The sequence below is a fragment of the Corticium candelabrum genome, chromosome 2 (assembly GCF_963422355.1).
Source record: "Corticium candelabrum chromosome 2, ooCorCand1.1, whole genome shotgun sequence".
In the NCBI taxonomy this organism is placed as follows: domain Eukaryota; kingdom Metazoa; phylum Porifera; class Homoscleromorpha; order Homosclerophorida; family Plakinidae; genus Corticium; species Corticium candelabrum.
This window is the reverse complement of record NC_085086.1, coordinates 4,074,625-4,146,713: the sequence shown is the minus strand read 5'-3', so window position 1 is coordinate 4,146,713 and position 72,089 is coordinate 4,074,625. Positions and strand designations below refer to the sequence as shown.

General features: G+C 42.1%; 5 protein-coding genes across 5 annotated transcripts in view; all 5 read left to right on the top strand.

The window, feature by feature from the left end:
- Positions 1 to 3,031: 3,031 nt before the first annotated feature.
- Positions 3,032 to 5,984, top strand: LOC134176315 (uncharacterized protein K02A2.6-like). The gene is made up of 3 exons (XM_062642985.1): positions 3,032 to 4,960; positions 5,062 to 5,321; positions 5,513 to 5,984. Exons 1-3 carry the CDS (start codon positions 3,032 to 3,034, stop codon positions 5,982 to 5,984), a joined length of 2,661 nt encoding a protein of 886 aa, XP_062498969.1.
- A 66-nt stretch (positions 5,985 to 6,050) lies between these two features.
- Positions 6,051 to 6,917, top strand: LOC134176314 (uncharacterized). The gene has a single exon (XM_062642984.1). The coding sequence runs from the start codon at positions 6,051 to 6,053 to the stop codon at positions 6,915 to 6,917; it is 867 nt and encodes a 288-aa protein (XP_062498968.1).
- Positions 6,918 to 20,783: 13,866 nt separating this feature from the next.
- On the top strand, positions 20,784 to 21,389 carry LOC134176312 (uncharacterized). Its single transcript, XM_062642983.1, has one exon. The coding sequence runs from the start codon at positions 20,784 to 20,786 to the stop codon at positions 21,387 to 21,389; it is 606 nt and encodes a 201-aa protein (XP_062498967.1).
- An 11,804-nt stretch (positions 21,390 to 33,193) lies between these two features.
- LOC134198142 (calcium/calmodulin-dependent protein kinase type II delta 1 chain-like) lies at positions 33,194 to 59,321 on the top strand. Its single transcript, XM_062667480.1, has 13 exons — positions 33,194 to 33,243; positions 33,305 to 33,388; positions 34,335 to 34,429; positions 36,774 to 36,833; positions 36,906 to 36,960; positions 40,395 to 40,460; positions 44,510 to 44,582; positions 46,298 to 46,400; positions 53,922 to 54,005; positions 54,885 to 54,979; positions 58,107 to 58,148; positions 58,252 to 58,332; positions 59,048 to 59,321. The coding sequence occupies exons 2-13, from the start codon at positions 33,336 to 33,338 to the stop codon at positions 59,189 to 59,191; spliced, it is 951 nt and encodes a 316-aa protein (XP_062523464.1). The 5' UTR covers positions 33,194 to 33,243; positions 33,305 to 33,335; the 3' UTR covers positions 59,192 to 59,321.
- An 11,483-nt stretch (positions 59,322 to 70,804) lies between these two features.
- Positions 70,805 to 72,089, top strand: part of LOC134198451 (calcium/calmodulin-dependent protein kinase type II delta chain-like) — a 13,510-nt gene continuing 12,225 nt past the window's right edge. The window contains exons 1-2 of the mRNA XM_062667856.1: positions 70,805 to 71,335; positions 72,019 to 72,044. Coding sequence (XP_062523840.1) covers positions 71,227 to 71,335; positions 72,019 to 72,044 — 135 coding nt within the window. The 5' untranslated portion in view covers positions 70,805 to 71,226. The remainder of the gene's footprint in view (positions 71,336 to 72,018; positions 72,045 to 72,089) is intronic.

Genomic DNA, 72,089 nt, shown 5'->3' with positions numbered 1-72,089 from the left:
GCTGACGCTAAAGGCTCGAAACTGAGAACATATAAAGAGGTGACAGTGGACATCCTTGTTTGACGCCGCGGTGTATGTCTATTCTTGATGACAGATATCCATTGACTATGACGTGACTGCCGATGTTAGAATACACTATTTTTACCCATTTTTAGAAAGAGGGACCAAACCCAAAAGCACCGAGTACTCTAGACAGATGTGTCCAGTTAACCTTGTCGAAAGCTTTTGTTTGATCTAGAGAGATGACAGCCAAATCTTTCTCTGTACCAGAGCACCAGTGAAGTACGTCTCGGATTGTTGCGCAATTGTCTTGTATGGCTCGATGGGAAATACTACAACTCTGGTCTGGGTGGATGATTGATCCGATTACTTTCTTTAGACGATTTGTTAGAGCTTTTGTGATTATTTTGTAGTCGGTATTCAGAAGGCTGATGGGACGCCAGTTTTTGAGATCGTTTCGATTTCCTTTCTTACATATGATAGGGACGATTCCGGTTCTCTGGCTATAAGAAAGAGAGGTCTTTTCTTCGACTGCGTTAACCATTTGCACAAAATCGTCTCTAAGCAGTGACCAGAAAGCTCTATAAAATTCTGTCGTAAGACCATCCATGCCAGGAGACTTGCCTGCGTGTAGTGTTTTGAGAGACTCTGTACACTCTTCCAGCGTTAACGGACCTTCACACGAAAAACTGTCTGTGCATGTTAATTGTTTGTTGAGATGAGACAGAGCTTGCACACTAGTTTCGTCGTCGATTGGTTGCTCTCGGTAGAGGTCGGTATAAAAAAATGTTTGAGTAAGATGAAGACAGGCATTTGTGCCTGTGGCTCTCTTTCCTTGATAGTTTAGTTCAGTGATACAGTCTCGAGTTCCCTTGATGTTTTCTTTTGCGGTGAAAGACTTACCCGAAGTTTCTCCGCTCTCTATCCATTGTGCTCGGCAGCGAACCTGTTTACCTTGAATATAGTCTTGCTCATATTCTTGTAAGCGTTTCCGAAAGAATTCTGCTCTTGAGACTGCTGTGATTTGGTCGTTTTGAATTGCGCACTGTGCTTTTTGTAGTGATTGTTCAAGTCTGGTCCTAGTTTTATTTCGTTTTCTTTGGCGTTGAATTCCATAACGCATTGACAAAGATTTGATATGAGCCTTTCCGGTGTCCCACCATTCGAGGAGTGACAAAAACCGTGGTTTCTGATATTGCCAGTGTAGCCAAAGGCGGTGACTTTCCGTCGGTCACAAGCCTCAGACAAAAGACTTTTGTTAATTTTCAATATCCCCGTCCTCTTGTACATGTTGACGAAGCTAGAAGTTTGAGAAGTACACACGAGTGGTCACTGAACGCTGTGGGAAGAACAGAAATCTCATGTACTTTGTTTTCCAACACACATGAGGTTAGGAACATATCTAGTCGGCAGGCTACTGGTGGATTTGATCGACTCCACGTGTAACCCGGAACATCTGGATGGCATTGTCGGTATATATCAGTCAAGTTGAGGGTTGACAGGAGCGTGTGAAGTGCAGCAGTGTCGCTGCTCCTGGTTCCTAGTTTTGCTTGGGACAGTTTGTCCATACTGGGGTTAAGGAAGCAATTGAAATCACCACAGACAACCAGTCTTGGTGAATTCTGCAGCTGTGAAGTCACGATTTGATAGAAATCTTTGCGATCAGCTGAGGACGTTGGTGCGTAAAGGTTGACGAGGTCGAACGTGATGGAAGGGTAGTTTATTTTCATAGATAAATAACGTCCGTTGGAGTCTTGTAGGACCTTCTTGCATTGTAGTTGAGGCATATTTTTCACAATGATAGATACTCCTTTGGAATGATTTGTACCATAAGCATGAAAAATGGAATGTTTAGGAAACTGTAATTGCCAATTTGAATTTTCAGCTGTTGCATATGTTTCTTGTAAACACAAAATATCAATATTCTTTCTGATCATCCAGTCTGCAATTTGCTGTCGTTTCATAATGTCGTTCCTTGATGTCAAGGCCAGCTCTCAAAACAGTGTCTTTTGCGTTTGATTCCCAAAGGAGATTTGCCAAACGCCATGGAGGAGAGTCTGAGTCATGCATTTGATGTTTTCTTCCTCTACTACAGTCTGGAGTGCCATTATCACGTCACGAGTTGAGATATCCTCCTCAGTTTGCAGACGGACCGTTAGAGGTCGTGCTAGATACCCTTCCATCTTGAGAAAAACAAGCTCGAAAACACCAGATTAGTCCAAGCTGTACTCAAGACGTCCAAGCATCAAAGTTGGTATCTACAAACGTTGTGAACGGGTGATAGCCTTTGTAGCAAACCCAGAGAGCGAAAAGAAAGCGAAAAATTGCGGAGCGTTACCACAACGTGGTAAACGCACGGCCTCGCAATACATACATACATACATACATACATACATACATACATACATACATACATACATACATGCATGCATACATATATATCTCAGGGCATAATTTATCCGTTATCGCATCGCAGTTTGCGAATCAATTTTTGTATGTTGCGAAACAAAGTCAGCTACGTGTCGCACAAACTGCGATGCAGAATCAGAATGTCCCATCCAAGTACAGTAGGAGTCTAACTAAAAACCTCATAATGGTGCACCCTTGCATAGCAAAGTGGTGAGAAGATACTATATATAATATACTATTATATCTTTATTCAATTATGAACCATCTGTACTTGAGTGGTCATGCTGTACAATACATGAAACTAAAGCACATTAGCAGAACACCTATGGAAACTATCATCTCATTAGCAGATGGGATGGCAACAGAAACAGAAACTTGAAACAAGATAGCTATTGAGACTTCCATTGTAACTACGTAGCAAGGTAAAAAAGGAACAAAAGTAAGTAACAGTGTAGTCAATGTACTTGCACTTTTACATCGTAGCTAATGTCACTACTGTGGAGTGACTCTATTAATAGCGTAGTGACACGCATGCGTAACTATTGTATCTTCGTAGTATGTCTTCGTAGTGTGTTGAGTTCTAGTGTGTTGAGTAGAGTAAATACAAACCGTATAACACCACATGGCGACAGGAGTGGGACTCATACGACTCGAACCACCAGATCCTTTCAACTTTCGGCAGCCAGATGACTGGCCGAGGTGGAAGAGAAGATTCACACAGTTTCGAATCGCTTCAGGCCTGGCAGACGCGGACGAAGTACGTCAAGTGTCCACGTTACTCTACTGCATGGGAGAGGACGCAGAGGGAGTCCTAACTTCCACCAACATCACGGAAGACAACAAAAAGAAGTACAATGAGGTGATTGCTAAATTCGAAGAATTTTTCCGCATACGTCGCAACGTGATCTACGAGAGAGCGCGCTTCAATCGACGAAATCAGTTGGAGGGAGAGTCTATCGAGCAGTATATCACCGCTTTGTACGAACTGGTCGAGACATGCAAATACGGAGGTTTGCAACAGGAAATACTGAGGGACAGAATTGTCGTCGGCATAAGAGACCAGGCGCTATCAGAACGTCTACAGTGTGACGCTGAGCTTACGTTGGAGAAGGTCAAACGATCTACAAGACAGAGAGAAGCCGTGAAAGAACAGCATAAACATCTGCAAGGTGACGGCAGCAAGGATCATCCAGTCGTCATAGAGCAAGTGCGAAACGGCGCTAAAAGCGGCACAGCAGGCGGTAAAAGCGGCACCACAGGTGGCAAATCGCAAGCAAGCAGACACCAGTTTGGCGGCGGACGGTCAAAGTCGGCAACCCCACCCGCGAGACACCAATGTAAGCGCTGCGGAAGATATCATGCTAAAAAAGCCCACTGTCCAGCAAGACAAGCCAGGTGTTCAAAGTGTAACCGAAAGGGTCACTTTGGAGCTCGATGTTTCTCGAAGACAATCGAAACTGTGGACAGTGAGAGTCGAGACGGGGCCTATGTATTTCCAGTGAACGTATCCAAAAGAATCACATGGTCTTCCAAAATTTCAGTAGGAGGCAAAGAGCTAACATTCAAGTTAGATACGGGGGCGGAGGTGACAGTGATCACAGAAGAGGCACATAGAATGTTAGAAATGCCAAAGTTGCAGAAACCGTCCAAAGCCTTGTATGGACCAACATCTACAGCTCTTCGGACATTGGGACAATTCACAAGTACACTATCAGTGAATAACAAGACATCAGAGGAGACTATCTTCGTTGTCCAGGGATTGAAAACGAATTTACTAGGGTTACCGGCTATCACATCGTTACAACTTGTCCACAGGATCCAAGCGACCAGTGTAGGAATCACCATACCAGACCGATTTCCCAAAGTTTTTCAGGGACTGGGTAATCTTGGTGATCCATACAAAATCAAGCTTAGAGAGGCAGCCAAGCCCTATGCGCTGTACACACCCCGGAATGTTCTAATTTCTCTCAGACAACAAGTCAAAGAAGAACTAGATCGAATGGAAAAGATTGGCGTCATCTCACAAGTGGAAGACCCTACAGAATGGTGCGCTGGTATGGTTGTAGTCAGGAAAAAGACAGGAGACGTCCGGATTTGCGTGGATATAAAACCCCTCAACGAGAATGTACTACGAGAGATTTACCCCATACCCAAAGTGGACGACATACTTGCTCAATTGGCGGGAGCCACAACGTTTAGCAAAATCGATGCTAATAGTGGGTTTTGGCAGATACCTCTAGAGGTGGAATCTAGGCTACTGACTACCTTTGTCACTCCTCATGGACGGTACTGCTTCAACAAGTTACCATTTGGCATCGCTAGTGCGCCCGAGCTTTTCCAACGGCGAATGAGCAAGATTCTTTCGGGATTACCTGGAGTATTATGTCACATGGACGATGTTCTCATATTCGGATCAAGACAAACGGAACACGACGGCCGACTGACTTCGGTCTTACAACGACTGCAAGCAGCAGGAGCAACTCTAAATAAGACCAAATGTGAGTTTGGGGTACACACCGTCAAACTTCGTGGTCACATTATCGATGGCAAGGTCTTAGAGCGGATCCAGCACGGCTGAAAGCTATCCAAGACCTAGAACAGCCCAAGAACGTATCAGAATTGCGCCGCTTCATGGGGATGGCAAACCAATAGGGAAAATTTTCACCACATCTTTCAGAGATAAGTCAACCTTTGAGAGAGCTGTTGAGTACGAGATGCTCATGGTTATGGAAACATCCACAAGAGCAAGCATTCACAAGAATCAAAGATGAATTGACTCGTCCTACTGTCCTGGAGCTGTACAATCCGCAGAAGAAGGTGAAAGTATCCGCTGACGAGTCATCACACGGTCTAGGCGCGGTACTTCTTCAACAAGCCGGAGATAACTGGAAGCCGATAGCATACGCATCACGGTCCATGACAGATACTGAGAAGCGCTACGCGCAATTGAAAAGGAAGCTCTGTCATTAACCTGGGCTTGCGATAAGTTTCAAGATTACGTACTTGGTCGCAAATTTCATATCGAGACCGACCACAAGCCGTTAGTTCCTTTGCTTAGCACTAAGCACTTGGACAGGTTACCGCCAAGAATTGTTCGTTTTAGACTTCGTTTGGCGAGATACGACTTCACGATTGAACATGTACCTGGGAAACTGCTTTATACAGCTGACACGTTGTCAAGAGCACCCCTACAAGAACAGATCACGGAGGATTCTCTACAGGACGATGTTGAGACCTTCATCAATGAGGAAGTTGCTAATTTACCAACTACAACGGACAGACTACAAACGTACCGAGAAGCACAAGCTAGAAATGCCACGTGTGCCCAAGTGATGCAGTACTGTCAGTCACAATGGCCCGACAAATGTCCTGAGGAGACTTCTCTAATCCCGTTTTGGAGAGTAAGATCGCTACTGACGGTACACAACGACCTACTGCTATACAACAACCGTGTAGTGATTCCGGACGAACTCAGAAAAGACGTCCTGACAAAAATTCATGAGGGTCATCAGGTCATAGTTCGTTGCAGACAGAGAGCACACATCTCCGTCTGGTGGCCGGGGATAACACAATAAATATATCAATTGGTGCAACAATGCCCCACATGTGCAAAAGAGAATCCACAAGGAACTGAACCACTCATGACTTCTCAGTTACCAGATTTTCCTTGGCAAGTTGTGGGAACGGACTTGATGGAGTTAAATGGAGCTCATTATCTTGTTGTCATTGACTACTTCTCAAGATATCCAGAACTTATCAAGTTGACGTCCACCACAGCCTTAGCAGTAATTCAAGCCTTGAAATCTGTTTTTGCCAGTCACGGCATCCCTGATATTCTCAGGAGGGACAACGGACCTCAGTATATCGCTCGGGAAACCAAAGAGTTCGCCAAGGCTTATGGATTTGTCATGATAACCAGCAGCCCTAGGTACCCGCAGAGCAACGGACTCGTGGAGCGGATGGTCAAATCCATCAAACAGCTACTGACAAAGGCGGAGGACCCACATCTCGGGCTACTGGCTTACAGATCCACGCCACTGCCTTGGTGCACTCTCAGTCCTTCAGAATTGCTCATGGGAAGACGATTGAGAACAACGATGCCACAGTCGACAGCACATCTCACCCCACACTGGGATTATCTGAGGAATTTTCGTGAAGCAGACAATCTTTTCAAAAGTAAACAGAAGAAGAACTTTGACTCCAGACATCGAGCTAAAGACCTGCCCCAACTACAAAAGGACACGGAAGTCTGGATAACGTCAGGTAAAGAGCCAGCTCAAGGGACAATCGTCGGTCCAGGCCACACTCCACGATCCTATGTCATCAAAACAGACAAAGGGGAGGTGAGGAGAAATAGAGGACATTTGAAAGCCATCCCAAAGTTTGGCACTTCACTTGAAATCGAAACTCCCCAGAATACGGAAACTGGTCAAACAGCACCAACCAGGCCACAAATGAGAAGCCAGACTGGTTGTCAAATAAAGAGGCCGATGAAACTCGGCCTGTAAGGGGAGATGTGGAGTGACTCTATTAATAGCGTAGTGACACGCATGCGTAACTATTGTATCTTCGTAGTATGTCTTCGTAGTGTGTTGAGTTCTAGTGTGTTGAGTAGAGTAAATACAAACCGTATAACACCACAACTACCAACTAAAATAACAAACAATCATGCAATGTGTAGTTCCATGGGACTTTCCAATGTAAAGGTCAACACAAACAGCACTGTCACAGAAACACGGGAAGTACAAACAGCACAGCTTTTCCAACCTACTTGAAAAAGTTGACAAGCTTTAAGTTTGTGTTGCATATGCTGTTTTTCAACGCTCTGCTGAACCTCCTAGCTACATTGTCATGTCATCTGCAAGGTCATTCCGCTGACTTGCCTTTCGCCATTGCTAACTTAGACTCGGTTCATCTTATCTTTGAAAATTTGAAGGCTGACAACCCTGAAGTGCCATCGGAGTTGTCGCAGTTTATTGCAGCCGCAGAGAAAGATGACCAGCTGCATTTTCAAAATGTAAAGCTGGCAGGCGTACAGCCAAACGTACTTAGAGTGCATTTATGATGTCGAGATCACTTCACCGACGCTATTCGGAAATGCATTCACAATCGTTTGATGATTTACAACAGGGATTTTTTAAAGCAGTTTGTCTCCTTGACACTAATCTGTGGCCGACTGACCGAGATCATCTTGCAGCTTTCGGTGTAGCTGATGTGTCTCTTGCTGTAGAGCACTTCCGTCGTCTTCTATTAAAGAACAACGTATCGCTGGATGGGGTAATGACAGACTGGACCTTCTTCAAGATGTACTGGATCGATAACATAATTGCGACACCATCCAAAAAATACCCTGTGGTCACTGCTTCTGTCCCAGTACAGAGATATTTCCAAACTTTGTGCAAATTGGTGTGCATACCGCTGGTGTTTCCAGTCAGCAATGCCATAGTGGAGCGTAGTTTCAGTGCTATGAGGAGGATAAAAAGTGACTGGCGGTCAAGTCTTAGTAAAGATACCTAAGATCACTTGATGAGGATTAGCGTTGATGGTCTGCCATTGGCACAGTTTGACCATACACTTGCAGTCCAACGGTTCTTCAGCACTCCAAGGAGGCCACACGTTCACCCATATGGCTCAAAAAACCAAAAGTTAATGAATAGCATATTTTACTTCTAAAATTTGCATGGGCAGGGTGCCACTTGCTACTATTCAAGTAACTTCGTTTCCACTTAGCTAAAGGGAATTGTGTTATAATAACAAATTTAATAGTATCATCACTATTCACAGTTTGGCAATGACTATGAACTTGCTGGGACTCCTGAATTGCTACAATCGATTTGTTCCACAGCTGTCTACCATGATGGCACCACTTTATCAGCTGTTGAAACACGGAGTAAATGAAACTTGGGTCGACAACAACAAACGGCATTTCAGAAAGCCAAGAAAACCCAGTTATCGCATCACGTGTTGGCTTGCTATGACCCGAACCTATATATTGTCTTGGCCTGTGACACTTCACCATATGACATGGAAGCTGTTCTGTCACATAAGTGGTCAAATGGCATGGAGCGTCCAATAGCTTTTGCCTATCGATCTTTAAATGAAATTGAGAAAATTTTTGAATATCAATCAAATTAAGTCTTGGCATTGGTATTTGGGGTGGGAAAATCCACAACTACATATTTGGCCACCATTTACTTTATTGACAGATCACAAACTTCTGCTGCGGCTGTTTCAGGAAGGAAGAACAATGCCGGAGATGGCATCTAATCAGATGCAGCGTTGGACTTCAAAGTTGCCAGTTCATAATTTAATACACTAGCTCTACAATACTGAGAAGGTTCAAAAAACAGTAATGCAGATGCCATGAGTAGGTTACCACTAATAAGTGGAGCAACCGAGGACTATATGGAAGGGGAGATTGTCTAGACCATAGAGCAACTAGACAAGTCTCCAGTGACAGCTCGCCAAGTGGAAGCCCTGCAGACAGGAAAGGATCCTTGTTTGGCAGTGGTACGGGAATTGATAACGTCAGGATAGTCCACAGGTCGTAGAGAATACAGAATATGCTCACCAAGACGAGTTCAAAGCTTATTGGCATCGCAGGCATGAGTTGACAGTACATGACGGATGCGTGATGTCGGGTCACAGGCTGGTAATTCCATGAAAGGCAAGACCAAGGCTGTTGCACATATTACACGAAGACAACCCAGGCATTCTCAAAGCTAAGGCCTTAATTGGCATGGGGATATATTTGGTTGCCAAAGATTGATGGGGGTCGACATAGAGTAAGCAGTGAGATCTTGTGTTCAATGTCAGAAATATAGACGGATGCTTTCAGTAGCTCCGCTACATTCTTGAGAATGGCCCACGCGACCATGGTCTCACGCGTCTACATGTGGATTACTTGGGACCTTTAGAGACAGAATGTTACCGGTGATTGTTCACGCCTGTTCAAAATGGGTGGATGTACTGTATATACATTCAGTTACGTCAGCCACTTCCAGGGAAACCATAATGCCCTACAAACATCCATGCATCGCTATCCATGGAATACCGGATATAGATACTCTGGCATCAGACAATGGCTCGTATGATTTACCAGTGCATGTGAATTAAGTTGGAGCTGTTCTGCAAATCGAATGGCATTGTGCATCTAAAGTCTGCTCCACACCATCCCACGACCAATGGGCTCGCTGCAGTCCAGTCCATAAAACAAGGATTGGGGAAAACGAAAGGAGTGGTGCTGGTGAAAACAGAATACTTTAGCACTAGTACATGTACTGTCCCTAAATTTCATGTTAGAGTCTTGCAGTACAAGTTTTGCATTCTTGTACCGGCTCTTTAATTCACACAGGTTTCGCTCTTCAAAAAATAACAAAGTATATCCATTGTCAGTAAATGAGCGCGTTGTATGACATCGCATGTGCGCAAAACGGATGACAATGAGGAAGAACTTTAGAGTGCTAAACTGGCCCTCCGCTGCTAACTTAGTCTGCAAAGCGCTCATCCACTTAATTTCCCTATGCATTAGTCAGAGCCATATAATTGAGACCGTGAGAAGAGGGCTGTACACATTGACTGGCACGTGGGATTGTCGACATGTGATAGCTATTCGATATATGTACAGTACCTCTTGAGAGTATGCACAGACATCATGACATCGACCAGCTGACACGCTCATTAACACCAGCGATAACAATGAGCGCATTCCAATTGTCCAGCCGACGTCCAGCCGTGGATAGGTCCGCAAATAAATAGCCATGCACTCTAGTAACCCTAGCGCATGCGCGCCTTGCGTTAATCAACTCTCTAGGAAGCATGCAGTAGTCACCGTAGTGACAATCTGACAATTAATATTGAATTATCATATACACCTACTACAAAAGCTACCTAAGTTACCAATAGCACAGCGTACTTGTATGTCTCATAGTCCCCTGTTGTGATTGCCTCAAGAAGCTTTTCTGTGAATTCTAAAATTTCTGCTCTCTGATCTACAACTTTGAATGAACAGACGTCATAATTTAGTGTATAGTCAATCAACATTCAAGCTACGCACAACACCTGCTTGCATTTCAACTGGCGAGTCTTCTAATTTACTGCTGCAGGCTGTCACAAATTGTGAATGAGATGAAGCCAACCCTAGGAAAATATTCGTGCGCTAGTCACGATTGCCTCGTCAGCTACTCGTACGAATGAAGTGTAAACATGTGATCTTCATTTCCATAATTCGGACACCGCATCAGAAATGTCTTTAGCGCGCGATCGATCATGTCACCGTGATTGCATGCCCGGACGTGGTATATTGTGTTCATAGGCTTGCACGTAACCAATACTGTTGTACAGTGCGACTAACTGCCGTGTGCTACCACATTTGCTTGGCGCGATTCTTTCTTCAATAGATTCGCTACTGCATCTAGAGCGACCACCTGCCCAACCACTCGCGTAGCCAGACCTTGAAAGGGAGACGGTCTGGTTACGCGAAGACCTATCTCGGGAATATTACGTGTAGAGCGTAGAGTCGGGGCACATACCAAACGTAAATCCAGGATATATTTGACTTGCACGTGCACGTTACTCAATTCACGTGCATTGTAGGTAATTCACGTGCACGCATCGCGTGAACAACCGTGTGAGCGACAGAGTTTCCCGCTTTACTGCTTTTCCCACCTGACAGTCAGTGCCTGTAAGTGTTGTAGTATGACTTCAAAACTGCTCTACGTTTTCAATTCGTTCTGCAAAAAGAAATTAGGGGCATCAACACGCACAGCACAATTTGCTTCTGTTCATAAATAAATATTGCGATCAATGATACAATCGTCACCCCTGCCTGTAAAAAGTTTTACGGTTGACTATTTTTCCTAAGCCATAACTAGTCACCAGCGTAGGAACATGGGATGGGGGCTGAAGCCCCCCTCGCTCACTGTAGGAATTGAAATATTCTGTGCTACTCACTTTGCAAATCAGTTTACGGTCTGGCAAGCGAGGTAGTTGTTGCTTAAGCCTAGTTCACAATACGACGCTGACGTTGACGTTGACGCTGACGATGACGCTGGACGTTGACATTGACGCTGATGCTGACGCTGACGATGACGTTGTACCATTCACAATATTTTTCCGTGAGCGTCAGGAGACGTTGGTCAGCACCTGTCTGGATACTCGAGCGTTGAGCGCATGCTAACGCACGTTATTGTAACACCACGTGTGTATCGTAGATGGACGAAGAAATTGTATTTCTTCTACTTCTCATTCGTCGCCGAATATCAACAACGGCAAATGTGGGTCAGACCAATCTTTCAACGAAGGCGGCAACAGGGAGAATTTCATAATCTCCTTGCAGAGATGAGGCTGAACGACACTGAAAGCCATTTTCGCTACCTAAGGATGTCTCGTGACTGTTCTTTGATTTGTAGAAAGTAATCACGTGTTTTCCGGTTACGTTGGTACACTTTCGGAATCGACGCTAGAGTTGAACTCGAGTCAACTCCAGCGTCAAGAACGCTGGACGAACGCTGGACGAACGCTGTGACGAACGTCGTCGACGTTGACATGTTCACAATACGACGCTCATGCCAGCGTCATCGTCATCGTCAGCGTCATCGTCAACGTCAGCGTCGTATTGTGAACCGAGCTTTACTCATGATAACATCCACGGTAGCCCCCCCTCCCCCCGCTCGTGAACATCTTCCTACGCCATTAGTACTATAAGCTCGATCGAGTGTTCAGTCGGTCGTCTCCCCCCTCCTCCTGGGCAAAGTCAACCAGCTGGACACTCGACATAAACCTAGCCTTAGCTCTACACCATACACCAAAACTAAACCTAAACCCTAAACCTAAACGTAGGCGCAGAAGATAAATCATAAAGAAAGAGGTGCCGATTTTTGTATACGTATCATTGACAATATTGTACACTAGCTCATTAGCCCGTTCTTCGTCCGGCAAAAGTAATTAACGCAAATTCCCATTATACAATTTAGTTATTGGGCGGAGAAAACACACTTCTGAATAATTCGTTCCCGGTGCATGTAACCAAACGTTATATCTAAATTGCTAAAGACCCGGATATAATCAACAAACACATGCGCGCGCGCGCGCACACACACACACACACACACACACACACACACACACACACACACACACACTGAGTTGATAGGTGTAAATGCCTTCAAAGACTTCTACTGTTTTTAGTTAAAATCGTTTTCAATTCTTGTACCATTCGCTCGCACTACCTGTCCATTAGATGTGGGATGGTAGGGTGGAGTCAATCGGTCCTTGATTCTGTTGGTCTCTTTAGACTCCTTGAAATCGTGTGCCCTAAACTGCATGAGGCCCGCTGTGGGCTACAAGTAGCTGTGGTAACCCATTACAAGAAAAGCTTCTTCGTATAGCTTGTTTCTGCGCTAATAGTCTTTCTCAATTCCTCTGGGATGATAACTCTGCTGCCCCCACAATAAGCAGCCAACTTCAATTATCGACAACTCAGTAGCACGTTTGGCAAATGGTTGTAAGCATCTCTGATAGTCCATCCGTATACGTATCGAGTATATATGCTCTCCTTGTCACCACATTCAATTGGGTTGCCCTTGCAATGTCTTTGGCGGTCATGGGCAATGGTTCACAATAATTCACTCCAGAGATCTGCTCATTCGGATCGATCACTTCTACTGGTATAGGAAGTTGGAACAATACACCTGCTTCCTTATTATCTTGACCTGCCCGGTATTCTAATTCATAGCTGTAAGCACTTACTATAAGTGTCCAACGCTGCAGTCGTGCAGCTGCTAGTGTAGCAACTCCTTCCTTAGCTCCTAGAATCCTCAGTAACGGTCGATCATCAGTCACTAGGGTAAATTTCCTTCCCATCAGGTACTTATGGAAGTGTCTTACGCCATAAATCAAGGCTAAGGCCTCCTTCTGCAAGTGAGCATAATTCTTCTCAGCTGGAGCAAGTGTTCGTGATGCAAATGCGACTGGGTGTTCAGTGCCATCTTCCATGACATGACTTAAACATGCTCCTACTCCATATCGCGAAGCATCACAACTCAACTTGATGAGCTTACCCAAATCATAATGTACTATAGTAAGTCCGATCTCACTAAATGCCTTCCGGAATGCCTTCCTCTGTTGATCCAACCACTTCCAACGTTGCTGCGTGTTTCTTCAATAAGATATACAGTGGTTGTAATGTCCATGACAAATTTGGACTCCCTCCAGTCCTCATAGCACGTTATCTATAGCTCGTTGCCATATACTGGGTGCTGATATTATGCCAAATGGCATCCTCATGTACGTAAACATGCCCTTGTGTGTATTAATGGTCAGGCATTGCTGAAGTTTTGGGGTCTAGCTAACATCTGTGATAAGCTTGTTTGAAGTCTAACCCAGAAAATTTCTTCCCTCCTGCTAATGTTGAACAATATCTGGGTTCGGCATTGGATATTGATCCAAATCAATATTGGATTGATAGTGACTTCGTAGTCGTCACAGATTCTAACATTTCACCCACCCCCCTTCCAAGCTACAACGATGGGTGCTGCCCATTCACTCCTCTCAACTGGTTTCAGGATACCTTCCCTCTGCATCCGTTCGAGTTCGGCATCAACCTTAGTATGCAAGAAATATGGAATCGGTCTGCGTCGATGAAACTTTGGTTTGGCATCCGTATTCAACATGATGTTCGCCTGATATCCAACCGACATGTCCCTACCCCAATACCAAACAACTGTGGAAAGGTTTCCACACGGCCTATCGCCTGAAATTTCTGTACCGTAAAGATTGAATCCCATTCTAGTTTGAAATGTTTCAACCAGTCTCTAATAACAGTCTTCAACTAATGATATAGGTGAACAATATATCCTTTTTGGAACCAATAAAAGTCCTGTCGTCGAGATACCAAATTTTAAAGACGAAGTAGGATGTTTCCAAACGAGCCAATTTCTTCCATCAAATCTATGACCACGAGAGAAAAAGCAATGGACTCAGAGGGTCCCCTTGTTGAACTCCTGCTGACGATCGAAGTAAAGCGGTGTTCCTCAAAACGAAGTCCTCCTTCTGCATAATAGTACAACTGTGCCCATACAAACTACCAAGCAGATCTTTCTTAACCCGTTGAAAAGACTGGCGCCAACAACTATTGAATGCGCTAGACATATCTTCAAGCAACAGAGATCTGCATTGCGGCCATTATTTTCTATGTATTTAGATCGCCCGTAATAACGCCCTGGGCGTATAGAAAAGAAACACTTTTTTCTTGTCGTATACTAGGGCATGGGCGTTATTTTCGTCCTAGGCGTATACATGGTTGCATTAGGCTGTTGTCTGGCCAGTTATCATCTAGATACTTGAAGACAGAAATACCACAATGCTTGCAATTATTCAGTTGCAAGATCAAACGTACTGGTATCCATACAGCATCAGCATACACGCAAAAACTAAACACTATACACACGGAGACGAATGTGTTCTACGGAGCCCATTTTGTTTTGTCTGCGCATGCGTATCCTGGGCTTATACTTGGGCATGGGCGTTTTTTGGGTTTGAAAGTTCTGACCTGTCGCACATGGGCGTATATACCGGCATGGGCGTTATTTCGGTATGGGCGTTATTACGGGCGAATACGGTAATGAATGTACTGCACAGCGCCGGATCCAGGAATTTTTGAAAGAGGGGGTTCACCGTTAGCAGTTATTTCTAGCATTACTAATTTTCTCTTTTCTAATGAAATTATATGAAATTACTAATGAAATTATATAAAATTATTGAACCACGCCTACTGGTAAAGAGGGGGTTGAAACCCTCTAAGACCCCCCAAATCCCCCTCTGGATTCGGCCCAGACTGCAGCTTCCATGCCTCCAGAAATTCCCAGTCCAACTTGATTGTATTAAAGAAAATTTATAAGCAACTTGGATTTAACAGCACAGCACCACAAGTGAGTTATGAAGCGCCAACAGTTTCACCATCAGCTGGAGGACGCACACCTTTACTGTGATTCTCGTCTGTAGTCAACGGAGCACCTAACAAAAAATGAGAAATCCAATAATCCAGCTGACACGACAAAGCCAAATACTGGCTAAGCTTAATTGTCCAAGCAAGCCTGAGGAGCTGGAGAAGATGTTCCTGAAACAGCATCTAAATGTGCTGTGCCCTGACCTTACATAGACAGATGTGAAAATTTTGCAGCAGCCTGATCTTCACATAGAAAAACGCGAATGTAGTCTTAAGTTTGAGTATGCTCGCATATTGCCACAAATAACTTAATACGACAACTGAATGCTTGCTTCAAGCTCATGCATCTGCCTTTGTTCTCTTATATAATTTATATACAACTGGAAGGGTTTGCTAATGTATCCAGCCGTAAGAGCTGTTACACCTCCAGAAAGTTGCTTCTCGAAGATTACGTAACGTTATCAACAGCCTCATGGGGTTTCCAATGGTTAGACAGACAACAGTTTAATAGTGTGATAGTTAAATTGTCACACGTTTTTGCATGACTCAATCTAGCGCTAGCAACAAGGTTACAAGCATTGTACAGTTTATTATTTTTATTATCATAATGAGCTTGCTTGGCAAAAAATTGTTAGATTTGGCACGTTTTTCAAGAATTGCCCAAGTGTAGATACTGACGTACGTAACTGCTGTTTATCTCAGACCTCATAACCAGAAAAAGTCTAAGTAGCCGACTTTATTTCCTGTTTCCAGTTTCGTCTTTTCTGACATTTTAACAAAGAGAACTCATGCCATCTTCCCAAACTATTGTTGCAAAAGTTTCCGCATGAGCATGCGTTCATCTCTCGTCACTTTTATCATGGGAATATGTTTCACGTCGTCAAATATCATTTGTCTGGCATACAACAGCATTGTTGGTCAAGACCATGGTGAAAGTTTCCCATGCTCATGTCATAAGAGTATAACTAAATTTGCGAATATATTGCGCCGTACTCATTATAAATAGTTGTGTTTATTTAATTACGTTACGCAAATCTTGACAGCCTTTTAGTCAGACAGTTGAGAGTTACTACATAATCTTTATCTTAACATTGAAAACGTTGCCACATACACTGAAGAAGCCTATCATGATAAAGTTACATCACAGGTCATATCAGCAAACGCTAGAATTTTTTTAATAGACTGGTTTTGGTTGTTGTGAGAGCAGCAATCCAAATCTTCTTTTCAGTGTAACACGATGCCTGGAAAATTTATCATCAGGAGAAAATCGAGCTGCAACAGAGATAACCATAGCAAATACAATAACACTCAACAAGAAGCATACAATATCATATGTACAATGTCTTACTGCAATACTGACATTACCAGGCGGTGCAGGTCAAAAGTATTAGCAAGGACACCCTAAGCGATACGCCCCTTTTTTATCAAGTCGTTGTGAACGTTCTAGATGGTTTCTTGAGCGCAGTGTTCTTGGTATGTACTTTCAGCATCCATAAGAGTTGCTTTGTTAATTAAAGTTGTAGTTTATACGTGACTAGCTCCCGTTCTCCGCACAGGCAGATTAGCTATTAATATTACTAATGTTTAGTGTCATGCTCAACCAGATCAGTCTGGTTTGTAAAGTCTATTACAAGTACCAGAAGCAAACCCTGCTTCAGAAGTACTTAGACCATCACGGCTGTCTAGAAAGAAGACATGACTTTACGAAGGATTCGAGTAGATCCCAGAAGCACTGTTTTCTGTAAGTGCTGCAGGTTGTGATGACCTGGAATAATGTCCAGCCACCGTGCAATACCTGCGTGCACTGTGCCCAAAGCTCCCAAGACCACCGGAACCACCAGTGTTCGACAATGCCACATGCGGCTTATCTCCACTCGCAAGTCGCTGTACTTCGCCAACTTCTCAGCATGTTTCTTGCCAATGTTACCATCAGCAGGACAGCTGATATCAATAAGAAGACAAGTGTTTGTCTTCCTATTTCTGAGACAGATATCTGGACGATTGGCTTTGATCTTCCTGGCAGTGGGGATGGTGGTATCCCACATCATAGTAATGTCATCGTCTCCACAAGCCTATCAGAATGATGCCGGTACAATCTGCTCTCCACTGGAACCCCAAAATGGTGACAAACATCCCAGTGAATGATGGAGGTGACCTGATTGTGTCGATCAGTGTAGTCCGTCGGTGCCAAAGCACTACAGCTTGCCACAATGTGGTTGACTGTTTCCAGGGCTACACTGCACATGCGGCAAGTAGGACTGACATCACGATGTAGAATCTTGTGCTCATAGTACCGAGTCCGAAGAGCTTGGTCTTGAGCAGCAACAACCAGTTCCTCAGTTGCAGCAGGAAGATTCGCTGCCTTTAGCCATCCGTAGGTCTCTTTCATGTCCACAGGCGGTTGCTCAGTGAGACGGCGATACTGCCCGTGCATAGGCTTCCCGCTCCAGGACCGCACATGAAGAGAACTGCAACACGTATGGTAATGTCTCGCATCTGTTTCAGGCGCTTGCTCGAAGCCACCTTCAACCGAGATGGATGCATTCCTGTGTAAGTTCGGAAATTTCTATTATTATTAGTTGTTAGTTAATTAATTTATCTTTGTATGCATTCGTGAAGTACATCTCATTCACAGAATTAGCAGTTCTTGACAGAATTCTCATAAAGTTAATTAATTTAACGTTGTATCAAATTTCTGTTGTTGCATGAGTTCACATGCATTTTTACTGCATTCTGAAAAATTAGCAGACAGACGGAATTCTCATTCAGAGTTAAATCCCGTTCAATTATATCCTGTTGTGAGATATCAGCAAGGCAAATGTTTTATGTTGCTGCATGAGTATCCTGTTCTAATTCATCATCATGAAGTGTATCTCTGAAGAATTTCGTTCAGTTATATATCCAGTCAATGGTATCCCGTTCTGAGACTAATGATTGCTATGTAGCTAGTATCCCGTTGAAGACAAAGAAAATGCAACGGAGTGTCCCGTTTTCAAAAATCTTGTTGATTGGATTATTGATTGATAGTTTAGGTATGCAGTTGAAGCTATTTCAGCAGTCCTGTTGGACATCCCTGCCATTGGGAGGAACAGGTATATCATTCACGTGCAGCTATCTACTCACCCAGACAGCCTGTTCTCCATACCCGCTGAACGTCATCACTTGGAAGACATTGCTGGCGTTGCGCGGAACAAGTGTATCAAACTGGCAGCTCTTGGACGGGCTAGACGGGTAAATAAATGACTGTGAGCGTTCTTTTTCAACACCTGGATGTAAGCTGAAATACATATTTTCCCTTTCCTGACGTTGCCCGCAATAATCAACACCCCTCACGCGTACCGTCCAACGTCAGGAACGGGCAGTTTAAATTCAGTGCAGATCCAATAGGCCGTTACAGAGACATTTGTGCGTGAGCGGAGACAGCTTTGCTGGAAATCGGTTTTGTTGGAAATCAAGTCGCCACGGAAGAAGTATGGGAGGACAACAGCTTAAGTTCCAACCTCTAGGGATGGGGCGTGCAAGAGCCAAATTCAGTGGAGATGGGACTCACCGTCTTGGAGATCCTTTCCTACACACACGCACGCATGCACGCCCGCCCGGACACGCACACGCACACGCACACGTGCACACACACACACACACACACACACACACACACACACACACAGATGTTAGATGTTCCACGTGCATCTGTTGACAAGCTTGAGACACAGAAGTTCTAATGCTATAAGTTAGGACACTGACTGCTTCAGTAAGCGACAAATACCGGTAGTTTGTTTAAAGATTTGAAATGATTCGGTAGCGACAAGATCCTCCTGCAGATAACTGCACTTGTATGGTAATATTATGTTGAAGATGTAATGTAGTAATAATATAATAGTTTTAGGTCTTAGCGCACGTTAGCATATCAGTGGTTATATAACACATCGCTTACTTATAATACATCAGTCTTTTTACATGCAATCGCCGTGTGTACCACATTGGTGTCAGAAGTGGAATTTTAGAATGCAACGTGATTCGCCTCAGATTTTTGATGGAACTGGAAATTTCCTTTCCTTTCTAGACCGTATCACTGTCTGGACAGCACCTAGAGGTTTTGAGGGAGAGAAGAAGGCACTCGCTCTAGCATCCCGATTAGAAGGGACGGCCTTTGAGAACTACCAACGTCTGGACAGTGAGGAAAAGCAAGATTTTGATGTTATCGTGGTTTCACTAGAGAAGGAGTTCCTCGGTGGGGTAATGGATAGGCGGCTTGCGGTGGAGCAGTTGCAGGCAGAAAATGGAAACAGTTTGAAAAACCTCCAGCAGCGTTCGCGCACAACATTGACAGGTTAGTATGGTTAGCGTATCCGGGGTTTGATAGTGGGTCCGCAATTACTTTGGCCAGAGACGCCTTTCTAGATGGTCTACCGAGAGAATTCCAAATTCTGTTGAGAAGAGACAAGACTACTAACGCTAAAGGTGTCAAAGAATTAGCTGAGGAAGTCAACCAACTTCGATTAGCCGGAATTCCCTCAGTCAGACCGGCACCGGCAAATGCAAGTCCAGTCAATCAAAGCAATTTACCGGCTTCAGCAGTCAATCAAGTTTCCGGATGTGACATGGAAATCTACAGCGATATGTCATCTACTCGTCAGACAGTTACCACTTTTGGCAACGACAGTCTAGACACCCAAGCGACAGTGCAGTCGATGCGTGGTCGCGGTTGGAGGTGGACACCTAGAAGGAAGTATCAGCAACCTCGAGACCCAATGCTTGGTAAGAGATGTTATATTTGTGGTGATATTAACCACCTCCGGTCTAGTTGTCCTCATTTTCATGATTATCATTGATGTTTGAGACCAGGGCATGTTGACCAAAACTGTACCGCTGCATCTCCTGCATCAAAGAGAGGAGGTCAGGTCACTAATTTAGCCAAGGCTCTTCACCGTCTAATTATGGTTACCGCTAATATTGACCAGCAACCTCTTTCTTTTTTGGTGGATACAGGAGCAGACATCAGCTTGATACCATTTGATGTTGTTCAGATGAACCACAGGACAGTTAGAAGGAATATTGTTCGCCAACCAATAATGGTTGATGGTACTACCTTACAGTGTGAGGGAACTGTAGTTACGTCGTTTCAGTTGGGATCTCAAAAGGGATACAGTTCATTTTACGTTGTGAAAGGAATCAACTGTGGGGTTTTGGGCACTGATGTTCTGTTGACCCTTGAGGTCCAGATAGATGTCGCTAATAGAAAGTTGTTCTTGAAAGGCAAGAAGTGATAACATTCCAACCAGTCAAATCAGAACCAACAAGGTCTGAAGTGCGTTTATTGAAGTTTGGTCGGGTGTATTCGCCAAGCAGTGTACTAGTCGGGCCTGGGCAAGAAACCACCATTTGGGGAAATATACACTCCAATGTTACTAGTGAATAGACAGGAATTATGGAAGTAGCGGATGAGTTATCTGAACGTTCAGGACTTTTGGGATGTGCTACCTATTGTGTTGGAGGAAAACGGAGAGACGTTCCGGTGAGAGTTATGAATGTCTGCACAGAACCTGTAATAATACATAAAGGACAGAGTTTGGCGGAATTTACTGAAGCAACTGCGTTGGATGGAGTGGATAGAAGACCAGTTGGAAAGAGTACCGATATTTACAACCCAATGGTTGACATAGATCTGGGTGAGTCATTGAGCTCTGATAAGAAACAACAATTGGGGAATCTTCTAAAACGTCATCGGGACGTGTTCGCTTATTCAGGCAATGAAGGGTATTCAGTGGATGTTGAACATAAGATATCGCTTACTACCAAAACTCCAATAGCTTGCCACCCTCGACGACTACCTACAAGATGGAAAGCTGAGGTTGAATATCAGGTGACACGATTACGGCGAGATGGGATAATTCGACCATCTACTTCTGGATATACGGCACCTATATGTCCAGTTAGTAAAAGTGATGGGAGTCTTCGTTTATGCGTAGACTACAGACAGTTAAATAGTAAAACTAAAGACACAGCAATACCAACTGGGAGTCTTCAAAGGTGATTGAGTCACTATCAGGAGCGAAATTTTTTAGCATCTTGGACTTGGCAAGAGGATATTTTCAAGTGCCAATCGTGGAAAAGGATAAGAAAAAGACAGCGTTCCGGACACTTTCAGGTTTGTATGAATTCAACAGAATGCCCTTTGCGTTGAAGGGAGCTCCAGCAACGTTTTGTCAAATGATGTCACTAGTTCTGGGACACTTGACACCAATTCAGCTACTCCTCTATATGGATGATCTCTGTATAGTTTCAGATACATTTCAATTACATTTGGATCGGTTGGGACAAGCATTTATAACTCTTCACAAACACGGACTTCGACTTAATGCGACGAAATGTCAATTTGTTACAACTCAGGCAATATTCTGTGGATTTCGTATTAGTGCAGAAGGAATTAATCCTGATCTAGAGAAGGTTGCTGCCATTGAAAGAATACCTACACCCACTACTGTCAAGGAGGTGAAGATTTTCTTGGGCATCACTGGTTTTTATCGTCGATTTATTCCACGGTATGCTACAATTGCAGCACCTTTGACATCTATGTTAGCTGGAGAACAGACATTTCAGTGGTCAACTCATTGTCAAGATGCATTTAATACTTTGAAGCGAAAACTGTCTACAGCACTGATCTTGGCTCACCCTGTGGCAGATAAACCATTTGTTTTGACTACAGATACATCAACTGTAGGGATTGGTGCAGAACTGGCACAAGAAAGTTCAGAAGAACTACAACCAATTGAATATTTTATCTAAGACAAAGAGACGATACTCTCCATATGATAGAGAATTTCTTGCAGTCGTTATGGCAACTCGTCACTTTCGACACCATTTGCTTGGAACAAAATTTTTGCTGCGAACTGATCTTTTTCCACTCCAATATCTATCTACTGCCACAGACCAGTGGGGCCATCGTGCCAGATGGATAGCGGAATTACAAGAATACTGTTTCACTACTGAATACATAAAAGGAGATCAAAATAGAGTGGTGGATGCTCTCAGTCGTCTTGGATTTGGTAATGACGAAGAACAGTTTACTCAGAAAGACAATATAACAAGTCCCACGTCATTGTTTTCGCCTCAAGGAAGCTCACCAAAATTTTGTATGCTGAGCGATTGTTGGACGACAAACACTTTCAAGGACTTCCAGAAGAGAGATCTTGTGCTATCAGCGGCATCTAGCCATGTTAGTGGAAATACATCGAAGCAATTGAGTTTGGATCATCCAGAACAACTACAATTACAACATTTACTACGGGAGAAGTTAACGCTATCTAAAGATGGAATATTACATAGAACATCATCTCAAGGGCATTCGCAGAATGTCATACCTATTGCTCTGATACCTGAAGTACTTCGGCTGGTGCATGATAATGCTTTCTCAGGACATCAGGGTGTCAAGAAGACATTGACTCGGATATTGGATCAATTTTGGTGGAGCACTGTAAACAGAGATGTAATGGATTACACCAAGTCTTGTCATACGTGTGGGGAAAGGATGCCACCACATCAAAGAGCGCGAGCTCCATTAAAAGAACGCCCTATAGCAGAGAAACCGTTTGAGAGAGTCAAAATAGACATTAATTAAAGGACCGTTACCTCGAACTGACAAGGGATCACAATTTATCTTAGTTATTCAGGATGCATTTCTAAATATGTGGAATTGTGCCCATTGCAACGACAGACAACAGAAGAAGTAAGCTGCAAGATTCAAAAATGGATTGGTAGATATGGACTGCCAGAAGTAGTTCATTCCGACAATGGAACATGTTTCACAAGTCGAGCTTTTGAGCAATTTTGTAGTCAACATGGAATACGACATACTAAGTCAACTGCATATCACCCCCAAGCAAATGGTGCGGTAGAACGTTTTAATAGGACATTGAGAGAAATGCTAGCAAAGGTGATAGATTCTAGCCACACAACATGGCAAAACCATCTGACACAAGTCCAACTGGCCTATAATACGTCGTATCATGAGTCGATTGGAGACATTCCATATAGAGCTATTTTCAAAGAGATGCCTAGAACATTGTTACAAGCTGCAGCAGATTCTGTGTGCAGGATAACAGGACACAAGACGACATCACCAATGGCTTATGTAGAGAACAGTTTGACATCTGTTCCTAGCATATACCAAAAGGTAAACAAAAACTACAGTCACAGGTAAAATGAAAGACAAAGACAGTACAACAAATCAAAGTTGCACTTCACCCCATACAGTGGTGGAGATCTAGTGTGGATTACACGTCCTAGTGGAGGGAAACAAGTATCTCGTTCTTTCTGTCCACGATGGATGGGACCTTATAAAGTTGTTAGAAGGATATCCGACGTAGTATACAAGGTTCGTCGACCATATGGGAGGAAGGATGTGACTCTCCATCATGATAGAATAAACCATATGTACAACGTAACTTGCGTTTTAAAGATATTAGAACAGATGTAAACCAACAGAGGGATCTTTGGATACTAAAACAAATGTAAACCAACAGAGAGAGCTTCTCTCAGATATTTCCACAGACTCTGAGCATAATCCGGAAGAGTTACCTGATCCCGTTGAATCAGATTCTAACTCAAGTACTGAAGCTCCGCAAGTACTTAGAAGATCACAATGTCAAAGATCCCGCCCACAATATTTGAATGATTATACTGTAGACTCGGATGTAATGTAGTAGTATAATAGTTTTAGGTCTTAGCGCACGTTAGCATATCAGTGGTTATATAACACATTGCTTACTTATAATACATCAGTCTTTTTACCTGTAATCGCTGTGTGTACCACAAAGATATTGTGTGCAACAATATTGTGTCTTACACTACTACCAGTGTAATGTATCAAGAAGTAGCCTGTTCCTCATGTCGAATGATACATGCGGAGTGTGTCATTTATTGCGGGCGTATGTCCACAAAAGCAAGATAGTTTTGTGAATATCCGGGTCTTGAAAAAGCCTACCCTTCGTTTGCCCCTGTAGCCAATCAAATTCATGCCATGCTCGATACACCTGTTCCTCCCGCAACGTCAGCGACATCTTCAAAGTGACGACATGACCTTGAACTAGGCCTTGTTCATGTAGGTCCCGCATACATGCAATTACGTTTTGACCTTTGTTGTCTTACGTCACAATACGAGGACGTCACAATATGAGGACGTCACAGCAACTCCTGCAATCAAGAAGAGATTCGCTAGAAATCTCAAAAATGGCAATTGAAACAGCACCAATAATAAGATAACGTTTTCTCAATGTCTTAGAAACTGCACAGGCGAGTTTCTTTTGGCGCATAGAACAAAAGAGCGTCATTGGGAACGTGCACTACACTCCCTCTTAACAGATTGTGATCTGTGACGTCTAGGCCGATCGAATCCGCCTCCACCTGCGCACAAATTTCTTTGGAATGGCCCATCAGATGTCCACCAAATTTAAACTGCCCATTCCTGACATAGGACGATACGTGTCATTTAGTGCCGGACGTAAAAAGGCAAGATACTTTTGCATATATCTGGGTCTTTGAATTCTAATTTGTCTTTAACGGGATATTTAATAACTAAAATCAATAATGCAATCAGACCGGGCAAAGAACGAGATTAGTAATAAAGTATATTCTACTTTGAGACAATCGATCTCAGAACGGGATATCACTGAACAGGATATAACTCTGAACGAAATTCTTTATAAGAATTCTGTCCAGCTTCTAATTCTTCAAAATGAAGAAAAATGCACGTGAACGGAATGTACTTAATGATAAAATTGTAAGAACGGAATACTAATGCAACAACATAAATTTGCATACAACATTAAATTTATGAGAATTCTGTCCGCGGCTGCTAATTCTGTGAATGAGACATACTTCATGAATGCATACAATGATCAATTAATTAATCCATTTTCTTTGTCTTCAACATGATATAACTAACAATAAATAATCCAGTCAACGGGAATTTGTGAAACAGGACACTTGGTTACCATTTTTGCCTTCAATGGGCAAATAACTAATAATCGATACAGTGTTCTCGCCAGGAGAAGTAGGCAGTGGGTCGTCGTCAAAATTTTTTTGGGCGTGGTCTCGTTTTTAGTAGGCGTGGTCATTTTTGTACTTTTATTCGCCAATCGAATTGTGCGAGAGTAACCATAATGACTAAGGTTATCACCTATCGCGAAAGACACGTCTCTTTTTTTTCTTGGCCCACAGTTTCACAGCCGAGTCAAAAGGAAACTCGGCAACATCTGGACCTTCCACTGCGATCCGTATAATAAAGCATCTAACGTATCTTCCTTCAGTCTGTAAGATCAGCGGTCTTGTCATGCTTCTGACACAAAACGCAAAGCATGCCTTTGCTTTGGCTGTCGTAACGAAGCCATTCCATTCGACCAACTCGCCACTCGGAACGAAATCTCACCGACTGCTTCGATGACGTCGACAAAGACGATTTTCGCGAACGCGACGACTGCTTTGAAGAGAAACTCTTGCCCAGAGAGTCAGCTGTTGACAGCAGCTCGACTTCGCTTTCATCGCTGGACTGTGCGACTTCCTCTTCCAACTCGACCGAGATTTCGACGTCCGATTCGCTGGACGAATCGCTTTGTAGTCTTGGTCGTTTCGGCGACGATTTCGGCGACGAAAGAGCATCAGCAGGCTTGAAGAACCGACGAATAGACATGTCGTAAACAAAGTCAAAGCCGGGGAAGCAACAAATTGACGGTTACCCGGATAATACAAAGATGACTACAGTACAAAAGCGTTTTAGGCGTTCATCCACACAGCAAGGGTCGTGCAAGGCCGCTGGTGGGGCGGAAGCCGGCAACTGTGGGCTCGTCCGACCCGTGCCGACCCACGTAGCGAGAACCCTGTCGATAATCGCAGAACGGGATATCATTAAACAGGATATAACTCTGAACAAAATTCTTTATGAGAATTCTTCAGAGACACAATTCATAATAAACTAGAACGGGGTGAATAAGATATACTTCGTGAATGTACACACCAATAAATTAATTAACTACAACTAATAATAATAATAATAATATAGTCAACGCCGTGGCTTAGTGGTTAGCGACAATGGCTACCACTCCATGGTTTGGGGGTTCAAACCCCAGTGACGACAGTAAATTGTGAAACTTGTCTGTCTTTCTTTCTCATGTTTCTCTAGCTTTACTCATGAGACTATGACTCGTTTCAGTCGTTGGGGAGTTTCTGTGGTCTGGCGAACGGTCCGTTGACAATAACGTCCAGTGCTTTCCTGGTGGTCGTTGATATCCACTAGGCATGCTGTATCGAGTACGCGGTCACCGTAATGCCTGCAATCTATATCGAATTGGCTAGTCATTGATCGCCGTATGGACTACACGGAAACATGTACCCCGCTGGGCTCACCTGCCAGGTTGGTGGGCACCCATATGGGGGTAAAGACCCCACTTGCCCCTTATGGAGGGGCAAAACGACACATAACTAACCCTTTCACTCTCTTCTCGTTCAATGGCTTGCTGTTCACGGACAAACTCATGCAACTTCTCACCTTCCAAGTTCATCTTCTCTCCTAATTCAATCAGTTGCTCCATCACGTCTCACTTACAATCAACCGTCTTGCTTCTGCACTTAAGCTAACTTTCCCGCCTGAGCCCAAGATGTTGCGCGCGAATGGAAAGTTAACACGCAGCGAGACAGTTTCCAATTGCCCCTTAGTGAATCACGCGGCGACCTGACACTCGAGAGAGCCAGTGAGAACACAATATACTCATCACTACGTTAATGAACAGCTTAAAACTTCAGCACACCTATCCGCCTCTACACATCTACCAAAGACTGACCCAACGCTGTCTGATGACTACATTTATACACTACCGGTAAATCCCAATCCAGTCATTACGTATTGACTCAGTTATCACCAAACGCCAGTATAGCTCCTCCCCCTGACCATATTCGTATCACAACTCTTAATAGCAGGTGGATTGTGACATACGTCCCCGCCACATCAAGAAACCGGCGACAGTTTCTTTCAACTCAAAATCCACAGTGCTCACTTCACTCGACTGAGGAAGTCCGCTCCTCTGTTCTTGCTTCCCTTGGTAGCTTCTATGCAGAACGAGTAGTCTTGCAAATACATTGCCCATCTTATAATGCGTGCATTTATGAACTTTGCCTTCTGCAAGTAGGCAAGCGGCTGATGATCGGTCTGCAGGACGAACTCTCTTCCGCATATATAGATTGTAAACCGTCGGACACCCCATAATAATAATTATGAAACTTGTCTGTCTTTCTTCCTCATGTTTCTCTAGCTCTATCCATAAGACTATGACTCGTTTCAGTCGTTGGGGAGTTTCTGTGGTCTGGCTAATGGTCCATTGACGATGACATTCAGTGCTTTCCTGGTGGTCATTGATATCCACTAGGCGTGCTGTCTCGATGTTCGCAGTCACCGTTATGCCTGCAATCTATATCGAATTGGCTAGTCATTGATCGCCGTGTGAACTACACAGAAACATGTACCTGCTGGGCTCACCTGTCGGGTTGGTGGGCGCCCGGATGGGGTAAAGACCCCAATTGCCCTTCATGGAGGGGCATAACGACACATAATAATAATGCTTTCTTGTGGGAACAGTACGATCAAGACAAGGCTCATGCAGATCAGGAGAGCTATTTTCCAAGGTGACTCACTTTCTCCACTTCTCTTCTGTTGGGCTCTCAATCCTCTGAGTAAGGAGTTGAACAGAACCGGTTACGGCTACCGGATGACCACTGGGCATGGTGAGACTGCCAAACGTCACCGCACCAGTCATCTACTTTACATGGATGATCTGAAGCTGTATGGCAGAAACTCTGATCAGTTGGATGGGTTGTTGCACACGATTCGTACCTTCTCTGATGACATCCAGATAAAGTTTGGTCTGGACAAGTGTGCTGTTGCACACTTTGTCAACGGCAGACTATCTGGACACAACTCTGGAGTGACGGTAGGAAAAACGGACACCATCAACTCTCTGGAACCGGGTCAAGTCTACAAGTACTTGAGTGTAGATGAGAGTAACGGTATTCAGCACAGCATGATGACTCCTTTGTGAGTACTTCCACAGAGTGAAGGTGATTCTCCGGACTGAGTTGTATGGTTGGAACAAGATTCTAGCCATCAATGGGTTTACACTACTGGTTCTGACTTACCGTTTTGGCGTCATTCATTGGCGTGCATGGACCTGCAGCAGCTCGATCGACAGACCAGAAAGATCCTCCCTATGCACGGGGTCCACCATCCTTCTGCAGACGTTGATCAACTGTACACTCCTTGCAGTGATGGGGGTAGGGGGTTACAACAGATTGAGTCGACATATCAATCTTGTGTTGTGAGGCTGAAGTGTTACCTTGCTGAGAGTTCTGATCCTTTCATACAGATGATACAGGAGTGTGACTCCGGAAAATCTTCACACTTGATCAAGGGCATAGCTTGTCACTTTACTGCACAGCTACGAAGGAGTCTTGCTTTGGACAACAAGTCGCAGAGCTTACACAGGAATGCATCCATCTCGGTTGAAGGTGCCTTCGAGCAAGCGCCTGAAACAGATGCGAGACATTACCATACATGTTACAGTTCTCTTCATGTGCGGTCCTGGAGCGGGAAGCCTATGCACGGGCAGTATCGCCATCTCACTGAGTAAATGCCTGTGGACATGAAAGAGACCTACGGATGGCTAAAGGCAGCGAATCTTCCTGCTGCAACTGAGGAACTGGTTGTTGCTGCTCAAGACCAAGCTCTTCGGACTCGGTACTATGAGCGCAAGATTCTACATCGTGATGTCAGTCCTACTTGCCGCATGTGCAGTGTAGCCCTGGAAACAGTCGACCACATTGTGGCAAGCTGTAGTGCTTTGGCACCAATGATCTACACTGATCGACACAATCAGGTCACCTCCATCATTCACTGAGATGTTTGTCACCATTTTGGGGTTCCAGTGGAGAGCAGATTGTACCGCCATCATTCTGATAGGCTTGTGGAGACGGATCACATTACTATGATGTGGGATACCACCATCCCCACTGCCAGGAAGATCAAAGCCAATCATCCAGACATCTGTCTCAGAAATAGGAAGACAAACACTTGTCTTCTTATTGATATCAGCTGTCCTGCTGATGGTAACATTGGCAAGAAACATGCTGAGAAGTTGGCGAAGTACAGCGACTTGCGAGTGGAGATAAGCCGCATGTGGCATTGTCGAACACTGGTGGTTCCGGTGGTCTTGGGAGCTTTGGGCACAGTGCACGCAGGTATTGCACGGTGGCTGGACATTATTCCAGGTCATCACAACCTGCAGCACTTACAGAAAACAGTGCTTCTGGGATCTACTCGAATCCTTCGTAAAGTCATGTCTTCTTTCTAGACAGCCGTGATGGTCTAAGTACTTCTGAAGCAGGGTTTGCTTCTGGTACTTGTAATAGACTTTACAAACCAGACTGATCTGGTTGAGCACGACACATAATAATAAGTCACCGCCGTGGCTTGGTGGTTAGCGACAATGGCTACAACTCCATGGTTTGGGGGTTCAAACCCAAGTGACGACAGCAAATTATGAAACTTGTTTGTCTTTCTCTCGTGTTTCTCTAGCTTTATCCATGAGACTATGACTCGTTTCAGTCGTTGGGTAGTTTCTGTGGTCTGGCGAACAGTCCATTAACAATGACGTTCAGTGCCTTCCTGGTGGTCATTGATATCCACTAGGCATGCTGTCCCGATGTTCGCGGTCACCATAATGCCTACAATCTATATCAAATTGGCTAGTCATTGATCGCCGTGTGGACTACACAGAAACATGTACCCCGCTGGGCTTACCTGCAGGGTTGGTGGGCGCCCAGATGGGGGTAAAGACCCCACTTGCCCATTATGGGGGAGCATAGCAACACAATAAAATTTACTAACAATTAGTAATATTCATATCTAATCTGCCCGTGTGAAAAATGGGATGGTGAGCTAGTCACAAATAGTGCTAGGTAATGGACTGCACTATTCACTGAGAGTGTGAAAAATCTGAGCATGACAGACAGACATAGTCAACCACCCCATCCCAATCCATCAATCCGCCCATCTACATACATAGTCTGCAGACCAAAAGTCAGTCAAACCCTACACATTTTCAGTATGCTACTTGCTACGCCCCTCCCCCGTATTACAAGTCACGTCTTGTTTATTATGGCTCACAGCTGAAATTAGTTTTATCTAGAGCCACAATATTTCGTCTGGGATTAGAATTTGCTGCATAACCATAAAACAGTAAGTGAGTAACCCTACTTAGCCTCGACCTCCACGGGTCTCAAAGGCAAAGGCTAACCCTACTAGCATTGTCATGTATGAATTAAAATAATATACACTTTGTTAAAGTACATTAAATCAAGCCGCTTCGTAATTCTAGAAATTGGCATGACACTAGCTGTTTTATGTGTACTTAGGTATCGTGGTTGGCATGCTACTGTACCTAGACTTGACTAAGTCTCTCTCCACCTCGTCATTCCCCGGATTATCAATCTTCGGTGCAGAGAGACTGGTTTCAGACTGTCCACTGATGTCACTAAATGCACTAAGTGCTCGCCCTTATTGTACCTCGTTACTAATCTGGATCAGACGCTGAGTTTATCAGACGTATATTGTTCCAATAAACGGCTCCCGGAAACCGATAATTTATGCAAGATGTAAACCAATCAAACAACGATCCCGTATGTTGTCAAAGACAAGCATCCATTACACTTCAACACATGAACTGCGCCTTACCCATTTCTTGTCTAGACCCATTTGCATCAAATTCAGAAGCTCTTGAAGCCAAACGCATAGCGCAAACGACCTGTAAAATGCCCAGATCGTCTGACAAAAGACAAAACTCCTATTCAAAAGTCATGCTAACTCCTAGATCAATGCGAACCTACGCACAGAAAGTGATAGGAACACTCTCCTGACGATTTGTGAAGTGTTTGTGCTTTTGCAACCACAACAGGGCGGTTACCAGGCATGTGGAAATGTGCCCAAGGCAGCTGGCACACAGTGGGTACTAATGGCAGCATTTAGTGACATCAGTGGGCAGTCTGAAACCAGTCTCTCTGGGCCAAGGATTGACAATCCGGAGAATGACAAGGGCGGGGAGAGACTGGGTGGAGTCTATACTGTACCAATGTATTGCGTATCTAGCCTCACCCAAGATGAAGTGTGGATTACAGTCCCGCATACGCTGTCATTACCATGTCTGGTATGGTACCGCCTTTCTGGGCGGGAGTAGGTATGTAATCAAATTATAGTGGTGATGATCGCGCATCCGGACTGCAATCCACACCGAGTATGGAGATTGCCAAATTTCATAGTGTCGCAAAATTTCCTTTGTTGTAATCATGGAAAGGCAACTATTTCCAGTTCTTGCCTGTGGAAGTCATTTGTGGAATTTTGAACGAAGTATAGTAGAGACGTCTATTAACATAGCGTATCAAAAAGGTATTCGTCGTGGGCTTGGTATGAGACAAAGAGACTCTATAGTGAAAAGAATTCCAGAATTTGTTGAGGCATCTCTTAAGATGAAAATACTACAGACTAAATTTCTTAAACGGGCCATAGATTCAAGAAATGAACTTGTGAGAGGACTGGCTTTGCTATTAGTTAGACATAGTTATCCTGGACACGGATTGGATATGGTATTAAGTGATTTTGTGTGTTAGTTATGTCATTTGTCTACATGTGTGTGTGTGTGTGTGTGTGTGTGTGTGTGTGTGTGTGTGTGTGTGTGTGTGTGTGTGTGTGTGTGTGTGTGTGTGTGTGTGTGTTTTATGTTGCCCCTATGAGGGAACTACATCAGATTTGGTGTGATAAAAATAAATTATTATATTATTATTATTATTATTATTATTATTATAAAAGTAAATTCGTCATCTCTAATATTGTGCTACTACTTCACCAACAGTGTTCAAATTTGCCAACGCCTTACCTGGATGTGCTGATCTAGTTGGTTCCCCATTGGGGTCTGTCTTCTATAAACAATTATATAAATGCAATATAATGCTTTAGTAGATGCTAAATTACCTGTAAAGTGTACGTTCGAGCACCATTTGCATCCACATAATACATCAAGTGCATTCTAGGCTACCGATCGTCTAACGTACGCTAGATCAGAAGTGTAAGATGCACCTCGTGATGCTGCCACGCTAGTAGTGATGACTCCCGGATGTGAAGGACTGTAAGTAGGTAAATAGCTGTTAGTGTAACCTCAGTCTAGTAAACGTAATTTGGTCATACATATCCTGGAAATTTGAAGCTGTCCTGTATCCTCGGAAATTTGTGTTATATGTTAAACTAATTAACTTTAAGAGAATTCTGTCAGGGGCTGCTAATTCTGTGATCATTCACAAACAATTTGCCTGATTCCAGAAACTTACTAACGGGGGGTTACCATTAGTAATATTAATATTTAGTCTGCCCTGCGAAGAAAGGGACAGTGAGTGTATGTAAACTGTAACTAAAATTATCTAAACGATTATGTAACTTCCATGGTAATTCCTCTTAGGTTAATTAAATGCATCCGGGGGAAGCTGGGCAATATAGTTAGTAAATACATACCGGTATGTCTTCTAAACTGGTGCCTAATTCAATACACCTGTCCGAATGTGGAGTCACGCGGTGACTGTGTGACGTCATAAAGTTGATGACGTCATAAAATTGATGACGTCATACCAGCGTTTAGCCGTTTGTGCCCCCTTCAACCAAACTTTGGATCTGTCACTGACGTGTGAAACCACATGGACCTATACACACGTGACAGGACTGAGTTGGTGTACACGTGACTTTGGCAAAGTACCGTCACGTGATAGACGTTGAAATCAAGTCTCTCGCTACTTTATCAGCACAGGTTTTTAGTTCTTCTGCACTTGAGCCAGGCATTTGTGACCCTTGGCACAATTCTTCTGCAGTTGAGGCATTTGTGACTCTTGGCGTTTAGAGATGTCAACGAAGCGGTTCCACCAAATCTACGACCTGAAGGAGGAGTTGGGAAAGTAAGAATTTTGCATAGAGGGATTATTGTCTCGCCTCGCTCTATGCAATGCTGCGGTGCTACTAGCTCGATGTCTTGTATGCCAGTTCGCGATTGGCTCGTACGCCTAGTCGAGAACGAACTACTGCGGTTACGCCTGCGATTCCAATTGTCTCTTGTGTCACCTCTAGTCGTAGTTAGACGTCAAGAGCAGATGGGATGTTCACTGGTGCGTGAAACACCATACCTGAAAGGGCAATAGTTTGTTGCAATTTCTTCCGACCGGAGGTAGCGGATGCACGCTGAATGGCTTCTGAACGACGCCATGAAGTCTCACGCTGTCGACCAGGTCACGTTGAAAAATGATTGGTGTCCAATTGGAAGTTGCTGGCAAGTGGAACAAAATGCACGTGCCAAAACACGCGGAGAGCGCGCGAGGAGGAGGACTGGGTACTGTACGAGTCTATTGTAGAGCTAGGAAGAAAGTCAAGAAGCAAGGTTGTCGATGCTAGCGCGCTCTGGTATACCTTTAATTAAGCAGGTATTGAGTACTCGTGTTTCACCACGCGAGAACAGTGGTTGCACATTGATGCTGCTGTGCAAGGTCTCCCTAGCAGTACCGACGTCTCATATGTTACTACATGTACAGTAGTATGCATATGCTTGTATTCTAAGCGACGCATTCTATGGGACACATGTTGCTTAGTACAGTACAACCATTTGATATCCGATGTGTAAGTTTTGTAGTGTGATCAAATAATTGTTTACATATTCGTGTTGGAGTTCTGGAGTCAGTTGAGTTGCATGCTATGACTTCCAGTTCTTGTGTCTGATCATCAGAGACACCAAACTCCATTTGGAAATAGGGATTCTCCTGTAAATAGTTGTCATAGTTTGTACATTGTGATGAGATAACATTTTTACAGTGAACAGTGATAGTTGTGCTGATGTTTTGTTTTTTTTTGTAGAGGAGCTTTCAGTATTGTCAAGCGTTGTGTGCATTTGGAAACAAGCCAGCAATATGCTGCAAAGATTATCAATACGAAACGGTTAAGTGCAAGAGGTAAGTTGGAGTTGTAACTTTGGTAGTTCAGTCAAATACTAGTGTCAGTTCTGGATACTGAATCAACAGTTTTTATTGTTTCTCAGAAATTACAAGAGTACTTTGTTAGGATCCAGCTAGAGAGCATTGTTTTCTGTGTAGTTGTAGTCCACATTTTCTAATTATATTGGGGTTGGGTGTTTGGCACCTTTTATGTACTAACTAGTAACTGAGTGTATGTTTACACTCTTACTTCCACAGTTATGAGCCTTCCTAAAACCAAAATGGAGTTGTTGCAAAGTATTACTAGTAGTTGAAGCTGTGTTTACACCATAGCTTCTACTGCTATGAGGCTTCTAAAAACAATGATAGGATTGTCACATGAAGAATGTGGATGCTATTTTTTCTAAACACGCTACTTGTAAATCAATCTAGAATTATACAAAACGCTTGTCGTTTCACGTGACTGTTCGTAAAAGTCTGTAGAAGTACAGTAACGAGAATTGTGACATATGGGACACAAAAATCGCTCTGTTATGCAATGTTAGTTATGCAATTTTAGATTTCCATAGAGATGTCGTAAACCAACCAAGAAATCAATCATCATGATTTCACATTAACAGTTGCAGACAGGAAAGTTGTGCTGTTTATTTTGAACAAGACCTAGCAATCACAAATATGAGTTTCACTGTTCTGGTAAGAACTCTTTCATGAGCATTTCAATGATCTGATTGGCAGTGTGTCCATTGTCTCTGGTTGCCATGTATGACAAGGTTCAAGTATGTCAAGGAAGTGTAGACGTTCTCTTGGAGAGACCTGCTTAGGCGTACAGCCCCCTTGTTGTTGTTCTCTAGTCCTACATCCACGTCAAGTTTACTAAAGGTAGCAGTCTGGTATGCTAAGCTTTGGCAATCACCATGGCTTCTAGATGCCTCATGAGCCGCGATAGAGGATTGAGTATTTGGGAATGACAAAGCGGTGGTATATTGCCATGGTCACGAGTCTACAACTTACATACTACAGTACTAGCTACACCGTCTACATTATTGCGCTCTTGTTAAAAGTCTAAGGCTTAATCAAAGTTATTCTGCACCTGTAACACTTTGCCCAGTTTGAAAGGGGCATGTCCACTTACTCCGATGTCTTCATGAGAGCTTCATATTTAAACCGTCTGAGTGTTTCTCTTCGTATATTAATAGAATGAAGGCCAATGCTAATTGCCGTTGAGTTTTATTGCACTAGCCTCATTCTGTGAGATGGGAGAGTCAAGTCTTCTGGGAGAAAACAGCATCTAGCATCCTACTTTTATTGCAGAGAGCTCTTCTAAGGCTTTAAAACACAAGATCCCTCTATAATTACCATTCCCGTTTAGTTATCGTGTAGTTACTGGCAAGATAACTGAGGTATGCAGGCAATTCATTTGGTGTAGGTGAAGCTTAGCGCCAATGACATGTCAGCCTGGCGCATCCTCCGTACCTAGCCTGTGTTTTTTAACGCTACCAAAGCGACTGTTTGCCTGAAAGTAGCGCAGCATGAAGTTTCACGATAAAGACTACATTTTGAGATCAAGGTGTATTTCTGGTGGAGTTCCCCCTTTTTAACTTGACATTGAGCACTTGATCCGATCTCAAGTGGCGTAGTTGTTGTGTCATAACTAGTGCTTGTGACAACATGTGTTTAAGTGCCCTGGCAAGAAAATCAATTTGATCGCCAGTAAGCCTTCCCGACTGCACAAAGGTCCATGGATGAAACTACTGGAATTCTGTCTACGCAGGTGTTGATTAATGGAAACGACAGCAGTGTAAGCTCTAAACAATGCAAAGTTTGTTGTTTCAGATGAAACCATGACTACTAGCAGAGTGAGCTCTACCTAGGGAATGAGAAGTGTGCTTTCTGGGTCATGTGATAGAGCAATGAATGATGATAAGTGCATTTATCAAAACTGCAGTGTAACAACCTTAATTTTGCACAATTGAGATTTTAGATTGTAAAATTTCGAGAGTACATGAGAAGGCCTGACGCAGTTTACTTTAACCTCTTACTGCAATGTCTTGATCCCTCTAATTCAGGCTATAGAAACTTCAGTCAGCTTTGCCTTTCGTTTGAATGAGAGTGCCAAAGGCTTTGCAGTTAATGAGGGTTTGAATTAGGTACAGTAATTCAAAAGTGATAAAATATGAATGCCTTAGCATGAGCGTGCCCTTGTAGACCATAGTGGGTGTGGCCTTTGGCATATCCATCTAACACATTATATGGTTATATACGTACATCTGGCCCATTAGAATATGTTTGTGCTACTCTTTAATATTCTTGCATTAGAAAGTTATGAGAGACAGTTTTAATACTTCTATTGCCATTTGTATAGACTTGCAGAAGTTAGAGAGAGAAGGACGGATATGTCGCATGTTGAAACATGCTAACATTGGTGAGTTTGTTGCATACCATGTTGTGGTGCAATCTCTGTAGTGATGATAATGTATGCTGTTTTTCTCTGCAGTTCGTTTACATGAAGTGATCTCTGAAGAAACTGTTCATTATTTTGTTTTTGACTTGTATGTGCTACATGTGCGTGTTTGTTATCTCAATTTGATGAATTTTGTGAGTTAGTGGGTTGGTGGGTTAGCTTTGTCATACTGTTTTCGTAGGGTTGCTTGTTTCTGTGTTTGAGTAGTGGGTTAGTCTTGTTGTCATGTTGTTTTTGCATCTATCTGTATTCGCACTATATTTTTGTCTGCCTACTTGCTTGTGTGTCTGTGTGTCTGTCTGTCTGTGTATCAATGGTAGTATACTTCAAACAAGATCACTGTTAGTAGCTAATAGCAAAACTTCAAGAGTGGATTCAATAGTCCTTATAGGGCCGTTATACCTATCAATCTAATGCACAAAACTGAGTTACAACACTTCTGTGTGTCTGTCTGTGTCTGTCTATGTGTCTGTGTCTGTCTATGTGTCTGTGTCTGTCTATGTGTCTGTGTCTGTCTATGTGTCTGTCTGTCTGTCTGTTTGCCTGCCTGCTTGCTATGTTGTCTGTTTGCCAATACATGTTTTGAATGATTCAAAATAGTATGTAGGGACCAACAACTATACAAGCACTACAGTTGTACAAAATCAAATTGTATGTGTGTATTCTAGATCTGTTAACTGTGTCATTTCTTCTTCAAGGGACATGCCTTATGCGCATTTCATTGTTTTTGGGTATGGTTATATTACGTGCCATAGCTACAGCAGCTTGAGAGCAGCTCAAGTGTGCATGTGCGAGCGTGAGCATGCTTCGTTAGGGGTCCTCCATTTTTTGACATTTTCACCAGCTTGCAGAGCGTACACTAGGAAGCAGGGCTAGCACTTGCCGTACGCTTTTGCACAATATTTATAGATGCGTTAGCGCAGTGCTTGTTGTGGCGTATTCACAAGAAATGCTATTGACAGACCAAACTGCTTGTCCTTCAAAAATTAATTGTTCTTCACAAACTGGTATTAAACATTTTAACAGTATTAAAGACTGTAGCTTATGTATACTTCTAGCAGTCCTTGAATATTCTGGATTCTGGCTACCACATTTGGGTGTGTTGGTGTGCTTCGCTTAGAGGTAGGTGTAGAAAATGTCCACTTCATTCAGTTGAGCCGTATGGCTGCTGCAGTGCCCAAAAGCCAACTAACATGCATCAGAACTTTGTGAACGTGTTCGTGTTTACCAACTCTGAACTTCTTGGCCGTCAAGCCACTGTTAGGAAAGCACAAACACTCTGGAAATCTAGCAGCGTGGAGAAAACAAAGAAGTATATGAATGCGCTACGTTATTGATCAGTCGAAGAGGACCAAGAAAAGCGGGGTGACAGCATATTATGAATGCCGTACTATCAATGCTGTTCAATGCTGAAGGTATATTTGTTGGGTTGCTGATAGAGGCTCGATCTTTCACGATGCTCTTTAATATGTGAAAATTGTGTTGTTGCATGCTAGCAACGTTTTAGTGTATACTTTTGCGAAGGAGGGAGGGGGTAAGAAAAAGCATTTGCCTTGTACACTCGTGAAAATGCTGGAAAATGGGCAAACCCTTAATTTAGAATGCTTCTTGGTATGTAGTTTCTAGTGTTGAAAATGCTAAGAAACAAGTGAAAGTGTACTGCGGTTTACTACGATATCTTTCTTCATAGAGTTGATCTTGTTGTTTCATCTTGTTGACTACAGCAGCTTCTTTTTCTCACAGTTCTAGATAAGATTCCGACTGCATGTAGTCTCCTGCACAGCCTCTCTTAACGGGCACACGAGGAGCGGCGAAGGGGCTGTGCAAGAGACTAGACTGCTTGGGTATGCAATGTATACATGTAGATTGACTTTAATACCAGAACATGGGTTGGAGTACCTTTGTAGTGGGGCATTTGTCTGTGTTACGACTAAATTCTTGTTGTTTTGATAGTGTAGGCAAAGACATGTCATGACCATTGGGTCATATCTGATTGTGTGTCCTTCTCTTATCTTGCACGTAGTTTTGTATTTCTAACCATCTGTTTGCTTATTTGTCTGTCTGTCAGTCAGTCAGTTGGTTTTATGGCTTGTATTTCTCTTCTACAGAGGTGCTGGAAGCAAAGTGCTATGGCTTGTGTGTGTCAAAGGGTGGGGTTTGATCAGCATGTGATCTAAAATGCACAGTCAGAAAAAATCTGTTTTAGACAACAGTATGGACATGACCTGATATAGAGTGGTTATGGGAAGAAATATAATATTACTCATTTAATGAAGACCCTCAGCTGCTATGCAGCTTGAATGTAATTAGTCAGAGCTAGTTAGAAGAGCGTGAGAAGGAGACTGGGCACATCGAGTGGTGAGATACATTGTAAAACTACTGCAATCGATTTAATTTTCTTACTCATTTAGCAGCAGTAGACACGTTTCCTAAACAATCGGCAACCATCTTCTATGCTGGGTTTTAATGAGGAACGAAATCACCGCAGAAACGCCTACTAAGCTGGAACTGCCTATTATTCGAAACTGCGAATGTGTCTAAATATACCTTAACTATACTTTTGCAAAAGTTCTGCATTCATTAGCGATTGCTCTGACACTGCCTACCAATTCGGTCACGTATTTGTCTCCGTCAGCACTATAAAGGAAAATAGACTATCACACGCCCAACACAATTCGACTTGTTAAACTGCCATGTGTTGCAACTTTGGGTTAGATCTGCTACACAATAACTACTCTGCAAGCAAAAACTGTTATCGAGGGCGTGATCAACATACCAGTTGGAAGGCAGACGAGAACACTGCCACATGACGTGTGCGAATTGTAATAATGTCATATGTTTGTTACGTCATATCAGAATCCTGTGACATGGATAATAAACTGTATTACTTATTTGGTCACGTGTTACACAGTAGGCGGAGCGAGTCTAGTCGGTCTGTTGTACATGATATACAGTAGTGACTGTTGTCACTACTGTACGCTAGTGTTTTATGCCTCGAGTAAGCAACTATAGCATTAGATTGGAAGTCTGCAGCAAACAGCAGCTGACTGTTGTAGTACACTTTTTGAAAGCTGGGCAGACTGGCTCCAACATCCATGTCGACATGTTTATTTGCTTTCATTTCTTCTTTTACATGTATACGCTTTTTGTCTGGACCTGATTGTTATGACTGCAATTGTGTGTGCCTATTACTTCCCGTGTCTGTCAGGCTCTCATTTTCTCATACATACAGTACTAAGAAATGTTGATATTATACTTAGTGTTATCTACCTGAATATTATTAGAGTTAGTCTACCTATTTTTTATGTGTTTGGTGTGACTGCCTGATTCTATTTGTATTCTTGGATTTATCTTTGATGTTTGACTATGTTGCTTTGTTCCTTGTTCACTTGCTTACTCACCATTGTTCTGTATTGTTTGTACTGTCAGCTTGCTTAAACTTGCACCAAATTTGTTTGAATTTGTATGTGCTTAGTGCTTAGAATTATTCACTTTTAGTGATATAAGTTGTTTTTTGTAAAGGGTGACAGGTGGCGAATTATTTGAAGACATTGTTGCACGAGAATATTACAGTGAAGCTGATGCAAGGTTTGCTCACTGCACTACTACCAAATGAAAAGAACTAAATTAATGCCAGTGAAGTATAAATAGTAGTTGTGCCTATCTTGTGGGTCCAGATGTGCGCATGTGCATACTTTGTGTGTGTGTGTGTGTGTGTGTGTGTGTGTGTGTGTGTGTGTGTGTGTGTGTGTGTACGTGAACGTGCATGCATGCATGCATATGAAAATGCATGTGTTGACATGCTGGCGGATATCTCTAAAATGGCGAGTTGCAGCTCTACCAAATTTTGCTTGTGCACACTAGTCTGATTATTACAGACAGCGGTGTTATCTTCTAGAGTTTTCTTTGGGACAATGAGATTTCTTGCCGATTTTACTTACTCCGTTATACTTGAATTTGTCTAGAATGGTGCATCTAGAATCTGAAATGCTGTTTTTTGACCTCGGGCACTACACATGAAGCATCCCCAGCAACGTGGAGAAAAGCAAGATTTTTTTAGTATATCCAGGTTCTTCAGAAATACAGCTAACCTTTGTTTGGCTGTATATGCTTCAAATAGATGCTAAATTTGCTACATCATCAGAGCGGAATAAAAGGAAATTTTTTGTCTGGACAAACAGGTTTGCCAAAGCCATGCCCATTTAGACCACGCCCATTCTAACAAATTTTGACCCCACAAACAACACTTTATTTCTATTTTTTGACATATATATACAAAGCATGACAATAACAGGAACAATTTTGAGACAACATACCTGCAAAGCGATCTTTTATTGCGTTACAGTAAAGTAAAGAAATTATGGAACCTCAAAAGACAAACTTGAAAGTGCACTATAATTATGTGAGACAATAGCAAAACATTAACAGGGAAACCTAGCACAACAATGTGCAAAATTGTATTCAGTCAGACCTTCTGGAAAACTATTTGTAGACGCAGTCTTAGAGGATTATGCCACACGTCCCAGTCATCTAAACTAAAGCTGCTAGTGCTATCGTCTTGGGTCAACTCTCCAGTTTTCCTTGCTCTGTATTGCTTTCTGAAACCTTGATTAGGACAACAGTTGGTCTTGCATCGTTCCCACCACAGCTGAATAGCGGCGTCAGCGTGAAAGTCTTGAATTGATGGTCCTTCATGGTATACTTCCATAAGGTCAGACAAGGTGGTGTTGCTCATGCTGGTGTGCCAGTCTGTCTTGATCAGTTTCAGCGATAAAAACATCCTTTCAACATGTGTGGTAGTTAAAGGGGAGACTAATACTATGTCTGGACAGGTGTGAGTTATGTACCACACAGACTCATAGCACACCTTGCTGATGTGCAGATATTTTCTAGCATAATGGACTACCTCCTCAACATGAAGAGCAAGAACATTAACCCCTTTGCTTTCTAATGGTTTGGCAAAACGAACAGCAAGAGTTTCTACAGCTTCTCTAACCTGTGCATTATCATCAATGTTTTTGTCTTCACTATCTTGCTCAGAAGTTTGAACGTTAGGTTTTGTTTGCCATGTTTGGGTGTCAAGAAAGGCAATTATATGACAAAGAAGTTTTGGTGTCACACCAACGTAGTCACTCCTTCATTTTATTATCAAGGCATACTAAATCGGTATTCACCTTTTCTGCAGTTACTTAGTGTGCTGACAGAATAGTTTGCCAAAAGGCTCTTTGAAAGAAACCGTTTAGGATCTTTCCAGAAGGACTGGAATTTTCAAAGAAACACCAGTCACTGCTATGGCTTTAACAAGTTTGACAATGACAAGAAAGAAAACATTCACAAATCAGGATGTTTGATTACAGTCTTGGGACAATGTTTCTACCAATTCATGTCCTCATATTTGGTGCTGTGCTACACGCATTCTAGGTGAAAATTTATATTTTACGGCAACTAGTGTCTCAGTAACCTGTCTCACCACTTCACACAAAAGCTTACTGTCTATGACCCCATGAGTGTGTACTTTGGAAATCTGTAATATCTCTGCTGTTTTTTGGACCTTGGTGATGATCTCAATGGTTAGAAACCACCAGGTCTGGCATTTGTTTACTAAATTATTTAAGCCTTTCCTACAAAGGAAACCAAAAGATAACACTTTTTGCATATCAAGGACATATTAGCCAAGTAGAGTGGTTATTATCCAATTATCCTGTGAGATCAAGGGATCATCAACTGGAACCACGTAGGATAATTGGTGTAACATGCTCTAATAAGCACCCCTGGTGTGACCTCTACCTCATTGGTCACTTCCCAGTTCAGCCTTACTGGGGATAGAAAGATAGTAGATGTACATACCCCAAGAAAACATACTCTCTGATAGTGCACATAGTCTGACTTATGAGTGTCCGAATTATGCCATTTGGGTGTGACCGTTCCAGTAGCCAATGTCCTGACAACACAATATATGGCTGGACATGGACTTGTTTTGACCAGACAATGTCCAGTGTCCGGCGTTATATTCCCCTCTGTACAGTAACATCTATTTCATGTAATGGCTGCAACATTTTTGAATGAAGTGACAGTGACCAATGGTGATGTTGAAATAGGTGCATGTGGGATTTTGTGTTGTCTCTGCCCTCTATTTGGGAGTTTGTGGTTTTAATTAAGGTTTCCCTACAGCAATCCGTTTTGTTTGTTTTTTGTGGAGTTTGACATTATTTTAGTATATCAATTACCAGTATGATATAGAAGAAGGTACAACTACAATTATACAAAAAAAATTAAATCTATGTGCAAGTACCAAAAGTGACATGTCAAGCAAAATGTGGAAACAAACATGGTGTTAACACCTGCACAGCCATGGATACTCACTTGCAGCAAGTATGTACCAAAACTGGAGTAGTAGAGTACTAAAACATTTTTCCAGCAAGCTGTGGAAGCATGCTGTTAATATCTGCATAGTCATGGATACTCACTTGCAGCAAGTAGGTACCAAACCAGAGTAGCAGAATATTAATTAAAACATTTTTCCAGCAAGCTAGCTTGTGTCAAGCAAAATGTGGAAACATGCTGCTAGCACCTGCACAGTCATGATACTCGCAGCAAGTATGTACCAAACCTGAGTAGCAGAGTACTACAACATTTCCAGCAAGCTAGCTTGTGTCAGAAGACATCGTGTTTTGCAATTTTGGTCAAGACTGGATCGGTGAAATAAAGCAATTTAATGGGCGATGTATGCAACTCTACCATTTAAATCAACAACTACTATGTTTGGTTGCTGTGGGACCAAATATGCGTTTAGCATACATTTGCAAGAATCTGGTTGCGGAATTGATTACACCAGGGGAACCGCCTCCACTTGACAAGCATATTGATTAGCAGAACAGTGCACATGCACTCACATACTCCACCAGCTCATTTTCCCGTAGATGTAGAGGTGTTCTTAGCTAAACACCCAAGCGGTCAATCATTCCAGTCACATTGTCAATGACTGTTGGTGAGACATCTAGCATGTAGTCACCCTGCTTGACCACATGGCCATGCCAGCTTTCTTCAGACAGCATTTATGATTTGTTGCATGGCACGAATGAATCGTGCCTGCCACCACAGCACCGTCAGTTGGTTGTCCTCAAGGTGTACGTTCGCAGCCCCTTGATACCTATTTGTATTCATTCCAATTGATGTCCAAATGTCTCGAAAGCAACCAGTTGAAGATGTTTTTGGCAAGATTGTTGGGAACTGCAACATCGCAGAACTAAGCAGTGGCTAGCCAAGCAGATAATGATAGAAAGCCAACTCGTTCCCATACTGCAACCAGATTCTTGCAAATGTATGGTAAATGCATATTTGGTCTCACCACAACCAAACATAGTAGTTGTTGATTTAAATGGTAGAGTTGTGGATATGGCCTATTGGTCTGACCATAGTGGAAGGTGGTCAAGTCACTGACTGTTTTAGCTAGAACACCGAGTGTACTAAGTTTATTCTCATGCTACAGATGCATCATCAGGCCTATTTATGTTGAGATATGCATTTCTACTAGAAGGCATATTGTAGTATATCTATTGAATTCTTTGGTTTATTAAGACAATACAATCACTAAAGTGTTTAGTGTATGTGTTTTAACAGTTGTTTGTTTGCATTAGTCACTGTATACAGCAGATACTGGAGAGTGTTCAACATTGCCATCAGCATGATGTAGTACACAGAGACTTAAAGGTGAGTTTTTAGTAGTTAAGGAACTATGTATGCACATAGTTCTTGTCTTGTAAAGGCAATGATAAAAAGATAGCATATCAAAATTGTACAGGGTTATGGTCGTTGTAGTAATTGTAATTGAAACAATCAAGGTGATTGTTAAGATTTTCTGTTTTTGTTTGCGACTGTGCAACAGCTTACAAAATTTCCACAATTGCTACAAACACATTGTTTGACAGATGACTGATTTGTGGGTTGGAAGCAACCTGCTAGACAGACAGACAAGAAGGAAACAGACTATGTTAACACAATAGCGTGTGTGTGTGTGTGTGTGTGTGTGTGTGTGTGTGTGTGTGTGTTCATGTGTGTGTGTACATGCGTGTGTGTGCATGTGTGACTTACGTAGAAAACAATATATTTACATTTGAGTTTCATCGTTGTCCTGCAGCTCTGACGTCTCACTGCCAAACTCTGAAGCAGAGAAATTAGCATATGTCCTATACATCAATAGTGTGTACAGACACAATGTGATGTATGTTGAGCGTCCATGCAGTTCTTGCAATGTACCTTTTATGTTTCACGCGGCTGTCAATAAAACTCATAACGTCAGAATAGGTTTAAGAAGTTGGAGGTGGACCTTGGCTGCCAGAGGGGCGAACTTTGACCTTTATTCAGTTCTCTCACATACAATACCTGTCTCGAAGAGATCTCCATTTCTTTTGGCATCACTGCCAGTTGACACCAGCCTTCTCTGAGACGTTTTTCAGGCATTCTCACGTGTTTTCAAGTCTTTGTAGTCCTTGCAGTTTACCTTCCAAATACACTGGTACTTGCGTAAGGCCTTAATCAGAACCTCTTTGTCACACTTTTCATCCATTGACAGAATGCTCATATCAGTTAATTTGAATATTTGCATTTGCTGTGATTGGTCAGCTACTTAATTTCATTTTTGCTGAAATGGAAACGATGTGCAGTTTTGACGCTGGGATAGAACTGGATTCTATGCGTGTGTCACCTGTCCGTCACGTCGCATAGCATGAAGGCATTCACAATATGTTGCAGTCTTTTGATGAGAGCAGACGCGAAGCGACATAACGGAATGGACTGCTCTCCGTTGCATATTGTGAACCCAGCTTTAGTGTCTTGCTAAAGGCTGCTCTCTTTCTGTTTTATAAATTTATCTATATATACTGTTTTCACAGAAAGGCTATAGGCATCCAGAGGAGAATGTAGGTTGCGATCTTTGTGAATAATTGTCTCGCTGTTGACATTAGAGCTTTTCTAAACTTTTTACTTAATTGGGAAGTTAGCCAATGACTGAAGAACAGATATTGCAAGTCAGTTATAGCAATAGTTCACTTTACGGCATTGTGTGTTACTTTGGATTGGTTTGAATGTTAGGTAATTTAGATAAGAAACACTAAAGATTTAATAGTGGAAGGCAGCAGAATCATAAAGGCCAGTACAAGTTGATATGATCTGTCTTTCGTTTACTGGCAGGCATTGTGTTTTTAATGTTGTATAGGTAATTCATATGCAGAAGATACTTAGAACAACCCTCTTACAAATGTGCAATTGATCTGTTCTTAGTCTAAAGTGTTTTAAATGCCGTAATTGTGTGGATGTAAAATGTTTTCTGGGTAATACTGGAGTGAATGCAGGTTTTAGCAGTTTGCACATCATGAGTATTTGTGTTCTGTTCTTTGTATTCTTCTTATTGGTTGTATTTTGTTTAGCCAGAGAATTTGCTATTGGCAAGCAAGATGAAAGGAGCAGCGGTCAAACTGGCTGACTTTGGTCTTGCAGTTGAATCTTCAGGAGATAGCAATGCCTGGCATGGTCAGTATTCATGACTTTGTCAGCAGCTATGACTTTGACGGGTTATTGGTTCCTTGGTGATTGATTATGTATAATGTAACATGTATAAACAGCAACATATGCATTACTTGTTATGTATTGCAAGCCTTACATGTAATGAAAATGGCTGTCAAAAAACATTTCGGAAACAGCAAATTGGGACTTTTTCTTTTGTGCTTTTTATCTAGAATAGATTCAAGTGAAAGAATCAGTGGAAGGTACAGTCGTGATTGATAAATGGCATTAACAAGTATCAGTGCACGGAACAACCCCGTAGTCTATCTTTCAAAAGTACCTGGATAATCCCAAGGCACAAAACATCAGCGAAAACGATCAGTTGTCTTGACTTATAGCTGTTATCGAATGTGGATGCTCACGCTGGGTTACTTGCATTGCTATCGCAAGATTTCACGACAAGGACCCCTTTAGGTGTTCAACGTTCTCTTCCCGTCGTAACAACGCTCAGCTACAGGTACGGTAGAGTAAATATGCTCGTACAACTTGTCAGAGTGCTTGTACAACTTTTGCTGACTGAAATACTCGGAACGATGAGTACGAGTAAGCATCTGGCAAAGCTTTAAAAAGCCTAAGTCAGCCTACCGTCAACCCCACCTACTGCTTGTCACGAGAGCTGACCTGAGTCGACGAAACTCATATTTCATGCAACCGATAGACACCCTCACAAGCAACGGTTTGGTGCTGCTCTTGAGGCGCAAAACCATCTAGACATAAATCGTCTTGCCTGTACCCTAGACGACAATAAATTGCCTCCGAAACAATCAACGCACACCTGAAGGCCTGAAGATTCATACAAAAGCGCCCATACTTCGTAGTGAATGTACTTACCGCACACCGTGCATTTCAAGATCAGCCATTTCCACCCGTTTCATCTTCCTCTCCTGTGCAAAAGAAATCACGAGACCAACACAAACTGCTGTTAGCAATCGACTAAGATACACTGCATCCTATGCTGATCGAAACAGGGTAGCTGGTCATCTCGTTTCCTGGGACGAAGTTCACGAAGTGAGGCGCCATGGCGGTGACAGCATCAAAGCGCGTCCACTTCCGCCCCTCTCCTACGAAAACTCATCCTGTGTTGCATCCTACCTATCTTTGAAATTATGCTCCAAACCTTCTTTTCACTACACATTGCGACAATGGAGAAGAAAATGCTATGGTGGCTACACAGATTATAAGCAAAGTAGTTGTCATATCTAGCACCCGAATACGGGACATTGCAACACAATGAGATGCATATAATCCGGGTCTTGTTTTGAAAGAGAACGCGTGAGCTGTTTCCGTAGACTGTATAGTCTGAGAGATGTTATGTTGTGTGACTAATGTTTGGTGCAGGTTGGTTGGACTGAGCAGGAATACTATTACTTGTTCTCATGACAGTCTATTACTGTGTGACTTCAAATTGCTTTATAGTACAGATACCGTGGCATACATGGAGCAATTCGAAGTCACACACTGTGGGTATTATTCACATACAGTAATATACTGTTACACAGTCTCTTTTCATTGGTCAAATCATTTTGTTTATATGAGATAGATATCATACAATTAGCAACAATGCTAATAATTAACAAGAATGGTCTTTGACTCACTATTAGTTGGCTAATACTATTTGCCATGAAAAATGAACAGATTGATAGTGAAGGAGAGCTATCTGTGTCTGTCTGTCGTGTTTGCTAATCACATTAATTTTATTTGAACATTTATTTATCATACATTTCCGCAATGCAAATAGCTATATATATGGTGTACAACTACTGTCAATGTTTGTGAACTACTAGTAAACTAAACTCGAAACAAAACTTAAAGGAACTAATAAAAACTCTAAAAGCGGCTATTTACTACATGCAAAGCCTTCAGTGTCAGCTAGTGGCTAAAGAACTGAGTGGCATAAAAGCCACATCTGTTGTCTCCAGTCAGGGAAGATGACTTCTTAGAGATGACGTTGGCGTTGCACTTTTGGAGTTGGATTGAAAAGTGTTTGCTCCAGAAGTTGATAAATTCTGCTGGATTAAGTCTTCCTACTTCATCCGATGACTTCTCTGCTATCTTTTTAAGAATCTCCATCCATCAATCCCCATGCGCCAAAGTGTTCCATTACTAATGGAATTGTACGGACGATTGGACCTCCTGGTAATTGTTGTGTGTCGTATTTTGCTCTTCCCGTGTCTGCTCTCCTCTCTGTAGTGGCACCAACAACATCTACGGGTGGGCAAGTGAGATGTCAAGATCGATGTTGTATTCAGTGTCGGAGTCGAAAAAGACAATGTCTGGTCTGTTGTCTGTAGTAGAGTACCCGTTTCTCAGCTCCTTGCAGTGATGTCTGCGAAAACAATCTGACCAGGTTGATGAAATTGACTCATGAGACCATACGAGCCCACCACCTGTCTTACAAGGTAACAAATGATAACCACTGTTGTCTACATCAGCACCACAGTTGCATGTCGTTGTTCAATTGGAGAGAGATATGGGCAAACTCAAACGAAGGAAGGAAGCTAAGCAGAATTTGCAAGAACTAAGCGCGAATGCTTTTGACGTGAGAATTGCATTTAACCAACTCCATCTCCCTTTCGTTTTGATGAGTGAAGGCAGGCTGCATGTCTAGCAGAATTATCCAGTAGATTCTGAGCCTTCGAAGCAGCAGCAACTAAAGATAACTGATGTTGAACTGTCTCGACACTTGACAAGTAGTCAGATATATGCTTTCCTGGAGGGACAGAATGTACTAGAACCTCGTAATTGGAGAGGATGAAGAAATCGAGGGTGTCTATGAGAGGTCATAAATCAGGAAACCGGAATGGCAGATTTGTTATAGCATTAGCCCAGGATGCAACAAACGCAGGTCTCACTGAAAGTCAAGGAATCATTTCAAAAACGACCCAGTCTGATAGTTAAAGATGCTTGACACTAAAACTGTCAGCTACCATCTCACAACCTAAGAGTTGAGAAAATGTTTCCTTTGTCTTAGAGTCATGGATTGTGGAGGCAGGAATCAGTAACTCAGGTTGGAGTGTCCTGGCCAAGTGATTCAGGCTGGGTACATGACAGCATCGTAATAACAACATAGCACTCTGGACATAGTCCAATTTTGCAAGCTGATTGCACAGTGAAATCTTTGATTCAGCTTTTGTGGTACGAGAGGAAGTGACAAATGAAGCTGTACCAATCAGAGAACCAAGGAAGATAGCTCCTTCGCTAGACATGGGAACTCCATCAAACCCTTTGACAACAGTAGAGAGAAAATCTCGCCCTTTTTGTCGGCTATGATCAAATTGATAGCTAAGAAGGACTTCTTCAATTCACAAAAAGCAGCCCAAACATCTTCTGCCTCATCCAGCAAAATACATCATCCAGGTAAACCAGGACTCTTACCGAAGGTGGGAATTCTGAACCTTAGTTTAAGGCTGAGTGAATGGCTGTTGCAAATATGACAGGTCCCAAAGGATCTCCATGATAACTCCTTCCTCAGATGCGATTATAACAGGAGAGGTACCTAGCATGAAGATAAGGGAGCTGGGTTTGCCATACATTTGAATCACGTGATTATGCATGTCCGGAAAAGATGAGATACTTGCACCATAATCTGGTCTCTGTTTTCTGACATCTGTTTTCATTGCTATCCAGTTGAGATTGAATTCCAAACAATACTTATATGATGTGCTATTAACTCTGTGCCACATCTTGTTGATACACCGTGTTGAATAGGACCAAAGAATCAGTAAACTCGTTTTTTGAAAACAGATAGTCTTGGCTGTAAGTCGACGATTGGATTCACCTATGGCAATGGGTCTTACATTGTCATTTGGCTTGGGCAGAGTGATGAGTCGTGATGAAGAAAAGAAGGTGACAACTGCATCAGATAATATTCCCTTGGCGAAAGCTGTACAGGCAGAGTCCGTCTGCAGTTTCATCATTTTCCAGCAGCACTTTAAAATGCTCAAAACGCCAGCCGCTGGGACAAGCACTTGATCCTCTTGGAGCTTGTGTAATGGCATCACAGAAAAAGACCTTGACAAGGTGATTGACTCACAATGTACATTAGGTAAGAGGGGAAACCATGATGATCTTGGTGGGTGTTTTGAGGCCAACTTTTACGCTGTATCTTCAGTAAACGGAGCCAAACCATTGCTGGTTAAAACTCTAGACAAACGGGACAACTCCACACCTCACCAGCTGCAGCTCTTCCTGCATTCTTCCCAGTAGTAGATGGTTTCTTGGGAAATCCCTTTGCAGACAAATATGGTCTGACCTCAGGAATTGGTGATAAGCAGCCTTCACATGTTGTAGACCATGTTTCCCACGTGTGAGGAGCATACAAAACAACAGCGAAAGCAATTTCTATCCCAACTCATCTTAGGGATCAACGTGAATTTTTTGAAGTGCTACGGCACAACAGTCTAGAAAGCATGATTTAGTTAACTGAAGGGTGGACAGTTTGGACGGCTGTTGGTGGATCGACGTTGAGTATTTCGTCCACTGTAAGATCTCTGATATATCTCCACGCAGCAGATTCTGGATTCAGATGAATATCAGAGGACGCCATGGATATTGATAATGAACTATGTATGAGCGGAGTATAGGCGGAAGAATTTTGACAATAGTTCACGTTGGCTACTGCAGTATTGCTGGTAGGTGTCGAAGAAGCACACTTCCTCTGATCTTGATGAAGCCTGTGGTTGTGAGATCTGCATTGAGATGTATGTTGACCTGGTTTTGGAAACCAGTTTCTGCAGAAAGAACACCGTTGAAGACGCAGGTGAGAGTTGAAATCGTCTGGAAGAAGACTGGGATTGTGAACTTGACGGATGTGGCAAAGAACTCACTGAGCAGTGTCGGACACTTTACAAAACTGATGTGGACAAGATTCAGAACAAGACATCAAGCGAGAAGCGCAAAAAAGGCAAAACGGTGAACATACGGGTCTGTCTGCTTGGCCGTGCTGATGTTTGCCACTCCAAGTATCATCTCCGCCAAATTTAGCTTAAGCACGTCGAACCAGTGGAGGTCAACATTGAGGGTGTCGTCGTCTCTAGGAGTTCTGTTGGGATGACACGATTTTATGCCAATTGGTTTCGCCTTGACTTGTGTTTAGATTTCACCCCTTGTGTTCAAATTTCTCTTGAATGGCGCATTACATCTCTGCCAATATTTTGCCAATATTTAAATGCCCATCCGTGACCTTGGACGGTACGCATGGAGCGTGTTGTGTTTTCAAAGTGATGACGTCCAATGGGACTGTCGAAATGCCTGCATTACGAGATGTGATGTGACGTGGTCATATATAAAGGGGAAGGGGGACCGATTATTTGAGTGAGTAAGCAACTCAACGTGTCCAAGTTTCTGCTGCCTGGATATATAACTCTGAACGGGAAACTCGCTGCTAATTTCTTGGAACAGGACACTTGGTTACATTTTCATTTGTCTTCAATGAGATATTAACTGACAATCAATAATTTAATCAGCCTGGGTGAAGAAGGGATCTCATCTATTATTTTTTAGAATATGGATGTCTGGGACAAAGAAATGATTCTTTCCGCCTATAGTGTCGTTATTAGTGCAAAAGCCATAAGCAAGAAGAGACTACCAGAATGCATTGTAGAGAATCTGTCAAGAAAAGACAACACAATCAATATTTGCAACTTTCTGAAACTGTTACAAATTGAAGATTTTTTTAGCATATCAGAATGTCAGGAGAATCTTTTCACAGCGGCTATTTATATTATGCTATAGTTTTGGTCTTTCTTGGTCTGTGGTGACTAGATAACATAGTAGTGTATTTTGTTAGCAGTTTAAATTGCACCTTGTTTTGTAGTGGACAAACTATAACAGTATCTAGTCGTCTTCTTGTAACAGTCTTCTTGATAGTTTTGATGCATTCGGCAGATCAAATGGAATTACTGTTTGTGAGACAGCTAATTTATGCTAGCAGACCTTGCATGGTACATTTAGGTTTTGATAATTGGGTTTGGAGATTTTGCTAACATGGAGGCATGTTGTTTCTCTGGAATCTGTGTGACTTCAAATACTAAAATTGACATAAATCTGAGAATTTAGAATGTCAAGTTATTGTTTGAGTATTGATCAGCTTTATCGCAGCTTCCTCCGGCTGCTCGTCTTCTCGACCTGATACTAACTAAGGCTTACCATATGAGGCACAACATAAATGACAGCTCCACTTCTTACCATCACAATGATATCACCCCACCCATGCGTAGACAGACGCTGCATCTTCTCTCTTTATATGCTTGTGACCAAAGTGCAAAGAAAGGTTACCATCATGCCTATGGGTTTGCTACAGGTAAACTGGTTTATCCTTTTTGTCTGAATCTGACTTTGATGAGTTTAGGAAAGCTTGTGTGTCTAAGAGTGTGTTTACACCAACATCTGGACTAAATATGATTAGGCTAATTATGATTAGGCTAACATTAGCACAAACGCGTTCACACCACTAATGACGATTAGTCACACGGGCACATGAGCGTAATTAGCCTCAACAATTTTCATCTGTCATATCCAGCAACAATCCATGCAAAATGTCTTGATGAGTCCAGTGGTTTAGGTTTTGAAAAGGGAGACATTTTGCTTGCTTGCTCTGGCAGCTTCTCCGGAGACCACAGGAATTTGTCACAGGCACATAGTACACGTCTGCTCTTTCGTATACTTCGGCATGTTGTTGCTGCGTTTGTAGCATCGTCCAAACGTACGACATCACGTCAGAAACATTGGTGGCATGATCTTCTTGTATACTACCTCACGTGCCAAAGTCACATGCAACCACTAACACCAACACAGTTGTAATGCTGCTTTTTATGGCGTTCAAATGGTGTTACACTAAGACCATGAACAGTGGCGTTAGTGCACTATTCCAGCACTAATCATGATTAGGTGTGAACACACTCTAAAATGATATTAAGCAGTCTGAACACACGATAATTATTATTACCATGGTTTGTGATACAGTACTTTAGCACTTCTTGGTGTTCAGTTTCGAATTGTTGAGGCTTTTGTTTGATTTCTTTTTCAAGTCCCGGCAGTATGTCTTTGTGAAACCGGACAGAGCATAGCTTGAAGGAAGTGTTTGCTTAGTATCTGAAATGTTCATGAAGGGTAACATGTGAAGCTTTCTCACTATGTCAATGACATTGTGAAACTTGCTGGTTTGGCATTATTATGGCCAGTAATTACATTTAGACAGTAGCTATTAGGTCCTATGTATAATCATGTTTTATCCCAATGACTGAAAGTGTAGAACTGCACATTTGTAGTAAGCTTGTATTACCAGCCATATACATGTTATGATGTATGATCATGAGTAGGTGCTCTCAACATTCATTGATTTTGTGAGACTTTACTGAGGTTTATGGTAAGTTGTAATGGAATATTTAGGAACTCATCTCCAAGCTGAGTACTATTACTTGCAACTTGTTAGCTGTTGACTATTTGTACAGACATTTTGTGTTATATTTGATTGGAGGTTGTTTACAGGTTTTGCAGGCACACCTGGGTATCTTTCACCGGAAGTGTTACGGAGGGAACCATATGGGAAACCAGTAGACATGTGGGCTTGTGGTGAGTTGAGCTAATGCTCATTATAGGTTATGTGTATGACAGATAGACAAATCAGTTGAAATGTATATTTAAACGTGGCTGAATGGCAAGTGGACAGAGAAACATATAAACTCACCATTAGTTAGTTTAATAAAGAAGGAATGCCTGACAGACAGATCTGAGAAGCACCGAGACTGAAGAGCTCGGCATGTGGATAAGCATGCAGAAAAAAATGTTGGCATGGAGTTATCTATGTACCATATTTCCTTGAAAGAATGCCACCCTTAAATACATGCCGCAGGCTCCTGCTACTAACTCGAATGAGCGCCGTCCTTGAATAAATGCCACAAGACAGGTAATTGATATTTATTGTGCATATCGCTCGCATGCTTGAATTGTCTGAACCGCTCGGCTGAAGTGCATTTTAGCGACCGAAGAAGTGTAGCGACCCGAGAAGCATCATACGAGGCTGCCTAAAAATTAAAGTAGTACAGTACACGCAGTGCTTTGGGAAAAGGCAGGCAGGACGAGGTACGAGATTATAGGGTACGTAACTGAATGCCGAGTGGCAAAACGACAATTATCTTCAAAGACGACGTTGTGCACAGAAAAATACAAAGGAAGAGGAAGAAAGATCATGCTCTGACCATGCAGATGTGCGTATTGTGTGTGTGGTACTTTACATGAAAATGACATTGAAAGAACGCCGCCTCTAAATGAATGCCGAAAGAATGCCGTATGGTCCAGCCTTGCAAAATGAATAGACGCCATGGTGTTCTTTTTAGGGAATACGGTACATGCAGTTGTTTGCTAACACATGAAGACTTAACTGGTTATGGTGCAGTGTAATGTAATGTCATTATTGACCATTGGTTGTGTACGGTACTGTTTTGATGTTAGGTGTTATATTGTATATTTTGCTGGTTGGATATCCTCCTTTTTGGGATGATGATCAGAATAAGCTGTACAGTCAAATCAAGTCAGGACTGTTTGATGTATGCAATATTGTGCAATCTGTTTTGGTTTAGTTTCTTGTGCATTTCCAGATGTATATGTACTTGCTTGCTTGGTTGTGTATTTGTCATAATATTGTGTTTGTTGCTAACAGTAGAGGTTGCCATGTGCGTTAGAATTGGTAATTAGAATTGGAAGGCTCAGTTTTACGGCTTATTTCCAAATTCTTTTTCTAATTTTGCATAGATGATGTTTTTCATGAAGTGGATGTGACTTTGTTATGTTAACAATGATGGTAGTAAAGATCGTGTTTGCATGCTTAAGTAAAGAGTTGTTGGATGGTGTATTTGCTGTTTTTGTTATAAACTTACAAGGCAAAGTGTAGATTTAGACATAGATAGGATATCTACTGACACAAACCATTGGACCTTTGGTGCAATTTGGGCTTGTTCACACATTGGGTGCATTTCTTTATTCTCTACCTAATTCGGTTGAGCTCACCCTAACTCCACAAACTAGTTTTGCGAGTGATGCAGACCCTGACACAAGAGTATATATGTAGTTTGTATGGCCTAGTCTAATGCCATTCTGAAGCTTATGGGGAGCAGCATTACATTGGTCGAAGTAGCGTCGTACCAGACCCTCTCGTGCTGCCGTGCCCTGTTCCCGTATAGCACGACAACTGGTACAAGGCTAGGTCGAAGCATGTAACACCTGCATGTGACAGCAAGGATGTTGGTTTCACGTTTTGGAACTGTTTGTCTGCTTTACATTGCATAAGGTCTATGTTTGCTACCTCTTGAAGCAGAAGTGTTCTCCATGTCATCATCAAATGGGCTAATGGTACCCTCCACACCAGGGACTCCATCTTTGTACGTGGATCCCAGATGTGGACAGTATTGCTTGTCGCTCGTGCAACAATGTTTAAAAGTAAACATTGTCGTGTGCTGCATGTGACTCACAAACCATAGTTAGCAGTGTGAACACCTTGGCCCTAAAATTTACGCTACACTTGTAATCACAAGTACTCTATGATTAGCGTAGTGGTGGTGTGAACACGTTCTTTAACAGTAGTATTCTTTTTTCTTGTTTCTAATTAACCTTTGTAAGTGTGGATGTCTTAGTTATGTAAGGTGGTCAAATGCTTTTGACTGGTATTTTGCTTGTCTCTCTGGGTTGATGTTGTAGATAATATTTGCATGGACGAATAAATGTAGAAAGTGGACTATTCAATGGATATATGGATCACTTTTAGCTATCGTGCTTTCTTAAGGAAGGATTTCAATCTGAGTTGAGTAGCTCTATCTGTAACTTTAACCAAGTGTTTGTAATTTTTATTAGTTTGACACTGCCAATTTTGCTTTTATGACTTTCCTACATGACAGTTGGGTGAACTAAAGAGATTATAGTGTGCTGGATAATTGTTTCTTCTCTCTTAGGTACTTAGGCTATTTGGTACCTCAACTGATAGATCATTTCTTTACCTCATTTATATAAGCATCTCGTTTCAGTTGAGTTTCTAAATGTTGTGAGTTGAGTCGTGCTGGTTGGCCAAGAAATTCTTGCTGAGCTACCACAATCTGGCTTGAGTTAGCTTTGTTGTGTAAACACTAGGTTTCTAGCTGATGTGTGCTCATCCTCAATTTTTGCAAGATGGTAGTGAATACTCATAATGGTTTTTTCAAATCTTCTGAGACTCTTCCTATTCGACTGTTGTAAGGAGAAGAACCTGTTTATGTGTCTTTAATCCACCATGCGTATATTAGCTCTACGTATGATGCATATTCTGTAGTTTGTGCAAAAGACACTCTCAATAATTGAGAAGGTAATGTGTAAATGGGGACTGACTTGTTTTCTGGTGCATGTTGACTTGCTATGTGTACTCATGTAAATAGGGTATTAGTCTTTTAGACCATAGGATGTCCATCGTTAAAGATTGAATTTTCGGATGTAGTACTGAGTAATTATGCTATTAATGTTGATAACTCTAGCAGAAGCATTAAATAGAATTATGTACTCGCCTTTGATACTATTAGCTGTGTGTGTCGAATTTTTTAGTGTGCTTTACTGAGGCTTTTCCCAAATGGGGAATGAGGCCTTCTTTATTTTGTAGTCCCACGGCAAAACAACGTAGGCTTTAAAAATAGGTCTTGACAAGAGAATCTGAATGATGTTAGTTACACGTCCCAATTTGCCTCCTATGTTGAACTAAAAATCATTGCTTTTCAAGGACTTTGAAACCCCGGTTTCAAAGTCAACAACAAGGAGTGTCTTTCACATGACGCAACTGGAAACGTTTACTGGTAAGTGGTACTTGTGTATAAATCCAACTCAAGTTTCTAGGCAGAAGAAGCAGTAGAATGCTACTGAGACTGTAGTCTTGATTCATGCACGGGTCTCTTCTTGATTCATGCACGGGTCTCTTCAAGACAGCAGGATATACTCTTGTGCATTCTACCTACTCGCTCCGCAAACATAAACAATGAAACAGAATGTTTACAAGTTATTTACTCGTCTTTTAGTTTGTAGTCACACGTTCTTTTGCTTGCCGTACATCCCATGTACAGTAGTACTTCACTGCACTGTGTGCATGGGGTGGGCATTTCCCGAGCAAAGAGCACTAGTAGCATAGCTGATCTCATTTCTGCCACTCTGCTGATGCCTGGTAAGAAATGGAGCTCTTGCCCTTTATGTATGAGCCATAAAGAGAAAGCAGCGAGTCTGACTCTGGTCAAGAACACAAACGGATATCTGGTACACTTTCTACTCTTACCACTAAACGCTTCTCATTCGTGGGGGGGAGACACACCATTTGTTGACTTTGAAATCAGTGACATCATTTAAAGTGTAGGTTGTTTTTCCGTGGGACTGCCCGTTTAGGCATGTGCAGTGTAATGGAAGAAAGTACACAGAGTGTAAATAGTGCAGAATTTTAGTACATCATTGTCAGTTAATGAAGTTGTATGTCAATAAACATTTCGTTGATTGGTTTATATATTTGCCTGTTTTGTATGTATTTAGCTGTTCATTAGCTTTATGTTTGCGTTGGTGTTGCTCTGACTTGGTTGTTTAACAACTGACTAACTCTTCTAGACAATGCAGTAGATTCATTATTTATTAGCTTTGCATCGATTAGTATTTTTTATGTATATACTTGGAACTTTGCAGTTTCCATCTCCAGAGTGGGATTCAGTGACAAGTGAAGTGAAAGTAAGTGGTGCTTGCTATTTTGCTTTTAGTGTTCATTTCATTGTAATGTATCTTAGTTGTATTGTACATTTGTATTGCTGGTGATCTCTGTCTTGCCTTGCAGGCGCTAATCAATAGAATGTTGACTGTAAACCCATCAAAGAGAATGACTGCTACTGAAGCATTGAATCATCCTTGGATCAAGGTAGCATTCATAATGTTTCATGTTGTCCTTCCAATTTTCTAATTTATGTTTAGCTCCCACCTTTGTGACACATTTCAGATTGTTAGATTACCAGTCTTTGTGTGTTTAGCCGTTTTTATGTTCTCGGTTATTGATGAATCTATTTGCTTGGATGCTCACGTTGTTGATTTCCCAGCTCTTTTTGTCTATTCATGCACATTTGTTTGGTTGGTGTGCTGTTCTGTTTCATCTGCATGAGTAGCACGGTTGTAATTATTTTGCTAAGGTTTCTTTAAAATCTGTGAGTTGCCTTGCAGCAGAGAGGCTGTTCTCACAACTTGAATTTGTCTGTTCACATTTCTAGACTTATTATTTGATCTATGAAGATGAAGCCACCTAGGTTATTGTTGCATATAGCAGATGCTGTTGTTAGGTAAAGTTAAGTGTTACTAGTAGTAGGCCTGGTCTGGAATGATATTCACGTTCAGTGCAAACTTGTAGACTTCTTTTTAGCATTTTAACAGTGCATCAACATTGCCTCATGACTTGTGACATGAACCCTGCATTATTATTAGATAATTGTTGCATATGTTATAGTTTGAACATTGTTGTATGCATACTATATAGTGATACAGTTATCTATCTGTATACAGCCAAACAATTTGATACTATTTGTGTAAGCTTCTTGAAGGTCACACAAGTTTTATGACTTGTCTCTTCCCTATTGTTTTTCTAGCAACGGGATCGTGTGGCTTCAACGATGCATCGTCAGAGTACAATTGAAGGGTTAAAGAAGTTTAATGCTCGTCGCAAACTGAAGGTGTGTTGGTTTTGTTATGTTGCTTCTGGGTTTATGAGTCGTTGTCACTTGGTAACATAGAATAGGATATTAAAGGTAACTGACGATGAAAAGAATTGAAAATTAGTTTATTGCATTGTTCGTTAGTTCTTAATGTTCTTATGCCCGGGCTACATTCGTGAAGATATTGAGGTGTAGGCGGGTACATTCGTGAAGATATTGAAGCGTAAGCGTACCCACCGTGATGTCGCAAGAGGAACGGGAGTGGCTAGAGCACATGCTGGCAATAGAAATGTCTGATGAGATAGTATACCTCTAGTTGGCTGCTGGCACAGTAATGTGCTCAGAAAGAAAGTGTGGCTTTGATTCGCTTCTTCAGCAATGCCAAGATGTCAAAGAAATGAGCAGCAAGAGGAAACAAGCGAGAAATCGGTGGGACGGGCCAACCGTATCTTCAGACCCGTCTAATGCGTATTCTCAGCCGGAATGTTTTGAAACGAAGGATAACGTTAGTGAGTCAGTTACTATGAGGCTTTTGGCTTTTACCAAGGTAAAAAGGAGACTGAAGCCTGAAGCATCAAGCTGTGCTGGCGATTTGTGTACTAGGAAGCCATTGAGAGAATTGCAATGTGAGAAAGTCAACAAATACAGAAGGGGAGAAAAGGCTGAAAGAAAGTGTGAGAAATGAATGGTAAGTCATGTAGAATTCTAACGATAGACTTGCTTGTGACGATTTTTGCCAGTTGATACTGCTACAGTGTGCAAGAGATGAGCTTCATTGCATGTGCAGGAGATATGATTTAGTATACACAGTGGCAGTATCATCAACTCACAAGACTCCATGTGCTGGAAGTGGGTTGGAGAGAACATGAATTGTACTGTCATCCATACTCACTAATTAATTGAATTGTGAATTGATATCAGAAATCCAGATCTAACTGGCTTCTTTTCACCTTTTTCATTTTAAACAAACAATATTTGAGAATTAGTTATCCATGGTCAGAGCCAACAAGATTATGAAGTCTCTCTTAATTAAACCGGCTTTAATGATTTATGATTATAACAGACTCTGATTTATGAGGATGTTTGAACTGCTGTAAAAGGATGGGTGCGAGGATTTTTGATAATTGATTACTATCTTCAGAAGTTTCAACACCCACAATCTACAAACAAAAGTAACAACATTCACTGGTGGTTCCAATGACAATTATGTTTCACATGAAAACCTAACCATAATTATTGATGACTTTCTTTTCCTTGAGATATTCTATAACGTCTCATAGAGCCTTCTGACGTTTGAATTGTGACCTCGTGGAATTTCCATTTTAAAGAATGAAGCCAACAACAATTTGTAAAAGCTACATTACTTTTATAAATAACTTGATATTGTATTGCATTTGTGCTAGCATTTCTAAATAACAAAGCTACTGTGTGAAGTACAACAGAAAAGAAAAAAGCCATTTTGCCAAGACATTGTAAGCACATAGACAGTAATTCTAAACAAACCAGAAACACACTACCACTACCAACAACAACAACAACAACAACAACAACAACAATTGCCATTGCAACTAACAGAACGGAATGAAAAACACTTTGCACTTATATACCTGCGAATGCCACGTACTGGAGTCCAGGACTAACACTAGGACACTGATCAGGTTCTTTAGCATTGTCGACGTAATCCACATCAACATCAAGAGAAGCTCATCTGTTTGGTTCAAACTTACTTCCACTCTCTAGCAGTAGGTAGAAATTGGCAACAAGCAACTCGATCTATCATTAGAATTTACAGGACTTACCCTTCATTTCTTATTCTTTCTTTCAGCCTTTCTCCTCTTCTATATTTGTTGACTTCCTCACATTGTCACGTTGCAATATGAGAAAGGGCTTCGTCTAGTACAAATCGCCAGAGCAGCTTGATGCTTCAGGGTTTTACCTTGGGCCAAGGTAAAGCCCAAAGCTTCCTACTAATGTAATCCTCTGTTTCGAAACATCCTGGCGGAGAATACACACTGGACGAGTCTGAACGTGTGGTTGGCCCATCCCACCGATTTCTCACATGTTTCACTCATTTTGCCCATTTCTTTTACATCTTGGCATTGTTGGAGAAGTGAATCAAATCAAACACTTTCTTTCTGAGCGCATTACTGCAGTCAGCAGACAACGAGACATTACTTTCTCAAAGGAGTTTTCTATTGCCAACATGCGCTCTAGCCTCTTCTGTTTCTCTTGTGACGTCACTTGTGAGTGTACGCCGACTAAACATCCGAAGCAACTTTGCACCTCAATATCTTCACGAATGTAGCTTCAAAAATCAAACTTTTAATTTTTTGGGCATATGAACATTAAGAACTAACGAAAAATGCATTAAAATAATTTTGATTTTTTCATGGCTGTAAGGCGCTGTAGGCTTTAGTGATATGTTAAGCTGTCTTTCTGTGATCATGTACTTGTTTGCTCTTTTGTTTTGTAGGTTGGTGTGTCTTATGGTAGTCTAATATTGTAATGTCTGTCACATTGGATATTTAGCTCTACCGGGGAGTGCTAACACACTCCCTAAGTAGGGATGGCACCACTGGTTAATATCATCATGCACCACTATGCAAGAGCCATGATCTTTGACTATCGCTTTGGCGATAGCACTTTTGGCCGATGTTGGATGACGTTTTTACTATGAAATTTGACCACGCCGTTTGCCGCGGCTTTCTCTGCATGTGCATATGCCGACTTACCAGTTTTGTCGGATTTCACCGTTCTCTGCGTGGGCTGGCGAACAGGATCTTCGCAGAAAACTTGCACATGCATGTGACAAAGATCGTTTTTTCTAACTGGTAGAAGAGAAAGTGTGGATATGAGTCTTGTCTTACGTGGGACTGGAACGCACATGCCGATTGACAGATAAGATTTCTTGTCTTAATTTGTTACTTGATACCATATCGTAATGGTGTGTAAGGAGCAGAAGAAACTGGCACGCAGGAAACAAGAGTACTGTAAAAGAAGAAAATGTAACGAGGAATTTAGTCTAACGTTTTAACGAAAAAAATCCTTTGGTAACTTTTAAATCGCTGTCAAAATGTGCCTTGCACGTGCGCAGTTTAGCAGTCCCTACTACATAGTAGTATCCCAGTCTCACGGAACTGTACCACTTCAGTTTTGCTGGGTGTGCATCCAAGGTGCGTTGAATCATTGTACTAGTAGTAAGATGTCCAGCATCACAAGTTATTTTCAGTGGACTACATCTAGGGATGACGATGAGTCTGAGAGAGCACTTGCTGCTGGTAGAGCAGTCGCTGAAGAGATCATCAATGCTTCAAGTGACGGCAGTGGCCGAAGAAGAAAGAGGTACACTGCCAGCTACGAGGAGGATGTAAAGACGAAAATTGGCAAGCACGCACTTGTGTACGGAAATAAAAGTGCGGTGGAGAAGTTCTCTCGTGAACTTAAACATCGCTTTCCTGAAGTGACAGTAAGAAACTTCAAGCGCAATCTGAAAGAGCAGATGGAGCGGGGAAAAGAGTACGACGAAATTCGCGTCAAGTCGTCTGGCCCCCGATGGCGCCCTCTTTTGCTGCCGGTTGAGATTGATGATCTGACGAAGAAACTCGTCTGTAGCCTGCGCTCTGCTGGTTCAACTATCAGTACTGATATTGTTCTGGCATCGGCCAAGGGCATCGTTGCGCACCAAAATGTGTCACTTCTGAAGGAGCATGGCGGACACATTGACTTGGATAAAAGTTGGGCCAAGTCATTTTTGACTAGGCTTGGCTACGTCAAGAGGAAAGGAACGCGCACTGCTTGTAAAATTCTTCCCGATTTCCCAGAAGTGAAGGCTTCCTTTTTGAACAAGGTGGCTGAGGCAGTCAGCACGTTTCACATCCTGCCAACAATGGTTGTCAATTGTGATCAAACTGGATCAAAGATGGTGCCGGTAAACCCTTGGAGTTTGGCTGCAGAGGGTAGCAAGCAAGTGGCAATTGTTGGTTTGTATGATAAACGTGAAATCACTGTACTATTATCTGTGTCCCTTGATGGCCAACTGCTCCCACCACAGGTGATCTACGCTGGGAAAACCTCTCATTGCCATTCTTCTGTAGTTGTTCCTCCAGGATGGAACATCACGCACAGTCAGAATCATCGGTCCACTGAGGAAACCATGATTGAGTTCATTGAAAAGGTGTTGAGCCCTCACATGGCAACAGAAAGACAACATCTGCAGTTACCTGGAGACACGTTTGGTTTGTGCCTTTGGGATGTCTTTGCCGCCCATTGATGTCAAAGTGTCCTCAAGAAATTAGGTGAGCACCACGTCAAGGTAGTGTTCATACCAACAGGATGTACAGGAATGCTACAGCCACTGGACATCTCCATCAATGATCCTTTCAAGCGCCATTTGAAGCAGAATTTGGAGAATGGTGTGCAGAGGAGGTGAAGTCTAGCCTTGACAGCAACTTGGCAATTGAGGACATAAAGGTTGACATGAAAACCTCTAGGCTGAAGCCCATTCACTTCCAGTGGCTTGTCAAGACCATCTGCTGGCTCAAGGAGCAGCAAGATACTATTAAACGTGGCTTTTTGAAGCAGGGATCACAGCTGCTACCAATAAGTACTGTTACTACTGTACCATAAGGGTGCTAGCGCACTTCACAGTGCTGTTTGTGGTCACTTTTGTTTGTTTGTTGGTAGTTCCTCTTCTTCAGTTTGCTGTAGCATTGACGTTGACCAGGTGACATTGTGTTTCTATAGGTCGGTACTGTAGTTTGGTTTTGTTTTGTTTGTAAACTACTGTACTACTGTCCAACTGGATTCTGCATACTAGCAACTGGTTGTACTCACATCGTTAACTTTTCTTCCGCTAACCTGCAAAAACATGTAATTTTGGGGAAATCGTTAACTTTTCTTCCCGTTACATTTTCTTCTTTTACAGTATGTAGCTGATAAGGAGAGTTTTAGAGCATGCCCACCAATATCATTCAAATAATGCTGCTAAACAAAATGCTCTTTCCAAAATGTATTATGTTCATCGTATAAACTACAATTGTGTTCATTTAGAGCAAAATTTTTAGTGCAACGTGTGAAAGAATTTAACAACAAGTAGGTGGAGAAGTACTTTTTTATGCAGACATGAGATGGCGGTATGTACCGCATAATCGGTTATTTCTGCGATCATGATAATTCTGCGATGAAATCACAGGGTGCACAAATAGAATTCACAGATATTTAGCCCTATCCTCGTAGTCCCAGGAAGTTACTGTTGCGACACATGTACACATGTGACACTGTGTGTACCAGTAACTCTTTCTGGTTGGAATGCAGAAATTTAATTTGCTGTAATTAAAACTTTGTCTAAATTCTCAAATTGCAGTAAATTAAGACCGCAGAATAACTGGTTATATGGTATTATTGTCTGAGTCAAAGCGTTACACTACATATCAGTATGTTGTTCGGGTGGCCAGGAAACTAGTCACTGGTAGTGAGGGTATAGCTAAGATACTGCCACTTGATACTGATATTGATTGCACACAGACTTTCCTAACAAAAAAAAACTAACCAGGAAGTGTGATGCAATCAGACTGACTTGTAAAGACATACCTGAACATATTTCATCAGTAGTTATTGAAATATTGAAATAAACAGCAAACAGTGATAAAAATTTTTAGTACAGAGGACAGCCTCACCTGCAAGTGGTACAGGAACCATTTGAGGACTTTGTTATGTGCTGATCAGGATCGCTGAATAACAAATTGGTACCAAGTTGCTCGAAGACAAGGTAGTGTCCTGGAAACTTGGGATCTGGAGTGATAGGTGGCAAAAGCCATCTGTCACAAGTAGGTATTTTAAAGACTTCAGTAGCGTCAACATCTGTTTTCTGACAGACACATTTGTGGTTGCCACAAGCTGTTTTCTGAAAACAACCTGTTCTCATCGTCTGTCCATGTGTTTGACATAGAACCTACATTTCTCCAAGTATGCTTGCAGTTCGCTGTCTTCCTTTACATGCCGTAAATTGCTGTCGAGCATGGTCTTGACTCGGGCATAATCGGAGTAGAGACCGCTGCTTCTTCGGAAATGTACAGCAGTAGACATAACACGAAAACCGTTGTGCATCTTTCCATCCCAATAAGACTTAAGTGATTCCAGGGCATTTGTAAACACCTGCACTTCCTTCTCTTCCTTCTGATTGTGGAATGTTCTAGTGTGCTGGTGCTGAGTTTTCTCCAGGCAAGCACGCGGACAATGAGACTCCAGCAAGCCAACGAGAACAGCTGGACCAAAGGTGCTCAATGGGATTAAATCTTGATTGTCCGGGGGCACCACAGGTGGCAACAAGCATGTCTAAATATTTATCTTCCCATGTGCGGCCTAACAGAGCTCATTCACATTAGAGTTTGGGCTCTAATCAGGGCCCTCATCTGTCAGTAAAACCATGACAGGTTTCTTCTGTGCAGGATTCTTTGCAAGAATATCTCATATCATTGATGTGGTTGGCAATTGTTGTGGGCGTATGTTTTACACCACGACTGTAGATCCACAAGGGACCAGTGACGGGAGTTCTGACAGACTTTTCGACCTAGCTTGTCCTTTCCCAACTTCTGGCTGGCCAGGAGACCTACTCTGCAGCAACAAGTAGGTAGCCATCAGGTTCTTTCAAATAGCGACATTGAGGAAAATCATGATCAGAGTAGCGAGGTACGTCATCTGTATATATATATATATATATATATATATATATATATATATATATATATATATATATATATCCGCAGCTGATGGTAGCGCGAAACAGCTTGACCACCTATATGGACTTTGGCCTTAGAATCACAAGAAAACACAATGCATCTCCTTGGGATATACTGCAGACATTTCTCGAACATTTGTCACTGCTGCAAAATACTCATGGTTGTCGTCACAATGTTTGCTCACATCAGCTGACTTTACACCAACTCTCACATCAAGTACATCTTTATGCTTTGCAGCATCTTTGGGGTTTCTCGTGCTGGTCAAAGTAGATAACATATTTTGGTTCAAGATTTCTTGTCAAGGCCTTCGATATGAGAGAGCATGTGCTGACGGATATCTTCCAAATGAACACCACAAGATGACCCTGTCCCTGTTTGCCTTCTGGCATGTGCTTCAAACCCATGCAGTTTTATAGAGTCCAACATGACAGAAAGAAGCTGAGGATATCGCTCTTGCAGAGGTCTTTGGCCAGTCTTCTTGTAAAGAATGGGCCCTCTGATGAGGTTTCAGCAGGCAGCGCACGTACACTATCTTCACTTTCTTCAACGGATGTGTCTATTGTCAGAAGGTCATAAACAAAATTTGGATGAAAAACCAACTTGTGGAAGTCAACCAGAACCCATTGTGCTCCCTTTCATACACAGAGCAAGGGAAATACTTTCAGTAGCTGGTTGACAATCTCCTTCAAAATGTTCCTGTCTTCTAGGTTATAGGTCTCTATCAGGATCTCTGCTGGCACTGCACGGTAATTCACCTGATAACATGCATCCCTGATGCTCACAAAGTGGCTAAGCTGTCCTGATGACAGGGGTTTGAAGACTTGTTTCTTCCCACTCTCTTCCACTTCACTTTGTTTGTACAAGCCAAGGGAATTTGATGCAGTAAGTACGTAGTCACCAAGGCTGGTCAATTTGAAAATGTCCTTTGCTTTTGAGCTCTCACTGCAGCTTGTTGTCTAGGAATAGCTGTTTCCATTACATTTTTGCTTCTAAAAAGAGGTAACATCTTTTTCAGCTTTTCTTGACAAGATCTTAGCTGCACAGAAAGGCTTGAGGTCAATATTTGCGTTACTGATAAGGTAATCAGGGCATCTTTGAGAATATGCAGTTGTGATAAGGCCTGTTCAACCGTAGATGCAACTTTGGAGGGAGATTTAACAAAACTCAGTTTACACTTCCACTCTCTTTATTGTGAATTGAACTCTTTGTAAGGAAGTAGCCACAGAGGACAGCGCAAGCTTGAATTCGCCGTGAGATGTGACATCTGGATGAAGAAGTCGATCTGAACTAATGTTTAGTGATGCGCACATATGTCTAATGACAGTCTTCTGTCTATCTAAGATGCGTACAAGTAACGCCTCAGAACATTCAACAGATTGTGGCATTGTAGCCTCCTGCAGTTGAACAGGGGAGTGACTAACTTGAGAGGACGAGCTTGAATCATTGGGATGAACTTTACTTGAAGAGGACACATTGTGATCCTGACACAGATCCGTTTTTGGCCTCCATTGTATTCTCATTGTAAAATACAAGTATTGTTTCTAGGATACTACGTAGAATGTGGCATCTTACCGTCTTTTTCAAAAACCAATGCAGTGTTCCGAATCCTTTCTGCGTCTGTTTTTCATCTTTTTCGTCACTGCTTCAAACGTGAGGCAGAATTTGGCCTTGTCTTTTGCAGCGGCCTTCCACTCCTTCCGTCCGGCAGGCATTGTATTTCTTCATGATCGATGTTCATTGTTGAACACAGACACGTTCATAAAGTGATGATATAGACAGTGCAGATTCTGGTGCGCACTGGTTCATTTACGCAGGCAATATGTAAACAATGACTGAAAGTCTTGGAAGGCTTCCATGCAGACCTCCACACTACCTTTAAATACCTAGATTAATTCAGGATGCGCATGGGCAAACTTTGTGATTCTAGACTGCATTGAAAGATCTCAACTCAAAGCAGTCTAACCATCTAATAAGGGTCCTGCGCAACGCATCTCCCGAGCATTTGAAGGGCATTGTGTAAAGCTTTGCTTGGTATTAAAATGAAAGATAAATAGATCAATATCCTAATCACCATTTAAAGAGACCCTACCCTTTACCCTCCTAGCATACGTTTTGTACGCTCGTGGAAATGACGAAAATTGTGAACCACCCCTTACTGTTTCGTGACTCAAGAGTGAGTAGTTTCTGTATATATTATACTACATTTCTATTTATTTCTGAAGTAACTGTTATGCTGTTAATTAACTAAGTTAATGTGAATGCAAGTCTGTCAACTTCTGCTTTGTTTGTTGAGGTGTTAGATTGTGTCACAGTGTTCTCCCCAGAATACTTAAAGGGAACCCAGTCATGAAATTCACGCGAATGTGCAGACACACTCGCGCAAACTTGAAATCGTGCTTTTATCCACACAGTTACCATTTACCAGTTTTGAAATAGCTTGCTGTTGAACAACAAAGCGATTTCTCGATCTCTTCCTTGTTGCACATGACCCAAAATTGAGTGGAGCACAGGGCATTATCGCAATGGCATTGAAACATCTACCATGTATGAAGCTCTGTACGTGTACTAGCTTATCAATGTACCAACGCATACATCTGACTTGCAGCTGTTGAATTTCTGTAGAAGAAACACTGCTATAGCTACCTCATTGTCTGTCGCTAACTGTAGGCTATTCGTCAATTCTAGCCAGTCCTTATAGTTACAGTGGGTTGCCAAAAGTCTTGGTAGGGCTCGCTCTTGACCCATGCAAGTTTGTTTTTTATACTGTTTGTAAACTCAACATGCTAGAAGAATCTATCCATATACAATTTGCTTCCCTAATACTTAGAAGAATATCCCTTAGCTTTAATTACAGCAGCAATCCTGCTTTTCATGGATGATACTAAATTTTGAATTAGTGCCAATGGTAGTTTCTGCCACTCATCTGTGATTGCCTTTTTCAATTCTTTCTTGTTGGATGGACCCCAAATTTGGTTGCGAACTTTTTCTTGAGCAATGCCCAAAGGTTTTCTATTGGATTGAGGTCAGGACTTTGAGCTGGCCAAGGTAACGACAGTACTCCCCCAATCCCCTTTCCATTTGGTCACAATCTTTGCACGATGAACGGTTGCATTGTCATCTTGCAGAAATGTAGGCTTTCCTCTAGCTTCTCGTGTTTTCACCAGAGGGAGAAAATGTTTATTAAGAGTTTTGATGTATTTCTTTCTTGTTACACTACCCTCGATGAAAGCAAGAGGACCAGCACCTTCACTTGAAATTGCTCCCAGATCATCCATAATATCCCTTGTTGGACAGTTCCCACTGTGCACATGGGCAGCCACTCTTCCGTAGATTTTCACCATATGTACACTCGGCCATCACTTCCATTTAGTCTAATGTTGCTGTCATGGGTAAATACAATATTTCCCCACTCTTTTACAGTCATGCCTTTTGTGCTCGTGGGCCCACTGTACTCTACGTCTTTTGTTGATGTCGCTAATGAAGGGTTTTTTCCGAGCTGCTCGTCCTCTATATCCCAGTTCCTTCAATCTTCTTCTAGCTGTTCTTTGACTAAAAGACGTTTGAGACGCCTGGCTTCATTTCTGACTAATGTCCTTGCAAGAAATCCTCTTGTCATCCTTGACGATCTTCTGCAAGTGGCGCAGATCACATGGTGTTGCTTTCTGAGGTCTTCCACTTCTGTTCTTGTTAGCTACTGGTCCAGTTGTTCTGTACTTCTTTACTATGTTCGCCACTGTGGAAAGTGGCCTCGTAATCTTTTGGGTGGCAGCTGACATTGTCATCCCTGCCTTCACCATCCCAACAATCTGTGATCGCTCTTCGATGGTCAGTTCCTTTCATCTTGGCATAGTAGCTCAGAAAGACTCCTTGTGTTGTCTTCACAAACTTCAAGAAATGCCTGAATAATCTAAGAACATTATCTTATAGATGTGTTCCTCATGACACTTGTGGGTACAATTTTGAAGGCAAAGAGCATACGAAATTTGCTATTTTCTCACCGTACCAAGACTTTTGGCAACCCGCTGTATCATGCACTGTAAAGATAGCTGCGCAATCTGCATTGTTGGCAGCGTCTGGTGCTTGCTTCTTTCACATTCCAAGTTTTGGATGCCATCACAATAATGCTTTGTGCTTCACCCATTTCTGGGTCACGTGCACAAGAAAACAATAGAGAAAGTGGTTTGTCGTTCAACAGCAAGCTATCTCAAGATGGTAAATGGTCGATGTGTAGATAAAGAACTTAACATAATTATTGTTAGCTTTCTCGAAATATCAAGGACGAGTAGTGTAACTGCCGTGGCGTACAAGAGCGCGATTTGCATTTCTCTTTGTACTAGGACAAAAGAATGCCATAGAACGTGATTCACCCTAAGATGTTTCGTTTCCTTGATCTGCTTCGTTATGACACAACTTGAAATTTCAAGTGGTGTGGGTGTGTCTATGTGTGCATGCTGAATTGTGAGAGGGCACTTTTAAAAGGCAGAGAGGGATACTCCATTAAGCGGGCATATTTGCCTAATGCCATGCCCACTGTTGCCCTTTGTTTTCTTTCACAATATTTCACAGGTGTTCTTAAGCTTCAACAACATTGCTCTTGAAGAAAGACCGAATAGTTCTCTGCGACGCGGACATGATTCACTTGCGGTTAGCTGGTTATTTTATGTGCAGTACTTGCACATGAACACCAGGTGCAGAAGCGTGATAAGTGGCTGCATGTGTGAGTGTGTACAGTGTTTGCTAACTAGATGCCACCCACTGTCTAGCTCTCAGCACTGTCAGGCCATGGTTTCTGGATGACCTAAACAACCTATTTCTTAGAATAAGGCAGAGTGGGTCGCTCTGTTAAAGATCCTGGGGAGAGCGCTGGATTGTGAAGCTTTTTTCAATGATTGATACTAGCTGTATTGTTGCTAAATTTGACTTACAGATACAGATAGACACATCTACTTGTAGACTGACAAACACACAGAAATATAAGATGTAGAATGACTAAAATCAGCATAGAAGGAGAAGACCAGTGATTCAATGACAAGTCGATGGTAGAGAACACAGTGACCACAGTGAGAGAAGTGCATAGACAATTTGACTGTCACAAACAGATAGAGGGACTATAGGGAACTAGAAAGGTACCAGGGTGGTGGACGAGATAATGACATGCAGGTAGGCACACAGGCAAGGCAAGTAAACTTGTGGACAGAAAGTCTTTGACTGGTGCTAGGAAGGGTATGTGTAGTTTGAAATTCAGCAGGGGTTGTGCAGTAGGCACCTAGTGTACAATTTGGTTTGACTCGAAAGTGTATCAGTTGGCTTAATTTAATTATTTATTTATTTCAAATTTACTGTTATTTCTAGATTGGCAATGGCCTGGTTGTTCACATGCCTGCATTCATGATGTCATGTCTTTTACAGGGAGCTATACTAACAACTGTTGCAGCTAAAAGGCTAAACAGTTTCACATCACTGGTGGGACCTGGACTATTGACAGGTATGTAATGTAGCCTAACACTTTTGCTTATGCTGTGTGTGAGAAATGAGCTGGATGTCTTGGACAGCTGTTTGGTCTGTCTGGTATTTTCACAGTTAAGTATTGTTTGTTTGAGAGATGCAAATAGGTCATCTATCACGTAGATGTAACATGTCAGCATGGATGGGTTCCTTTGTGCTTGTTGTTATCTTTTTAATAAAAAATACAGTGAAGAAGAGGAGATGTGACTGTGTATGGATAATCTTTTAAATAAGAAAAGACAACATAAAAACAATGTCAGATCTACAAACTTGAAACTTATTTTGTAAACTAGTCACTCTGATATATATCAGAATGTTAAGGAGCAATTCTACGGTAATTGTTTACACTATACTGTTTTCATATACAGAAGTTTCAACTTTGCTGATTTTATAACATAGCAGCTTCACTTCCTTTAGCAGTTCAACTGTAGTTGGAAGACTAATCAAAAATGTTCTATTTGTCTTGCTTGCTCCAGCTACAGTGTGGCTGTTGTGTGGTTTTAGTGGTTCCTTTGATGCATTTCAGCTAACCAGAACGGTTTGCTGTTTGTCAGGTATTGTAATGTTTAATTAAAAGCAGAAATGGTTATTATGCATGATGTTGTTGTGTTATTAATTTTGATGGTATGATAGCATTGTATTATTTGATATGTTGTGTAACAGGTAAAGGATCTGATCAAGAACAGAAGGTAGGCAAAGACAGTGGTATAGAAGGCGTTAGTGTAAAATGTGTT

What these genes read in the sequence shown, in the direction of transcription:
- LOC134176315 (XM_062642985.1), top strand. Translation starts at nt 3,032, where the DNA reads ATGGCGACAGGAGTGGGACTCATACGACTCGAACCACCAGATCCTTTC. An exon ending in GTCACATTATCGATGGCAAG is followed by an intron (nt 4,961 to 5,061) that starts GTCTTAGAGCGG and finishes GCAAACCAATAG; the next exon opens with GGAAAATTTTCACCACATCT. An exon ending in CCGATAGCATACGCATCACG is followed by an intron (nt 5,322 to 5,512) that starts GTCCATGACAGA and finishes TGTTCGTTTTAG; the next exon opens with ACTTCGTTTGGCGAGATACG.
- LOC134198142 (XM_062667480.1), top strand. Translation starts at nt 33,336, where the DNA reads ATGTCAACGAAGCGGTTCCACCAAATCTACGACCTGAAGGAGGAGTTG. An exon ending in GAAACGGTTAAGTGCAAGAG is followed by an intron (nt 34,430 to 36,773) that starts GTAAGTTGGAGT and finishes CCATTTGTATAG; the next exon opens with ACTTGCAGAAGTTAGAGAGA. An exon ending in TACAGTGAAGCTGATGCAAG is followed by an intron (nt 40,461 to 44,509) that starts GTTTGCTCACTG and finishes TGTTTGCATTAG; the next exon opens with TCACTGTATACAGCAGATAC.
- LOC134176314 (XM_062642984.1), top strand. Translation starts at nt 6,051, where the DNA reads ATGACTTCTCAGTTACCAGATTTTCCTTGGCAAGTTGTGGGAACGGAC.
- LOC134176312 (XM_062642983.1), top strand. Translation starts at nt 20,784, where the DNA reads ATGGAAGTAGCGGATGAGTTATCTGAACGTTCAGGACTTTTGGGATGT.